This window comes from Ipomoea nil, unplaced genomic scaffold (assembly GCF_001879475.1).
Source record: "Ipomoea nil cultivar Tokyo-kokei standard unplaced genomic scaffold, Asagao_1.1 scaffold2036, whole genome shotgun sequence".
In the NCBI taxonomy this organism is placed as follows: domain Eukaryota; kingdom Viridiplantae; phylum Streptophyta; class Magnoliopsida; order Solanales; family Convolvulaceae; genus Ipomoea; species Ipomoea nil.
In genome coordinates, this window is record NW_017618464.1 from 6,508,604 (window position 1) to 6,578,335 (window position 69,732).

General features: G+C 36.3%; 8 protein-coding genes across 11 annotated transcripts; 6 read left to right on the top strand and 2 right to left on the bottom strand.

Annotated features, from left to right (window-relative positions):
• The first annotated feature begins 4,045 nt into the window (after nt 1-4,045).
• LOC109147865 lies at nt 4,046-8,086 on the top strand. Its single transcript, XM_019295522.1, has 3 exons — nt 4,046-6,318; nt 6,862-7,163; nt 7,543-8,086. Exons 1-3 carry the CDS (start codon nt 4,046-4,048, stop codon nt 7,917-7,919), a joined length of 2,952 nt encoding a protein of 983 aa, XP_019151067.1. The 3' UTR covers nt 7,920-8,086.
• Nucleotides 8,087-8,298: 212 nt separating this feature from the next.
• Nucleotides 8,299-10,463, bottom strand: LOC109148029 (beta-D-glucosyl crocetin beta-1,6-glucosyltransferase-like). Its single transcript, XM_019295747.1, has 2 exons — nt 9,707-10,463; nt 8,299-9,284 (listed from the first exon to the last, which is right to left on the bottom strand). The coding sequence occupies exons 1-2, from the start codon at nt 10,360-10,362 to the stop codon at nt 8,519-8,521; spliced, it is 1,422 nt and encodes a 473-aa protein (XP_019151292.1). The 5' UTR covers nt 10,363-10,463; the 3' UTR covers nt 8,299-8,518.
• Nucleotides 10,464-18,606: 8,143 nt separating this feature from the next.
• On the top strand, nt 18,607-23,047 carry LOC109148026. 2 transcript variants are annotated; one of them, XM_019295745.1, is made up of 6 exons: nt 18,607-18,748; nt 18,924-18,991; nt 19,808-19,928; nt 20,088-20,503; nt 20,961-21,285; nt 21,762-23,047. In XM_019295745.1, exons 2-6 carry the CDS (start codon nt 18,957-18,959, stop codon nt 22,788-22,790), a joined length of 1,926 nt encoding a protein of 641 aa, XP_019151290.1. In that variant the 5' UTR covers nt 18,607-18,748; nt 18,924-18,956; the 3' UTR covers nt 22,791-23,047. The 2 variants fall into 2 exon arrangements, with proteins under 2 accessions (XP_019151290.1, XP_019151289.1); XM_019295744.1 differs by having other exon boundaries at nt 18,931-18,991.
• A 2,007-nt stretch (nt 23,048-25,054) lies between these two features.
• LOC109148028 (cytochrome P450 77A2-like) lies at nt 25,055-26,888 on the bottom strand. Its single transcript, XM_019295746.1, has one exon. The coding sequence runs from the start codon at nt 26,779-26,781 to the stop codon at nt 25,237-25,239; it is 1,545 nt and encodes a 514-aa protein (XP_019151291.1). The 5' UTR covers nt 26,782-26,888; the 3' UTR covers nt 25,055-25,236.
• A 13,926-nt stretch (nt 26,889-40,814) lies between these two features.
• Nucleotides 40,815-42,990, top strand: LOC109148032 (probable bifunctional TENA-E protein). Its single transcript, XM_019295752.1, has 3 exons — nt 40,815-41,131; nt 41,873-42,090; nt 42,561-42,990. Exons 1-3 carry the CDS (start codon nt 41,015-41,017, stop codon nt 42,877-42,879), a joined length of 654 nt encoding a protein of 217 aa, XP_019151297.1. The 5' UTR covers nt 40,815-41,014; the 3' UTR covers nt 42,880-42,990.
• Nucleotides 42,991-44,257: 1,267 nt separating this feature from the next.
• LOC109148030 (GABA transporter 1-like) lies at nt 44,258-47,272 on the top strand. Of its 2 annotated transcripts, XM_019295750.1 has the most exons (8): nt 44,258-44,536; nt 44,627-44,857; nt 45,646-45,743; nt 45,875-46,061; nt 46,156-46,286; nt 46,376-46,609; nt 46,713-47,140; nt 47,174-47,272. In XM_019295750.1, exons 1-7 carry the CDS (start codon nt 44,416-44,418, stop codon nt 47,091-47,093), a joined length of 1,383 nt encoding a protein of 460 aa, XP_019151295.1. In that variant the 5' UTR covers nt 44,258-44,415; the 3' UTR covers nt 47,094-47,140; nt 47,174-47,272. The 2 variants fall into 2 exon arrangements, with proteins under 2 accessions (XP_019151295.1, XP_019151293.1); XM_019295748.1 differs by having other exon boundaries at nt 46,713-47,272.
• Nucleotides 47,273-48,535: 1,263 nt separating this feature from the next.
• Nucleotides 48,536-51,690, top strand: LOC109148031 (GABA transporter 1-like). The gene is made up of 7 exons (XM_019295751.1): nt 48,536-48,672; nt 48,766-48,996; nt 49,591-49,688; nt 49,859-50,045; nt 50,131-50,261; nt 50,670-50,903; nt 51,005-51,690. Exons 1-7 carry the CDS (start codon nt 48,555-48,557, stop codon nt 51,383-51,385), a joined length of 1,380 nt encoding a protein of 459 aa, XP_019151296.1. The 5' UTR covers nt 48,536-48,554; the 3' UTR covers nt 51,386-51,690.
• A 3,583-nt stretch (nt 51,691-55,273) lies between these two features.
• LOC109148110 (phosphatidylinositol-3-phosphatase myotubularin-1-like) lies at nt 55,274-68,530 on the top strand. Of its 2 annotated transcripts, XM_019295888.1 has the most exons (19): nt 55,274-55,553; nt 55,716-55,784; nt 57,505-57,579; nt 57,903-57,974; nt 58,836-58,905; nt 59,035-59,084; nt 59,872-60,161; nt 60,254-60,327; nt 60,420-60,483; nt 61,916-61,975; nt 62,223-62,322; nt 62,421-62,534; nt 62,875-63,044; nt 64,324-64,408; nt 64,708-64,923; nt 66,050-66,109; nt 66,205-66,269; nt 67,145-67,424; nt 67,577-68,530. In XM_019295888.1, exons 1-19 carry the CDS (start codon nt 55,434-55,436, stop codon nt 68,093-68,095), a joined length of 2,553 nt encoding a protein of 850 aa, XP_019151433.1. In that variant the 5' UTR covers nt 55,274-55,433; the 3' UTR covers nt 68,096-68,530. The 2 variants fall into 2 exon arrangements, with proteins under 2 accessions (XP_019151433.1, XP_019151434.1); XM_019295889.1 differs by lacking the exons at nt 55,274-55,553; nt 55,716-55,784; nt 57,505-57,579 and having other exon boundaries at nt 57,960-57,974; nt 58,836-58,898.
• The last annotated feature ends 1,202 nt before the right edge of the window (nt 68,531-69,732 follow it).

Consider the following 69,732-nt stretch of genomic DNA (forward strand, 5'->3'; position numbering starts at 1 on the left):
TATGATCATTTCACATAGTGATCATGATATAGTTATTTAAAACGCTATGTGTTTGAAAGCTGGAAATAAATTATGTCATGATAATTTGCCTGAAGCAAATTAGTTGTAAAATATTTCATAATGATCACTCCTCATAAGTTGAGAACATGTTTTTAGAGATCCTGAATGGTCTCACTATTTAGACTTCTTTTGGCTCTTCACCCCCTAAGATGGTTGCGTACTCGTATTTTTTTCATTTAATTAATATGTATGTTCTCTCTATTTGGACATATATGATTGCATATACCTTTGAGTATTTATATTTTGCGATTTTTTAAAATTTTAAAGGCCCATTTTTTAAATTATGGCATGAGCGATTGGGTCGTTTTGGGTAAACATAATGAGTTAGAGATTATAATTTCTTATCCACATGAGTATTTTATAGAGCATGTGTGAAGGAGAAATATTGAATTATATGTTTTGGGGATATACTTTTGTTTGAAATCCAAATCTAACTCACTGCATATCACAAACCAATCCCTCAAGGATTGTTATACCTAGTACATGGTTTCAAAATAAACATTTCCATATATGCGTTATTATTTATAGTGCGCAGTCTATTTCAATACATCACCACCTCAGCGTATACCTCTAAAAAGGCTGCCAAAAAAGCCTTAGTCTCTTGATTAATTAATGTGCCAACAGCACATGATAGGAGACTAATATACATATCCTTAGGTACGCTGACTGCATACTTAATTAATGAAGATTGTTTCTCGGCATTAGGGGGAGATAAGAGTTCAAATTTAATAGAATGCCAAGAAATTCCATAGAATAAAAATATCTTCATTATTTAATCCATGTACTAGTTAGACTGAACTGAAAGTTCAGAAGATGATATATTTGCGATATTAGCAAATAATCTGCCAAATACATCTATTGATCATACTGATCATAAAAGAGTGACTAGGTCCATATACCATCCCCAATTTGGACCAAATATATCTATCGATACTTCTTGATGTCAGAAGTGTAGGAGATCTATCGGTGTAAGAGATAAGAATCATTATACTAGATCTAGTAAATAAACATTGTCACTCTTGTTATACATTGAATAATTATGTCTTGGAGACGTTCGTCCAGATGACGAAAAACCCTAGTCAATTTATAGGTGCACCAAACAAACATAATACTAGGGATGCGGGACAACCAGATGTGAACTGAATAAGTTCTGGGAAATGTCTAGAATCTGGTTGACTTAAATATTGCCATAAACAATTATAAATATGGGAGAGATTTATGAAAGTATTATAGTTGTCGACAACACAATAGTCTGTACAAATTGCTTCATTATATGATAATCTGGATCCAGAGTTATGCACCGGAAGTGCCATGACTATTTATTTAACGTATAAAAGAGCAATTAAGGCATAGATCGACTCGCTAATTATTAATAATTCTCTTTATAACCATACACCATTGAGAGTTAACCCCGAAGGTTACAAGTGGGTGTGTGCACGAAAGAGAAATAAGAATAATGAGGTGATATGATATAAAGCGAGTTTGTAGTCTTATGGGTTCACGCAGATACCCTTGATTGATTTTAATCAAACATATCTTCCCACGATAAATGGCATTAAGTTCCGCTACATCATTGGCAGAATAATAAATTAGATATGCAACTAATATTAAATTCAAGAGTTCCCGAAGGATTTTAAGTTCTCAAAATGAGAAAAAGTGAAAATCGCACATTAAAATATTAAGGTCTTTATAGGACCTAAAATAGTTAATATTTATTTTGAGAAATCTCTGATGGATTTATAATTCCCGAAATGAGAATTTAAGTGTCATTATATTTACTCTTTAAAGGGTTACGAATGGAGTTAATATCCTCATTGAAGGAATAATATGTACCATTGTGTGCTCGATAAAGAGTTGATAATGAACTTACTTATTATTTATTCTCTAAGTCAATATTGATGGTGGAAAACATCAATGAAATATATAAAGGGTTTGATGATGTCAGCCCATATCTAAAGACGGAGATTTTGAAACAAAAGCTTGAGAAAGCCAAGTATTATCTCAACTCCAGAAGATAGAGTTTTTCCTTGAAGAAATTTTATACACCAGTTAGTCAGTATATGATATATGATTTTGATTGGATACTTAGACAAACAAATATATAATGGCTACTTGGGTACTGGCTATTACTTTTGTAACTCCATAATGCCAGGTTCCAAAATTGGTTGTACTATTTTTACCTCATTGTCCCATAGAGGGTCAATAAAAGGATATATAATGAAATCCTTTTGACTAGATACTATGATATTAATATTATACCACGTGAACTCCAGAAGAGTCACAAGATTATTATAGAGTATATTTATTCAAATGACAGTTGTATATATTTATTTACAAAATCCCTCTATACCCGTACAGTTTGGAAATTTAATGTATGGGACTTAAAGATTGTTATCTTGAGGGGGAGTATCATTTTGCATGAATCAATCCTGAAGATTGGGTCTTGAAGACTAACAGATGTACTCGTTTCCTTAGTTAAGTTTTCCCTACGGGGTTTTATCTTAAATCTAAAGTTTTTAATGAGGCAGCTAATCTAAAACAAGAATACGCATACATCATGCACTCTTTTCCTCAACTAATTTTTCCCACTGGGTTTTTTAGTGAGGTTTTTAACGAGACATGAGTATGATATAGTAATGTAAATGGGGAAAAGTTGCAAAATAATTGCTTAAGTAGACAAACCCCAAAAATCCTGAAGATTATGTCGATTGTGCCCTGAAGGTTTTGGTTGTACTCTTTTTCCCTTAACTAAGTTTTTCCCATAGGGTTTTTTTAAGTTAAGGTTTTTAACGAGGCAATCAGTACAATATATGTTCTTACAAATATCATGTACTCTTTTCTTCAACTAGGTTTTTTCCCACGAGGTTTTCCTAGTGAAGTTTTTAACGAGGCATGAATATATACATTTATACTTTTTGTCTAGGTTTTTCCCACAGGGTTTTCCTAGCAAGTTTTGAAGAGGCAGGATCATGTCAAATAATGTCCAAGGGGGAGTGTTACAAATATTATTATTATGGACATTATTGTATATATGGTAGTAGTTGTAATTGATAGGTTACTACCTTTTATATGTATAGTTATTGCCTTATATTTGATGTGATACCTTTGTATATTGATTCTAATGATGAATGAGAAATGTGCTGATCTTCCTCTTTCTTCTCTGTCTATTCCTTCTCCCTAATTTTTGTATAACAGCTATAAGTAAATAATTCAGGAAGAAAAAATGTCATTTTTTTTCAATATAATATAAGTAATAAATATGTTTTGAAAATGAGATAGGTAATAAACAATAAATATGTTTTAAGAAATTATACATGTAATAAGTAATAAATGTCACGTGTTAACTTGATCACAGTCATGTTATCATACCTTACTAAATACGGAGTAGGTAATATTGGAATATAATTGCATTATTATTTTTCGTTTTAAAAGACTTTATTGTATCATTCAGCGAAAATTGTATTGAAGAACGGAAGATGAGCGAAACTGAAAGAACACCACGCAAGGCGGGCTACTAGGCGGCTAAGAAGGCAGACAGCCATTGCGCAGTAACTCAGCGATATACCACAAAACCATTCAAACTCAATCCGTAAAACCATCTAAAATACGCACGCTAGCGCAAACCCGCACTTGCAGAAGCTCAAGGGCTCGCTAAAGCTTCAGAATTTTCGTAGAGAATTCTCTTTTCAAATCCTCGCGTTTTCTTCGACAGGTCACTCTTCACTCGCTTTCAAATCTCTCTAGGGTTAGGGTTATGCCTTTCTGATGGATGCACACACGCACTTGTATGTACGTATATTTGAGTATATGTGTATAGCGGCGTCATGCATATACGGTTTTCAGTTTTCCTTTATTGTTTAAAAGCCATGGCGTACTGAGTTTGAATGCAAGTTTTCTATGTTTAGGTTTATCGGAGCGAGGTTGATGAGTGGGTAGAGCTGAAACAAATCTGGGAGAGTGAAAAGGGCAAAACGAAACAAAAAAAATGCCACGTCAAGGGGATGATGATTTTGTACCAGAATCGTCAGTGGCCGCGAGGTTAAAGGACCATGGAATTGACTTGAGTTCAGACCCCTATTTGATGCATCGCCTTGGCGTAGTGGAGCGATCATCATGTTACTTTAGGAGTTTGAGTCCTAAGAGAGAGGAAAAAGAAGGGACACTGGTGTCACTGGATAAGGGGAGATATGGGTGGCTGGATCGAGATGAGAGATTGCAGGGACTGGTTTGGCCTGTGGACAAGAGGCCTGATTACCATGAGATGAAAACGTATGAGCTCTGTGATAATGTGGTTGGAACTGATGCTAAGAGTATTGGTTTGAGGTATGAATATGAAAATATTGGCAAAGGAGCTGCTAGGCATGACTGTGTTGAGACAGAGAGACTCTTGAGGGCCACTGAGCATGAAATATTTAGACAAAAATCAATGGCTTTGCAAGAGGAGTCGGGCAGGGGAGGATTGACACTGGGTTTGGATTCAGAATTGAAGTCAAAGTATGTTGAAGGTGAAAGGAGTTTGCCATCAGATTCAAAGCTTCTTGGCTTGGATAGACTTGAGGTTAAGGGAGCTCATTATCCAGACCCTCATCTTCTGGACAAATTGACAGCCATGGAAGAAATGTATGGTCGAGGGGAAAGACTTGAGTTTCATTCAAAAAATATTTCATACCCTGTTGAGTATACATCTCAGCCTAAGGATTTGGTATGCACTTGTCACATCAAGGGCAATGCTACTAGAATATCTAGGGGAGATTACCCCCCATCATTCAAAGATGATATGGCTATGCAGAAAGATATTCATCCTTTGACCTCAGCAAAATTTGGAAATCAGTTCTTTTTAAATGAACACAGAGAGGCGTTCATTTTTCGTGCTGGAAGACAAGAGGATGTAAGGAGCTACTATCATGATAGATGCAGTGCCAGCAGGACCAATGATCAGGGATACATGTATCCCAAAACTTGGCCTGAAGAAGATTATAATCATGGTTACTTGTCCGAGGGGTTAAACAGGAGGAATTTCCACCAACTAAATGTCAATCCATCAAGAGCTTTGGGTGCAGCTAAGGAAAATATTGATATTTCTCAAAGAAATCTGATTGGCTGCAGTTCCTTGGATCACTCTTCACAAACTGCTCTGGAGTATCTTCCTTCTAGCACTTCCCCTGCTATACTTCGTCAAGATGATTTTTATCGGGATTCCAGAGAAACTTATGCTGAGAAGCAGAATTTTAGAGAAAGAGAGATACCACCAAAGATTGATAAGGAAAAGATTGATATTTCTCAAAGAAATCTGATTGGCTGCAGTTCCTTGGATCATCACTCTTCACAAACTGCTCTGGAGTATCTTCCTTCTAGCACGTCCCCTGCTATACTTCGTCAAGATAATTTTTATCGGGATTCCAGAGAAACTTATGGTGAGAAGCAAAATTTTAGAGAAAGAGAGATGCCATGTCTCTGCATCTCACGAGGAATATTGAACCCTGGCAGTGATAATGCTGCTGCTTCCAACATCTATTTTGAAAAGTGGAGAAAATCACCGGGAGGTGAAAGCCAGATGGAAATACTTGGACATGGGGTGGGAACAGAGAAAATGGAATCATGTGTGCATTGCACGAAAAATGAGTTGGCTAGGTCGTTGAAGAGGAAGTATAGTTTGGATAATGAAATGATCATGCATAATTCTAATGGGATCATGCCAAGGAAATTGACTACTATGAAGGGAACAAGTGATGTATCTGGAGTTCAGGACCAGAAGGATCAAGATGCAGCTCCTTTATTGGAGCATGGCATTGAGCAATGTAGAAAGGTTTGTAAGGTATATGAGAAGGAAAAATTCAATCCAGTCACTGCATCTCATAACTTTCTGTCATCTCATAATCCTATGGAACAGGGGCAAAAACTGCTTATCAATCAAAATGAACCCTGCAAAAAGCAAAAAGTTCATCAAGAACCCAGTTCACTCAGCTGGCATAATATGAGCCAACATAATACGAAAAAGTCCCTCCCTAAGAATGTTTGGGTAAGGGGAAACATTGATAAACAAATAGAAGTGCATGAAAATAAAGTTAAGGAATCAAAAAGCACCTTGGTGGATTCTGCGAAATCAGTGTTACCTGAGGGTCCCAATAAGTTTGATCTACAGGTACAGAAGTTTTTCTTAATTTTCACCAAAAAAGTGAATGAAGATCTGCCTACTCGAAAAAGCTATAAGGAGAAGGGAAGGGCTGGAGGCTTAATCTGTCTTGTCTGTGGGAAAAGGTATGTCTCCTCAATGTATTACTGATATTTTTCATAATAGAACAAGTAGTTTGAATATTATTCCAAAATATTCATTTAACAATTCAACTTTATGGCATTTTTGGCTTTCATAATTGTTTGCTTCTTGAGGTGAGTTGTCTGATTTTCACTATTAAAAAGGTTCACATTACTACATTATTATTTTCTCTTGGAGTTGCCTTACTAAATTAGATGAATGGTGCCTTATCAACTGAACATCTAATTGTTTGATCACTATTATACGGTATGTTTAAGAAGTTCGAAGAGAAACCTTTTAGGAGAATTATATATTCTCTAACGCCTCGTCATAATTGTTATAAATAGTCAACAATGGAAAATTATTACAAATAGAACGAAGATTTGAGAAGAAAGGTACTGTTTGGCACTACCATACATCTTATTTATTAGTGTTAGCTTTCAATCTTCTTGTAATTTTTATCATCTATAGAACATTAGAACCCATGCAAGCTATTTCTCTTGGTTTATGTGAACCCTAAAGTGCATATGTTCTTTCACCCAATCAAGGCAATTCAGGGATGCTCAATCCTTAGGGGCACATTGCTTTATGACACAAAAGCTTGACTTGAAAGCTAAACACTTGGGTCTTCTCAAGGCAGTTTGTGTCCTGATGGGGTGGAATACTGTTGTGGGCCCGAATGTTACAGCATGGCTACCAGAGCCCATTTTCAGATCCAATGCTTCAGCCCAGAGAGAAGACCTTATACTTTGGCCACCAACTGTCATTGTTCACAACTGTACCAAGTCAAGCTATGGTCCACAAGAGCAACAAGTCAAAACTCTAAGAAAGATTGAGGATCTTCTAAGGGGTACGTATATATCACTTGAACATTTGACATCTTCAATTCTATATGCTTCATTTAATCTTTCCATGTTACTCTGCATCTTTTTCCCCTACTATCATGTTGAAACACTAGGCCTGTTAGGAATGGGCCAATTAGGTTATAGCTCATTCCTGTATAAATAGTTGATACCTGTAGAGCTCTTAAGAGACAATACAATGAATCCTTTCATTCTTCTACATTATTCAACTTAGTATCAGAGCCAACCCCATAAACATGAGATTTGAAAATGATGATGGTTGGTTGACATAATGGCTATCAAAGAGATTTTGCACACCGATCCATGTAATACTTGTGTTTGACAAAACAATTCTTCTTGTCGTTTCTTGCTGCTGTATATTGACAGGTGAAGGTTTTAGTGTTAGTAAAATCAAGGTTTGTCTTGGGAAGCCTGCAAATGGTAGCGTAGTGGTGATCAAATTCTTGGCCACCTTTCCCGGCTTAAAAGATGCAGAGAAGCTCCACGAGTACTTTATAAAGAAAGGGCATGGAAGAAAAGAGTTTAATCAGGCTTGTGATAAGGACCGAAACAGTAAACATCAAGAAGGAAGTGAGGGGGCAGACAAACTTAACGAGCTTGTACTGTGCGGATACATGGGTATAGCTGAAGACTTGGATGAAGTCGATAAAGATACGAGTTCAAGATGTTTGATCAAGAGCAAGAAAGAGATTCATGATTTTGTGGATGCTCCTGTTTATACCTCAAAGCATCAACTCTCTTAAGCTTAATGCAAAATATGCCAGATGGCTATGAGGAGATCGAGAATCAAACATGAAATTCTACAAAGCCCCACTTATTTTCCGCCGATATTTTGGAAACTAGAACCCCTTTTTTGTCATAAGAGTTGCAGCTGTTCTAGTTTTTGATTTGCAATAGTTCTGGGAGTAGATGAAACTAGAACCCCTTTTGTCTTAGTTATATTTTTTTAGTACAAACTGACTCTGTCCAATTCAGATCTGTTCATAACTACTCATAACTATCCAATGCAGTATTTGTTCATAATTAATTTTTTCAATCTATTGAAAAATAAAGAGCCGTAATTGTTCATAATTATCTTTTTAAGTTATTGAAAGGTAAAAACTCAATATTATTTCTATGAACCACTGACATTTCATTTGAGTGAGTCACTTTATACCCATCATCGGGCAGTCTTAGTTATACTTTAGTCATAAACAATTAATTCAAATTCAACTCAATTTGTAAAAATTAATTCAAATTCAACTTATTCATCTGCATAACAAAATATAAACAAGGTGGGCAAAAAGAAAATAGAAACAGTAAGGCTTGCCATATTATTTTTAGCTATCATTTAGTCTTAGTCTCAGCCACCAAGACTAAACCGTATGTAGTTGACGTCGGCGGAGTCTTGTCTAAACGTCTTCGTCTGACAAAGCGTTGTCAACTCCTGCACCGCCTCATCCATCTCTTCCTCCCCTCTCTCGCTCATTATCTTCTCACTGAACTCCCTCGCCCTCCGCCGCAACCGCTGCCCGCTCTTCTCCGCCACCACTTCCCTCACCACCCTCGCCACCTCCTCTCTCTCCACCCTCCCCTCCCCGTCCCTCACCACTTCCTCCCCTACCCCCGCCGCCGCCACCACCCTCGCGTTCAGCGGCTGGTCTAGCTGCATCGGCATCGCGATTATCGGGACGCCGAATTTCAGCGCCTCCATCACTGAGCTCCACCCGCAGTGGCTCACGAATCCGCCGATACTCGAATGTTCTAGAATCATCCCTTGCGGGGCCCATCCCTCCACCACTTTCCCCCGCTTCCCCACTCTCTCCAGATACCCCTCCGGCAGGGCGTCCCCAATAGCCCTAGCTTTTTCCCCGGCCTCGGCCGCCGGAAACCTAATCACCCATAGGAAGTTCACCTTGCTTAGCTCTAACCCTAGAGCCACCTCCTCCATCTCCTCCTCCGTCAAGAAATACTCGCTCCCGAACGAGACGAACACCGTGGAGCATCGCGGCTTCATGTCGAGCCACTCTTTGATCTCCGGATTCTCGCCGTCCGCCACCAGAGATCTCACTAGTGGGCCCACTGGTACACAACGTTTTTTCACCAAATTGCTTAGCTGATCAATATACCTGTCAGATTACAGTTACAAACAAAGTACAATCATATAGTCTCTTTGTCCTATTTTATATATTTTTGTTTGAGTTAACCAAATTCTACCCTAGCTTTTACTTGCATGATATAACAAACAAAGATCAAATATTTTCATCATGTAATATTACTATTTTCATCATGTAATAATGTAATATTGACTCTTTATGTTTCAGTAGATTGATGCTAAGAGAGTAGTCATGAACACATTATATTGAGCAAATAGTTATATGCTTCAGTAGATTGAGAGAGTAGTCATGAACAGATATATTGAGATATTGAGAGAATAATCATGAACAGATATATTGAGCAAATAGTTATAATTAAACAGATATATAAAATTATAATAGAATCAGTTAATATTCAAAAGTAAAAATAAGTTTAGCATTGAGCAAGTACGTACTTCCCCTCAAGCTGTCTGAAAGTTTTGATGAGGATGATGCTTGACGACCCATCTAAACACCCATCAATCCTCTCCGTGTCACTAACGTCGCCATCTATCTGCTCCGGCGGCTCAAATAACCGTTTGTTCCTGATAAACTCATGGTCCCGGAGATACAACTCCGGGAAGGGGTACTCTTCAGCAGGGTGTCCTCTGCCAACATGAAACAGGTAAGAGCACGCCGCCGCCCCGGGGCTGAGGAACAAAACCGCCGGAATACTTTGCGCAGCGGCCATCGCCGGCACCCATGGCTGGAGAAAGTCATACACCACCAAATCCGGTTTCAAGGTGTCTAGAAGGTTCAAAAACCCCGGCTTCGACATGTCCAAGGCCTTCTTGAGAGTGGGCATGAGGTGGGGCGGGAGGCCATTGGTGGTGTGGTAGTGAGGGGGAAGATCAGGCAGCGATGGCAGCTGAAGCTCCACGAGCTTTATGGAAATGGCGTCTTTTTCAGAGACCCTTTTCTTGATCGAACTCAGATTCACGGGGGTGGAACAAATGTAAATGTAGAAGTTCCTCTTGGTGAGAGCCTGGGCTAAAACCAGAAATGGGCATATGTGACCATGCGCTAGCCATGGAAACATTAGAACCCTAATGCTTCTTTGACTGGTATCCATATATGCATGCAGAACCTAAAATCAAAATTTAAAAAAGAAAAAAAGACTTTAATTTCCTGTAATTCTTATAGATAGGGGGAATCGATTTCAACAATACAAGAATATATATATAATAGATAAAGATTTAAGGAGAGTATTATTTGTATATAGTTTTATCAGGTAGCTTGGTGGTTGATGTTATCCTGTCGGGCCGTTGATGAAGCAGAATGTACACGTGGCAGCCACACAGAACTGTAGGCATGAAAACGTGGAGGAATGCCAGGCAATGCACTTCCTGTGTACATGCAAAAAAAAAAACAAATTATGATTTACATCCTCCCAAATGCTCTGTTGGGCCGAGGTGTGGGGGTCCTTATGGTTGGGGTTCAGCCTTTTGAAAGAAAAAAATAAATTATGCCCACGGGCATTTGGTCCTGCTTACTAAGCCATTGAGTTATCGTGATTTACATCATCTCACATGTTCCGTTGGGTTGGAGTGTGAGGCGCTTAGAGTTGGGGATTCAGCCTTTTGGGGTAAGAAAAAAACAAATTAAACTATGAGACGTAACTTTAGTCTATTGGTTTTTTCTTCGCTGTTTGTTTTAGTCCTGATTTATAAAATTTTTATTATTACAAAGTATTCTTAACTTTTCAAAAAGTTATAATTTTAGTCTATAAAGCATGTGCTGTTAAACTAACTTTGTTAAGGTTTTATTAATTTATTTAATATATATGAAAATGTTTTGATTAATTTAATTTGTTATCTTTTTTCTTTATAATTTTACGAAAAAAAGTCAAATAGTTCATTGAATTTATTACTTTTGTGCAGTTAAATTATTAAACTTAAAAAGTGTGTAATCAAATCATCAAATAAGAAAAATGTGTGCAATTGAGACATTTTTTGTTTTCTTTTATTGCAATTTGAGTTGAAAACGTACATTTCAATATTTCCTCCTAACTAGTATGACAAAGGAAATATTAACTCTTAGTACATATACCATATAAACTAATATGATCAGATTCTAGCGGGAAAAAATAGAAAAATATCTTAATTGTACATGTTTTTCTTGTTTGATGTTGATGATTTGATTGCACACTTTTAAGTTCAATGGTCTAATTTCATATAAAAGTAATAAGTTCAATGACCTATTTGATATTTTTTCATTTTTTTTTCCAATTTTGATATTTCATATGCAAATTGAAAAATGAGAACATGATTTTTCCTTTTCCGTCATAGTATATATTGTCATTGTTTCCTCTTACACGATTTTGCTAAAATTAGAGGAGCATAGCACATGGTATTGCATTTTTTCAGTGAACGATGAAAAAGATGAAAGAGGTGTTTCCTCTTACACGATTTTGCTAAAATTAGAGCATAGCACGTGGTATTGCATTTTTCAGTGAACGATGAAAAAGATGAAAGAGGTGTTTCCTCTTACACGATTTTGCTAAAATTAGAGCATAGTACATGGCATTGCATTTTTCAGTGAACGATGAAAAAGATGAAAGAGGTGCGATGTTAGTATGGTTAGGGGTGTTAGCTACGTTTGGGGTGTTACAGAGCTTTCGATAAATTATTTGTGTTCGTGTTTGGTAAGCGTTCGTTTATGTTTGTTTATTAAGGTAAACGAACCAGGGCCGGTCCGGTTTTTGATTTTTTGTGGCCCTGTTCGAATAAATAAATAAGGCCCTACCAAAATTAAAATCTTTAAAACTAATACCGTAATTTTATTATCAAAATATATAACACAAAAAAATTATCCATGCATCGCACGCACATTGCACGCACACTGCACGGATAATTGGGCAATTATTTATTCGAATTCAAGCAAGGATAACATAAAAAAACATAATCGATACAACCTATTTCATCAATTGCAATATATAATATTCGTTGTTATAATTTAAAGATTATAGCAAATCTTTTCCGTGCAACGCACAAATAAAAATAGACATATTATGGAATAATAATAATAGTGTGCACAAGTTTTGAACCTTAGATCTCAAAGTTAAAATACAATAAATACATGTTCCTACCATTTTTTTTATAAAGCCTTTTAGTTTTAATTAAAAACTTTTAATTTTTATTTCTAAACTATCTAGGTAATAATAAAATATTGAGCTTCTAAAATTTGGGACCTCTCTAAAATTTGGGCCCCTGTGCGGTAGCCCAGCTTGCACAGCCAAAATCCGGGCCTGAAACGAACATTAACAAACAAAATTTAGAGCTCGATTTATAAACGAACAGAGTCTGAACAGTTGTAAGCTCGTTTGCTAAAAGATCGTGAACAAGCTCGTTTGTGTTCGTTTAATAATGTTTGCGAACAAGCTCGTTTAGTGTTTGTTTAATAATGTTTGTGAACAAGCTCGTTTGTGTTTGTTTAATATTTGTTTGTATTTTCTTTGTAGGTGTGTTACTTGTTTGGTTATTTTTAGTGAACATATATTATTTCTTGTTCACGAACGAATTTTGATCATTAACATGTTCATATGTTTGGTTATTAAGCATTCACGAACGTGAACGAACATGTTTGTGAATGTGTTCGTTAATGTTACCGAACATGTTCATGAAACCGCCCCCGGGTTTAGGTGGGACGGTTGGGGGTTTATTTCATATAAATCATAAATGTCCCATATTTTGTCCCATGATGACACACTACACATTTTCTTACAAATTCTATCTATCTTGTCCTAATCTACAACTGTAATAACGTTACATTCACCTTGTAATGGCTCGTTTATGGTTATCTCATACAATATACGGTCCCTGCAACCATACGACATCGTTTTATCTATTTTACATATCTATTTCCTATATACGTTCTTTATCGGGTTTAGTAATCCAGGCTACCCCGGGTTTATTAAATCCATCATTGGTGCTCTTGTTGAGAGCTGCTGTACCAGCTCAAGCATGTTCTCTACTTGCAGTGTAACACAACCATCACAATCAAATATCATGGCAAGATCGAGATCCAACTCTCGCAACACGAACAGTTCCCGTAGCACCCGAGTCGTCCCGACCGGGAACGGCCCCACCGGGACTCCTAGCCCCCAACCGACCATCTCCATCAGGTCGGGGGGAGACTTAAGGGATCACCTCACCAACCACCGCAATGGCGGTGTGTCAGCTCCCGTTGCCCCTCCTCCGGATCACACCATACTACAGGAGGGGGCGGTCGCCCTTCAACAAGCCTCTGCTACTTTGGCTCGCCTCGCGGAAGGGCTCCAAGGGGGGTGCACAAGTCGGCTTGGGGGCCACCCAAAGGGTGCTGACCCCGCCTCCACCTCCCTCAAGACAGCGCAGCGGGCCGAGCACCCAACCACCCCGGGCACTCGACACTCAAATCGAAGGGGAGGTCAACTCGCCCCGGTCATTGGACAGTCGGGGAGAGGGTGACATCCGTCAAGATCGTCATGGAAAGGGCGTGTAACACCCCACGGCCTGCGTATCCAGATTAATTATTTAATTAATCCCATTACCATATAATTAAGAATGATTTAATCCCCATCAATTAATCAGTGTGGTCTACAATGGACCATGCACCCTTATCCCTAACCAAGTCCTCAATCCTGTAAGGAATAGGATAAGTAGACCTTTACCATCCAGGCCCGAGTTGAGACTCCTAAATCTATATATAGGGACTTAGGAAACATTTAGAAACCCTACCACAGCTAATTCTACCACACAAGATATTCCTGGAGGAAAACCTACAGAGGAACCCCCCTGCCACCAAACGTAGAGGAATCCACGGGAAGAAGATCTTAGAGAAGAACCTTAGTAGCCAAGGATATTGATTAGGGCTAAGAGGTAACCCATGTCTCAACAAAACCTATTTTCCTTGCTATATCTTATTCATTGGCTCCTTTGATAATCGTATGTGTAATTCTGTGATTGAGTCTTGATAGAACCTTGCTTAGGGTTTATATTGTGTTTATGTGATAATCTTGATGTTCTTGATATTGTGGTTAGTTATATAAACGATCTTGTATTTTGATTATGTCTAAAGCCCTAGGGTTTATATCGTGAATTTCGTATTATGATGTTCTTGGTATATATGGGTGGGATTATGCATGATCGGGTATTGAGTCTAGCCTAGGACTTGTGTTTAGGACCTTGCATATAGATTTCTTGATGTTCCCGTGGTTCCGGATGCTCTTGAACCGTTATATGATTATGTTGAGTCTTGGCATGTTTAGGAATCGTGTTAGAATGTATTTTGTGTGGTTATTGGTTTGTTTCAGTTAATTGAATACGTGGTGTGATCGTTATGTGTTTGAAGGTGTCTGAACATGGTTTCGGGTTCCACGAGCGATCCCGAGGCCGAAAGTTGCCTGTGTATCAGTGGGGGGTAAATGGGGGGACTGCCCACCAGCCACCTACCCGTTGCCCGAGGCGTTGTTTCTAGCGGGCAGTGGTCTGCCCGCCGGCCACCCGCTGGAATGGCGAATGGCCGTCGGCGGGTGGTTGGCGAGTGGTTACCCACCCGCTGGAAATCGGTCGAGGTTCGTGACGTTTTCCCCCTTGTTCTGTTGTGTTTCGTTATATCCCGTTTGTCGTGTATGAGTCTCGTTTGGTGTTTTAGGTATTGTTCTAGGAATCTATGTGTAATACGTGTCGTTGTTGGTGTGTCTTAATTGTTATTTGATTATGTGTTGATTGATTGAATAATGATGAGTATCATGGTCATTACACAATGGCCGGTGTGACTGACGATGATGATGATGATGATGATGATGAGATTGTGATTGGTGGTATTGAATTGTTAGCGGTTAGCACCACTTGTCCCCGGTCATTGTACTAAAGGTACAGGCCATAGCGGTGACTGTGCTTAAGGCACACACCCACCTTAGACTTGCTTACCATTGAGCATGAGTCAGGTTATAAGTGTTGCGGTGTCATATTAGAGCTATATGCGCTAACCCCTTGATATTGACACTAGAGGTGCGGATCATTGAATGACAATGCGGCACCATCTTGATATGTTGGTAGTTGATAAGGGGTTTGTCGGTAGGGGCATGTAGTTGCCCGGAGGCATAAGGGGTGGTGATATAAGGGTGGTCTGGAGGTATAGGTTGGAACTGATATAAGGATGGAGGGGAGCTACAAGGTTGGAACTTGGTATAAGGTTGGAGGATGAATTGTGTGCTTTGATGACTTCTAATTGACTGTATTGAATGCGTTAGTTGCTTCTACTTGTTATTTATGCTTATCTGCCTGTCATGTCTTGTATTGCATGCTTAGGATGCCTGTTAGTTCTTATGATTACTCTAGGATGTTGAGTCTGCTAATATGTCTTGAGTCTTGATCTTGGATTTAAACTAGAGTCTTGTAAGTATATATGTATTCCAGTTTCAATTCAAAATGAGTTTCTTATATCTACCTATATTGTACTTAACGCGTTGGAGTGGGTTACCAGGATTATTCGCTGACGGTTGTTATACCGAATGTTTTTCAGGTGATGAGCAGTAGCTTCGGAGCGCGCTAATCAGGGCCTTGGACTTAGCTTAATTAGCCTTAGTACTATAGTTGGCATGCGTGCCTTGGGATTGTATTCGAGTATTAATTTGAGGATTCATTTTGCTTGGTTAGTTTAGCCTGTGCACCTAGGTACTCAAACCTAGGTGTGGCATAACACCCCGCCACTTAGGGATAGCTTTATGCTCTATTTGAGATTTAATTGATAGATTCGCATTTATTTTATAAGTTTTAAATATCTCAAAATTCAGGGGTGTTACAGGGCGATAGGAGGAGGACGACCCAAGCCAGCCCCGCCCTGGAGAGGCTTGGCAACCGCGTGTCGGCCCGAGACAGGTTGGGCCTAAGGCCAACCACCAATGCAACATGCAAGAGAAAGCTCGGCCAAATCACCGATGAGGAGGAAAAGGAGTTGTAGAACTCCCAACCCAAAAGAAACAGGCCATCAATGCCATTTTGGGGGGGGGGGGGTATCTATGCCATTTTTGGACCTCATTTGTCCTTGTCTTTTTCACTTTCAAAGATGAAATCTATATTTCTTTTTTATTTTAGAGAATTGGTCTTCAATTATATAATATTTAGTCCATGAATTATATGTGTAATTATCTTTTAACCCTTAAGTTAGGTGTAAAATAACTGATGGGTAAATACGCATAAAGGATTAATTCGTATAGTCGGTTCGTCAAGAAGTCACCCAACCGGTCCGTCGTAGCCATCAACTCGAAGGGACTAAATCACTTGTGATCAATCATACCGCTCGTACCGATAGGCCTCGTGACAAAAATAAAAAATAAAAAATTCTCTCGGATCATTCTTGGGATCACCCCGACAGAAAGCCACCCGGCCGGTCTACCGTAGGTTGACCAGTTGGCCTACAATGTGACGCAGCCTACAAAGCCGAAAATGTAACTTATACGACAAGTTATAGGGGCCAACTTGCACCTGCAGAGCGGAGACTAACAACTTGCAGGTACGGCGGCTCTGTCACCTCGATCAGTCAACCTACGAGTCCTTTTCCTTTTTTGGACCTCTATGCCATTTTTTGACCTCATTTGTCCTTGTCCTTTTCACTTTCAAAGATGAAACCTATATTTCTTTTTTATTTTAGAGAATTGGTCTTCAATTATATAATATTTAGTCCATGAATTATATGTGTAATTATCTTTTAACCCTTAAGTTAGGTGTAAAATAACTGATGGGTAAATACGCATAAAGGATTAATCTGTATAGTCGGTTCGTCAAGAAGTCACCCAACCGGTCCGTCGTAGCCATCAACTCGAAGGGACTAAATCACTTGGGATCAATCATACCGCTCGTACCGATAGGCCTCGTGACAAAAATAAAAAATAAAAAATTCTCTCGGATCATTCTTGGGATCACCCCGACAGAAAGCCACCCGGCCGGTCTACCGTAGGTTGACCAGTTGGCCTACAATGTGACGCAGCCTACAAAGCCGAAAATGTAACTTATACGACAAGTTATAGAGGCCAACTTGCACCTGCAGAGCGGAGACTAACAGCTTGCAGGTACGGCGGCTCTGTCACCTCGATCAGTCAACCTACGAGTAACTGCAAGGTGACCGTCTGACCAAGCCAACGAGAAGACGCCACATCAAGCCGCTTGCAGCAGGTGCATTAAATGCGTAGGCCGACTTAGTTAGTATAAATATGAGTGTCTCCCCCTCACTTCTCATCTTCATCTCATTATAGCTACTACTTACTACACTGTAACCTACACACCGTGTAACATCACCCTGCTGGTACATTGCAACCTGCTACTCGTAACCTTCACTCTGTATTAGCAACCTGCTCATAAATTGCACTATACAGTTGCAACCTGCATCATTTGTAGCAGCCCGCTTGTGACCACTTGCTACTTGTAATACTACTAAGCCTTGAATTGCTTAGTCCCTGGTAGACCATCCCCCGGTAGATCGACCGACAGGCTGTCCTACGAGCGCTCTCTCCTACTTGTCTACAGACATATGTATTCGTAACCCCCGTTTCCGTTTACGCTATCAATAACGATTCTAGTCAATCGTGGATTATATCTATTATCAATATGTCACTTAATAACGTGAGTGATTTAGTTATTAAAAGATTAAAATTGTCACTTTGCACATGATTTAAGCGTTAAAAATTATCACATATAACTTAAAGCTTATATGCCACTTAAAAAACCCGAAAAAATGACTTATGCAAGTACTTTTTCTAATTTTATCATGTTTGAGTATTTAAGGAAAATAAAGTAAAAATAAAAATCATTATAGTCAATGGAAAAAAATGTCAAATTTGACGAAAAATGTCTTCCTAAATTTTTAGTCTGAAAAGATGTTCTATATATTCTTTATTTTTTGTTATCTTTTCTCCCATCGCTTTATTAAGCTAGTTTTTGAATTATTAATACTACCACAACCATCAACACCATCACCACAACCACCACACCAATAGCGCTATCAATACCAACACTACTACAACCACCACTATCACAACTACAACACACCACCACTATCACCATTTATTATTATTATATTATTATTATTATTATATAACAAATAATATGCTTATTTTCAGAAAAAATAAAAGAAACAGATAAAGATAGTTTTGACTTTAGCCGAACATTAAAAAATTAAATCAATTTTTTAAAAAAAAAAACATTTTATAAATTTCTAAATAGATCATAGATCATAGATCATAAATTTATAACACAGGTCCATAATATAACTAGAGAACAAAAAATAATCTTTCTCTATTTTATTTTATTTTTTTCTTAGAGAGAAAAAATCTTCATTCCCAAAACTACCCTCCACAAACACACAGACTCTGTCTAGTCTCGACGCTCAACCCACACAGTGGGTTTTCCAGACCAAAGTCTAGCCATGAAATCGAAGACTTCATTCGGGGAGGAGCTTCAACTAAAGTCAGCGTTCAAGTTAAGCTCGATTTTAATTTATTCAATTTTTTTCACGTTTATGCAATCAGTGCTCATAGTTATCTTTTACTCCGTATTTATTTATTTTTAGTTGAATTATAGTGGGTTTGATTGCTAGACTGGGAATCTTAATTTGGGTCTTTGATATCATAGTCTGCATTTCTATTTGTGTTCCTTGACAGCTGAGAGTTAAGCTTTGATTTCAAGAATGTCTACTTCGGGGAATGAAGATCAGAATCAGAGGTAATCATCTTCCTGCTTTGGCTTCAAAGTTTTGATTTTATTATTGTTTCTGTTATAATTTTGATTTCCGAGCTTTTTCTTTGATCAATTTGAAGTTTGGGTAGTAGTTCCTTGTTTGATTTTAATTATTGCATAAGTTCAGTGTGGGTTTGCAGTCTGATCACTATAAGATCTGCTTCGTGCAATAATGGAGGAACAAGTCCACCCCCCCACTTTGCTTTGTGTTTAATCATATGATAAGGTTTGTTTGTTGGGGATAAATTTATGTGGGATGAAAAATCAAGATTGAATCTTGAATCCCATTGAGTTGAATTTGATGTGTATGTAGAACTGAAAATGCTAGGTTGTTTGAGCTTAGATAAAAGAAATGAAGAAAGTAGACTTATAAAATTTGAAGGTCCCTCTTTATAGTTCTGGGGAGTCACACTTGAATGATGAATACTATGGTCTAGTAATGAGGTGCATTTTATTGTCCATGATCTGGTGACTACTTGTCCAATATTGGTGGCTTTGTTGTCTTTTCTAAAGATCGTGGAAATAATGTATGTGTTTTCCTCTTGTAATCTACGTGTGCCATTTAAAAAGCAAGTTTTTGATTGTTCGAATGCAATTTTAATGGTATTAGTCGATAAAAAGACTCTGGATAGAATACCGAGAAGAACTTTGTGTTAGTGTTTTGAAACCTGGACCAGATCGTATAAATACTTCAAACTATTTGAATTGTGGTTAAATTGCTACAATTCTAATGGCTGGATATTAAAAACTTCGTAAAATGGGATGCTATTCTGACCTGAAATCGTGGAAACGTTTCATCAGGAATACTCCAGTCATGGAAGATTCACCTTCAATGAGAATTGAATTTCTTCGGGCACGATTACTGTCTGAAAGATCAGTCTCCCGGACAGCAAAGCAGAGAGCTGATGAACTGACCAAGAAGGTAACTCCCGTTTTTCTAAACTCACACATGATTTGTATATTCCTTATTCCCCCCTTTGCAAAAAGGATTACTCCTGTGTGGCACAATTACCATGTTATTATATCTTTTCTTCAATTCATAAATATTTTTATTTTAACCATAAAATCCATCCGTGTTAAGGTTGCAGAACTGGAGGAACAGCTAAATACTGTCACACTTCAAAGAAAGAAAGCCGAGAAAGCCACTGCAGCTGTGCTAGCCATTTTAGAGAACCATGGTATCGGTGATGCTTCAGATGGTTTTGACTCAGGCTCTGACGAGGATGCTGTGATGTGTGAATCTAATGTTTCTGATAGTAAAGATGAGCCCAAGGAAGCGAGGGATAATGGTGGAGAAACCTACTCAAGCTCTGAGATTGACTCTTCTCCATCTTCTGGTAGAAGCTTGTCGTGGAAAAGTGATAGAGAATCTCTGCATTCTTCGAACAGGAAGAAATACATAGATTCTTCCAGAAGATCTAGTAGTTTTGCATCAACTGGTACTTCATCCAAACACGTTGGTAAATCTTGTCGGCGGATAAGGCGCAGGGAAACAAGGTCAGTTTCATTTCTTTTATTCATTATTTTTCACACGAGTACAAGGTGATGACATTGAATGTCATACACTTGTATAAATGCTCCTTTTTTGGTTCAAAAAGCTGTAGAATTGTGTTGAGATTCATTATGTGGCTTCATTATTTTCATTATTATGCTTTTATTATTTCTTGTGGCTATTTAGGTTCTTCTGTTGTTAGTATTCCTAGGCTCGGTTAGTATTCTCTTTACTGCCTATATATTGTAGTCTATGTATTTGCTTGTGAAGGGAGTGTAAATATTAAATAACAATACAACCTTTCCTTCTTCAAATCCTTCAACAAATTGTTTGTTTGTGTTCCACGTTGCTATGAACTCTCGAAAGATAATATTTCTCCAAGCATATGCGGGTATTAAATTTTTCAACATCTTACATATGCAATTATGCATTGTATAAATATTAGTTGTCTTGTATTTTCAGATCTACTGCTGAAGAATCATATAGCAAAACTAGCATGCATGCTGCTCGGGATAATTCAGGAACTACACACACTCAGGATCTTCTTGGACCGGCTGACTTTGGTACCGAGTCACATAGAGATGGCCTTGAACACCATGCTAAAAGTGGCCAATTGGAATTTCCAGCTTTTCAGGTTCTCGAAAATCAAAACTGCACACATGAAGGCGATGGAGACATGGAAAAAGCTTTACAACATCAAGCAAAACTTATAGGTCAATATGAAGATGAAGAGAGAGCGCAGAGAGAATGGGAAGAAAAGTACAGAGAGAATACCAGCTTTATGCCGGTAAATTCTTGATTTCCAGTTATTATGCTAGTTTTTATGTATGGGTATGAAATATAGCAGCTGCTATGATATAATGCTTTGTCTTTTAGAATAAAATCTGTCAAGAGAGATTAGCATTCTTATATATGCTCCAACCCAAAACACCAAAGGTTACAAGTTTGACTCCCAGCAGAAGCGGCCTATTGGCCTTCTTGGGTTTAGCACTTTAGCCGGTCAGCTATGGACAACCTAGGCTGGTTTACCTCCTTGTGGTCTTTTGCCGGCTAGGGTGACAAGGCAGGGTTTACCCAGTGCACACCCTCGGGTAGTGGCTGCGGGTTTCCCTCGTCACCCAAAAACAAAGGTTATCCACATTTCCTCTTTAGTAGATTTCAATAGCTCTTGGTAATATGTTGTGTACATTCTCCAGCAGGTAAATAGTTTATTATTCTGATTGTGCTAAGGAATAATAGATCTTCTCTGTATGAACGGCGCAGGATTCATGTGACCTGGGAAACCATTCAGATGTGACTGAAGAAAGAGATGACATGAAAGCATCCGAACAACCATCCTCCTCTAAGACGATATGTTCCCGAGACCAAGAATGCAAGCCAGAGAGAGCAGATAGACACTCAAGTGGAGTGCAGGAAGCCCCGAATGATTTTCGCCCCCCTGCACTTGACAAAATGAAATCTCACAAAACAGTCGTTTCTGAGTCCTCGTCACCAGAATTTGCGTTTCCCGTGTCTAAGGGAAATTCGGATCCAGTGCATTCTGAAAATAATGTTTCTGCGAACCCCTCAGAGCATGCTTCATCTTCTTCTGATGGCAGTAATTTGCAAAAGCATGACACTTCGGGGGGGAAATATGAACTTGCTTTGATCTCCCACGAGAAGAACAAAAACGTAAGAAATGTCCTCGAGGCACTGGAACAAGCTAAAGTATCACTGAGACAGAAACTCCACAGCATACCACAGATAGCCGAGGCTGCTGCACCCTCCTTTCCCGCGAGTGAAATTCGTGGAAGAACGGAGATTCCTGCCGGATGCCCGGCACTTTTCAGATTGCCAACAGACTTACATCGGGATACAACTTCTATTCCTCTACAATTCAGTATGGTAAATCGTTCCCCTGAAACTGTTTCCGATATGTTCTTCCCCAGCCATTTCCTCGAGTCTCGATCTACCTCTTCTGCAGGGAGTCCATTCTCTTCCATCCCCACCAACCCTTCTATACAAATTGGATCAAGAAATGCACCGTGGAGGCCAATGTTTGAGCCTTCCGTTAATACCAGTCTACCCTCTTCCTCAAGATCGAATCTTTTCGATCCTCAGTCAAGTGCAGCCAGTCCTTTTTCTAGTAACCATAGTTTCCCAACCTACCCTTTCTCCCCTGCCATGACCCCGCAATTATCTTCTCCCATCGGATTCTCATCCGCCCATTCTGCCCGGGAAAACAACACACCACCTCCTGCAACACGCTTCTCGCTCTACGATGATCATGTAAGACCAAATATGCACAGGTAGTATCTTGCTACTGTTTTTATAGCCATGCAGTTTTAATGTCTGAATGAAGATATTTTTATTTGGGTTATATATTGTCATTTATTGCAACTGGGCACTTAGGTTTATAAATGTTTTATAAGCAGCTGTTGTTGTATCTAAGATATATATTGGCTTGTAAACTTTTACAGTAGCTCATAGAAATGCGGTTTGTAAGAAGGTAATAAACAACATATATGTATTTTTCATGTTAATAAGTTATAGTTTTCGTTATAAGCTAATAGTGAGATTATATATTTATTTTATATATTATATGCTCAACACCTTGAACATTGAGCTATATGTTTGCCATTTTCTGCCCGCACGGGTTTAGCTCAATGGTTCAGTAGGCAGTATTTGGGAGAAGAGACCAAGGTTTGAACTTCGACAACAGCAGTGTGGGGATTATGTTCAAAGTGGGCAGATCCCTTATGCGCACTGGTATTTGACCCTGTCTGCTTAGCCATTGAGTCACTGTAATTTACATTTTCTCAAATGGTCTGTCGGACTGAGAAGAAGGTCTGTCATTTTCCATTAGCTATATGTGTATTTATTGTCACCACCTTATAGGGCGGCATTAATACTGACCATAAATGAGAGAAAGAAGCTCACTGGTCACAGCCGTATGAGACTATGAGTCGCTGACTGCATGAGCTATTGTTTATAAGCTACGTATAATACAAGTATTATCTAAGTCTAAGCATTATTATTCGTTAAAAACAAAATGTGTTTGGGAGGCTCAGCAAGGTCGGAAAGTGTACTAAAAAAAATCATAAATCAAATTCTCAACAAACAAGAGGATGTCTCTACTTATAATATTAGAGTAAAGAGCACATATCAGAATCTCACCAACAGCTATGTGGCAGTGCGTCACTGGTGGCTTTGGTTGGTTGCAACACGTGTTTGACAGTGATGCGATGTATATATAGAAGCGTAGTATTGGAATTGACATGTCTCCTTGACGGCATCCACTTTCTAGGACCAGTTTCCCAACCTCAAAGGTCAAGAAGTGCTCACATTTTAAAGTTTTACTACATATACTTCAAATTCCTACTGCATTACTTTTACTCACTTACATGGCAAGTTATGATAATGCATTTTCGTTATATGAGTCCTATCAATCGTCTTTAGATTTATATATATATATATATATATATATATATATATATATATATATATATATATAAAAGTGTGTGTAAATGCTGAGAATACATATTGCATTTTCTCAAATCTTATTGTCCCTCAAGTTATAATACTGGTAGACTTACTGTATAACCTCAGCATTAATCATCAATCATCATTAGAATTAAGTTAATTCTGTGTAAAAATATATGAAATTTAAAATCTGCAAATGATAGTATTTTAACTATTGTTTTTTTGCTTTAAGCATGAATAATTGAATATTAATTACAACTGTTTTATACATTGACTCCAATGTCATAGTGTATAGTATATAACGTTTTTTTTTTATTGTTGTTTGACTTCAAATTAATTAAAACATAATTAGATTACTATATATTAAAAATCTCAATAATTCAAAATACAGCATTAAAGAAAGGTACAATCGCCTTTTGGTACATATTTATTGCCGCCATGTGAATTACAAAATGTAAGAAACAGTATTGCCAATCTGTCCGGGTCAAGCTCACTTGTGGGGTAACTACTTATAAGTTTGAAGTAATAGTTTATCAATTAAGAAACTTTTAAGTTACACTGATTTAACTCTTTCACAATTTATGTAAATGTAGAGTGTGGGAGTTCAAGGAAAGAAATTTTGACTTTTGCACTTAAGGGTCAAACTCATTCGTCTTTCTTGGGACTTAGACATGTATACTTATCATTGTTTATTATATCATGTAGTGAAAATGAATGAGTAAAAAGTAAGAGTGCATGTATAGAATTCTTTCTGTGAAGTTATAACAAAGTGGCCGTAGGGGTTTATAGTTTAATTGGTTGAACTGTACCGCTCATAAAAGTGATATTGTAGGTTCGAGCCCTACTAAGCGTATCACCCCTTCTCTTCACCTAATACAAGGCAATCAAAGTATCCACCAACCACGACATCTGTAACCACACCACTGTCGCTACCCTTCGGGCACTTCTCCTAAGCTTATCACTTACCTACGCTCTTGCATCATGCCCCTTCGGGCAATACGGTGTAATACGCGTTGTAGTCGAGCCATCACAGAGATAATTTAATCAATTATAAAGTACATAGATGCAATGATTTTTCTTATAAACTTTATGACTTTGAATCGTTTAATTACGAGAAATAAAATTGTCAAGATGATTAACATCAAAGTTCGAAATGCTAATACAATTACACATTCAATTCCCAGCAAAAGAAGATGATCAAGTTACCTTTAAAAAAAAAATCACATAGTTTTGAAAATTATAATCTATAAATTAATATATAAAATTGGGATGCCCATTATGCCCTTGGCTTGACCTTGGCTCTAAGGGGGTTCTTCATCACCACAGTGAACTCCCATTTCTCACTGAAATCCACTTTGCCATTTTCCGGGTAAACGGACCATTCGAATTCCTGAACCAACCTTGCAATCATCAGATTCACGTGCGTCATCGCCATGTTTAAGCCGGGGCAGATTCTCCGGCCGACGCCGAACGGGATCATCTTCACTCCGGTGATGCCGGTGATGTCGGCGGCCTCCCGCCCGGAGAGGAAACGATCCGGGTCGAACGCGTCCGGGTCGGACCATATCTTCGGATCCTCAGAAATCCCCGGCAGGAAAATCTCGACGTTGCAGTCGGTGGGAATGTCGTAGCCGCCCAATTTCGCCGGCTCGATCACCGCATGGGTCAACGACAGGTACGTCGGCGGGTGTTTGCGCAGAAGCTCCATCACGAAGGCGTTAAGGTACGGCAGTTTCTCCATGTCGGACTCCGCGACTTTTCTCTCTCCGACGACGCGCTTGATCTCGTCGTACAGCCGCGACTGTAACGCCGGCGCGTGGACCATACGCGCCACCGCCCACTCGATGGCGGTGCCGGTCGTGTCGGTGCCGCCGTTGAGGAACTCGGAGACGAGTGTAACGATCTCCGCGTTCGTCGGCTCCGATTTCCTCCCTTCGATTTTTAGGTTAAACAGAGTGTCCAGGTAGGAAAAGGACGACGCCGTTTCGTCCGAGCCGGGGTTTTGCAGAGCGCGGCGGCGCTTTTCTATGAACGGGACGATCGTTTCGATTTGCTCTTTCCTTACCTCCATAGCCTTTTTTCTTTGTTTGGAGAAAAATGGGCTTAAAATCGGGAGATAATCGTCCACCCTCGGATCAAGAACAATCAACACCTTCTTCATCATCTGTTCAACGGTGGTGATCATTTCCTCGTCCATTTCGATCCCGAAACACATGGCGAGCAAAATACAGAAAACCGCGAACCGGGCGTTTCTCAGCACCCAAACCGCGCCGCCGTTCGCCGCCGCCTCCGTCAAAACCTTATCGATCATCTTATCCATCGCCACCTCTCTGGCCCGCCGGAACTCCTTGAGCCGCGAGGAGCTAAGCATGTTCTGCACCATGTTCCGCCGCAACGACCGCCACACCGGGCCGTAAACCGCCGCGTTCACCGTGAACTTGTTGCAGCTGAAAACCGACCGCGTCGGGGTTTCCCTGGGCCGAGACGCGAAAACCTGCCCCTTCTCAATCAAAGCTTCGTGGACCAACTCCGCACTGCTCACAACAATCATAGTTCTCGTCCCCATTCTGAGCGTGAAAATGGGTCCATACTTTGGCCTAAGATCCCTCACGTACTGAAAAAATGGCTTCCCGGAGCCAGCCACCTGGAAAAGATTCCCGACCACCGGCCAACCAGGAGGCCCCGGCGGCAGGTTCAGCCTCTTAGACTTGGATGATTTTCTTGAAAAAATGAAGATTAAGGCGGAAATGAAGCAAGCCAATGCAGTGAAAATGTGGTGATAATATGGGGAAACCAGTGAAGAAGAAGAAGGGGAATCCATTCTTGAATGAAAGCTTTTGTAATGGTGAAACAATGGAGGAAGGTGATGAGAATGGGGATAATAGAGAAGGGGTATAAGTAAGGTTTAAAGCATGAAATTACAGGTGGGCATCAATTAAGGCAATTCAAGAACTTCAATTCACACTTGATAATATGGCCAAATGTGTTGTGCCACTTCTCACCATAATTCAAACTTTCTAATTTAGGTTCGGGCAATATTTGAATTTATTTTGGATATCTGAAATTTGATATTCGAATTAAATAATTATTCTGTATTCAGATATGTTTAATTTAGGTGAAATTTCACATGAATTTTATAATGTGGTGCCCTTTTCTATATAATATAACATTATTTAATTATTTAATAATATTAAAGTAAAATGTAAATGGTTTGAATTACTTTACAATTTTCCCATTAATGGATGAGGCGGCCAAGCACAAAAAAGTATGGTATGAAAATACATGCATTTATTACTCAAGTGAACATGAACTATAGATGTTAGATCTTTAATTTGCACACTGTTACTAATGAGGCTTGATTCCTGATCACTAGTCATTCTTTTCAATTTTTATCTCCATGACCAGTTGAGCTGCACATCCGGACTAGGGGAATGTATTTATGTGCTTATGAATGATAGTGTTGACCTTGGAATGGAGGGTCCAAATAATATATTGTCCATTTATTAATGACAGCTATATGGCATTTGATTAACTAAATATTGCCGCCAACTAATTCTACTTTTAGGGGCCGTTTGGTTCACGGAATGTTAGATTACCTTAGGGAATGTTAGATTACCTTAGGGAATGTTAGATTGCTGGGAATGTTAGATTACTGGGAATGTTAAATTCCTGTGTTTGGTTAAGACTGAGGTATATAATATAATTATGTTTGGTTTAGGGTTATCTTTATCTTTATATATATATATATATATATATATATATATATATATATATATATATATATATATATAAGCTAACATAAAATATATATTTTTAAATAATTAGAATGAAAATAGCAAAATTTATAAATATCCAAGGTTATCTCACATTACCTAAGAAAAGGAAGGGAATCACATTCCCTTCAAAATCCTATGTGGAGGGAATGTTCCATTCCCTGGGAATGTTATATTCCCTCAGATAGTATGAACCAAACATAGGAATCTAAGCTCAGGAATGTCATATTCCCATGGTTATGTAATATAACCTGAACCAAACGCCCCCTTAAGGGCTAGAAATTGACACTAGTTCATATCATAAATGATGAGTAAATGAATGTTGTTAGACTAATTAAAACCATGGGGACATTTAATGTTGAGTTAATTCTATTTTCTTTTTTTAAATTTATAGGTAGCAATTTACTTTTAGTTTTTTTTTTTTTTTTTTTTTCATAACATCTCACTTTGGTCATAGTATTATTATTGTATGATCATTTTTTGTCCTCCATCAGCAAATAAAAATATAGCTAGTAAACCCACTTTGTATAAAAAAAGATCGAAATGCCCTTATATTTAATAACATTTCAACGATTTTTGTCGACGGAGTTCGGTGGACCAAAAATGATCATGTCACAATAATACTATAACCAGAGGGGAATTTTTTCTTTTTTTTTAAAAAAAAAAAGACTAAAAGTGAATTGACACCTATAAATCTAAGACCAAAATGAAATTAACTCTTTAGTAAATGTTGTTATATATATGTTGAAAATTTTAAATACAAAAAAAAAATAGCAATAAAATTAAATGGAGATTTCATGCATATTAATTAATAGAACAATGCTACTTTTCACTACTGAATTCACTTTCTAATGTTGACTCTTGACATAACAATACAATTTTTTTTATATCCGTTAGTCACTAATAAATTGTGTGTGAGTATGTGCACGCATAGTTTAAATGAAAACATGCTTTGTAAAAAAAAAAGAAAATGTAGAATAATTTCAACCATCCAAATAGGATGATCGGGTGGACAATGACGAAAAATAAAGAAAAATATAATAACATTTTTATAATTATTATGCACTTCGGTCTTATACTAAACAAGCTTAATAGTATATTTATTGATAACTATTAACTAATAATGCACTTAAGATATAAAAAATAATATACTTAAGTTTGTTGCACTCAAGATCTAAAAAGATTACACTTTTTTTTTGAATAGTAGGTTGGAGTTCATATTTATTTCAATTGAATAGTGCTATTTTTTCCTCTTGATATTATTATTATAACGTTCAATTCCTTAGGTAAGAATAAAACTCTTATTATCCATTAACTACCGTGAATTGGTCAACTCCATCTAGCATTTTTTATAAAATCTACTTGCGAATAACATATATAAAGAGCCAATCAAATATTATTACGTGATAATGTAAAATCAGGAAAGAAATGTATCATTATCCATTTTAATTTTGTCGTTTTACATAATCAAATCAAATGTCTTAAAAGAAGAAATATAATGTAAAAAGAACTTAAAAGGGACATTCATAAGTAACAATTTTATAATGTGGTGACATAAGATTTGAAAATTCTAGAAATTTTGAGATTAATTTTTAATGTATTTAAAAAAGAGGGAAATGCATGAAAAGAAGCAGAAATGGAAGAAGAAGGATGGGGAGGCACAACGGTGGAGCAGCAAAGACAGGTAGGAGTCACTCTCCAACTACTTCCCAATCTTCATTTAATTCCTTTCTAAAATTAAAGGTTAAGAAATATGTCTCTACACTACACTACACTCAACGTGTCTCAAATACATAACATGACGTGGAGGCTTAAAGTCATGTACATGTGTGTTACTTGTTATACACTGGACCATGGTTCACATAGCGCTGAATGAATCATGGTCGTAAAGTTGTAATAAAATTAAAATGTAATTTAGTATATAATAAAATTAGTGTGTGAAAAGTAAAAGTAAAAAATAGAGCTTGTGTAATAATATATATTGTCAAATGAAACTATAGCAGGCAATACTTTTATATTGCTATAATAAAATTATTGTGTATGAAAAATGAAACCGAAAAAGCAGAGCAATATTGTCAAATGAAACTGGAATGTAATTAGAATGAATGAATGATACATACTTCATGTTCCACAATAAAATTTGCCCTCTGAGTGTGGTTGAGTGGAATTGACTCATCTATCCTACTAAATGTTAAGGGAATCGACCATTGACTTTGAGTATGTAGCAATCAGCAATCTTAAATCTCTAGTCTAGTTGACCCTCCTTAGATGTGCCTGCAAATTCAGCGAGTGGATTAGTCACTATGTCTGACAGTGAAAACCCTAGGTTGCACAAAAAAAAAAAAAAAAAAAAAAAAAAAAAGTACATGTAGAAACCAATTGCAGTATGATCACAGTCAAATCATTTATAAATATTTACCTCTTAGGCAAAAACTTGTGTGAGACCGTCTCATGGATTCTTGTTTGTGAGGCGGGTCGAGTCGATATGAAAATGTAATACTTATACTGAAAAATGTAATACTAATCAATAATAAAATGTTTATTACTTATATGGAAAATTGTAATACTTTTGAAGAAAATAATATAATACTTTTATATTTTGATTTAAAAGTATTACGGTGTACTTTTTTTTTTTTACATAAGTATTACATTATCCGGGGGAAAGTGTAATACTTTTGATGAAAAATATAATATTTTTATATTTTAATTTAAAAATATTACATTTTTCCTCATAAGTATTACATTCTCTCTTGTAAGTAAGGGAAAGTGTATGTAATACTTTTGATGAAAAATATAATACTTTTACATCAAAATGTAAAAGTATTACATTTTTTCTCAAAAGTATTAAACTTTCCATTATAAATAACAAAAACTACTTTATTCATGATTAGTATGTATTACATTTTTTAATATAAGTATTACATTTTCTTATTTTTCCGACCATCTCAAGGATAAAGATCCATATGATTGTCTCACACAAGTGTGACCCTACCTCTTAATATGTTATTATGGTATTAAATTAAATTTAGGGTGAAGTTAACAAATTTGCAAGTAATTCATGAAAAAGAATTGTATAAATAACACCAGTATATCAAGTCAAATATTGAAGGTTGTCAACATCTTGACCGAGAGCCTCGAAAAGACTGACCAAGTGGGTGGATTATAACTCTCATATCTAAAAGTCACGAATTCAATTATTATCATATGGGTAATTTATAAATTATTACACATAGTGACTTATTCAATCATTGATTATTTATTATTTTTTTTAAGCCATTTTTTCATCCTTCGATTGTTTTTCTATAGCAATTTTCACCCAACATTCACATAATTATCAATAAACAAATTAAAACTATATTAAATCTAAAATTAGTGGGTCAAAGTTGTAATTTCTCATGCCCTAATTCTACTTCCCTCACTCCCATCTACTAATCAATACTCTTCCCTAAAAAAAAAAAAAAAAAAAAAAAAAAAAAAGTGAAAATTCGTAAAATTTGACAACTAAAAAAAAAAAAGAAAAAAAGAGAGAGAGAGAGAGACAGCAAAATATCATTACAATTTTTTTTTTTTCTTTTTCTATGATAATTTGGGTTTGTTTGAAGAATCTTATTAAATGGCCGGGAAATGGTCAATTTGTGTTGTAACCCTTACAGTTTAAGATATTATTACATGTGAAATTTATTACAGTTGAAAAGAATGAAGGTATGGACCAAAAGTCAAACAAGGAAGCAAGTAGCAAGTGAAGGGCAGAGGGTACAGCATAGCAATAAGATAATTGCAGAGAATAAGGTCACGCAAATTTAATGAGCGAGTCAAGGTGGATACATGCATGCATTTACATTTTCTTTTTGTTTTTGCATGAAATCATGCATACATAGGCAAAATCTCATAGGTTTCTTGAGTCGGATCAAATTTATTATAAGTATTACATTTTCTCTTATAAGTAAGTTTTTAACCCGTAAGGAATGAATTACGTAGGCAAGGAATTGCAATTCCATGAGAGATGAATTACTGGGTATAATGTGAGAATTTAAATTCCAGTGTTTGGTTTACAGGAATAAAATTACTGGGAATTTCAATTCCAATGTTTGGTATACATGAGAATTGAAAGGAAATAAGTAGTATAAAGTCCAAAACGCCCATTGTTGTTGTCCGACATCAATTTTAGGTTAAAAAGGGGAGAGTAATTTTGTCTCATCATTATCTTTTTTTTCTTCTCAAAACCAATGGAATTAAAATTCCGGGGGGGGGGGGGGGGGGAGGGGGAGGGGGAATGGGATTTTAATTCCATGAAAATGAGGGAATTGCAATTTCGTGGAATTGCAATTCCTTCCAACCAAACTAAGAAATTTAGTGGCCTTTGAGATTATGTGGGAATGGAATTTAAATTCCCTCCAACCAAATGCCCTATAAATATTATATTTTCATTTGAATGTATTAAAATTTTCCTTATAAGTATTACATTTTTCATTAGAAGTAACAATCAATTTATTTAGGGAAAATGACACTTTTTCCCCCTCAGTTATATACTTATAGCACTTTTCCCCCCTAAATTATTTAAGTGGCTCTTTTCCCCCCTAAAATGTTAAATGGACATATTTACCCTTAAAATAAATATTTAAAATAAATATTTCATTTATTTTTCTTCTCCAACAAATTATTACTATAATTTGGTTCAAACCAAACAGATATTATAGCAACCAAACCAAAATATTCCAATTACAATTTAGAATCAAAATGCGATATTTAGAGTTTATTAAAATCGCAAATCGAAATGGCTGGTTCATGTTCCGAACTGAAAAATAAAATACATTTATTGTTGAATTTAGACTATTTTAAAATAAAAAATAAAATATTTAAAATAAAGAGGGTTCAAAATCACGAACCGGATCCGGAACCGCCGGTTCACGGTTCATGATCCAGTTTTTTTTTTGTTCATAAATTTAATAAATTGAAATCTAAATATTGGATTCTAGATCTGAATCATAACCGGAAACTTTTAATTCGATTGCTATAGTGTCCGGTTCAGTTCGAACCGAACCGTGGTCATTGCTACATATACACAATAATTTGTTGGAGAAGTAAAATAAATAAAATGTTTACTTTAAGGGTAGAAATGTCAATTTAATATATCAGGGGGAAAACCCACCACTTTTAAAATAATTGAGGGGGCTAATGTGCTTACATAAATAATTGAGGGGGGAAAAATGCTATAAGTATATAACTTAGGGGGAAAAAGTGTCATTTTCCCATTTATTTATGATTAGTGGTTTTCCAAAAAAAAATATATATATATATTCATGATTAGTATTACATTTTTTTTTTTCATAAGTAACAATTAATCAATGACTATTATTACATTTTTTCCTCATAAATAACTATTCAACTCCTAAATATTACATTATTATTTAAACGTATTACATTTTCCTCATAAATGTTACACATTTATCTTATAAATAACAATTAATTTATCCGTGATTAGTATTACATACACTTTTCATTATACGTATTACATTTCATATAGACACAACCATCCTCACAAATAAAGGTATGTTAGACGATTTTACATGAGATTCACCAATTTAATTAATTGAATAAAATTTGGTTCGAGTTATTTATAATTGAATTGTTATGATATTTATTATTTTATTACTAAATATATGTATATATATTTAACAAATTTACTAGATACACAAGATTAAATTTGGAAAGTGAAATTTTCGCTTTGAGTCCTCAGCTGTTGCGACGTTGACCTATTCTTTAAATTTGGTCTCTTATTACATCATTAAATTTTATTTGATTACCACAATTAATTATTCATTCAAATTTGTCATTTTAACAATTAATAAAGATGTCTAACATATAATTTTTTCATTCAAACCTCTTGTTCTAACATATATGTAATTTCTCTCTCTCTCTCTCTCTCTCTCTCTCATAAACTCTTTTAACTGAATAATAAAATTATATGTAAGCCATATTTATTAAATTGTGAAATGATAAAATTTTAAAATAATGACTAATTGTGGTAAGCAAATAAAAGTCTAGCTAGATTGTAATGTGACAAAATTAAAAGAACAAGACTTAATATGATAATGTCAAAATAGTTGAGGACTAAGAGAGGATTTTGCAAGAAATTGTAAACGGAAAAAGAAAAAAATGATTAGTTTGATCAATAAATGATAAATAAGACAAGTGAGATGATATAGAGTGAAAATATTACCTCGATGTTTAAAAAAGGCAAAATATTTAGATAATAACTATATATTTGCACAAATTGTTTATGATGAGATACTAAAAATATACGGAGTATAAAAGATTTTATAATATAGTTATATAAATTTTAAACATTAAGCACATCATTAATTCCATGTGTATACACTATGACTAAAATAAAAGAATGGGGTGGGAGGAAGGTCGACTTAATGGGATTACGAATATTCATATTTATAAAATAAAAATGGGTTTGATGGGACTACAAACATCATATTCAAAATAAAAAAGAGGAGAGAGAGAGGGTCGATTTGATGGTATTACAAATATATGTTATATTCAAAATTAAAAGTTGATATCGTTAAAGTAAAAGGGTTTTGACATAGTTATTTAATTCATTATGTGTTGTTATTAAAAGAATGAATAATTAATTTAATTTCAAACATTCTATTCATAATAAAAATAGGAAAAGGATGAGGGGGGGATGGGAGGAGGTGTTGATTTAATGGGATTATGAACATTCTAATTTCTATGTAGAATGAAAAGTTGATATCATCAAAAGGATTTTGACATAATTATTTATTACTCCGTATGTACTGGCGCGCTTAACGCTCCACCTGGCGCGTGCGCGACGCGCACAACATTTTTTCTTTTTCTTTTAGTTTTGATATTATTTTCTAATTTGCAGAAGAATTCTTTTTTCATTATCTCCTTCATACATTAGTTTTGCTCCTTGTTTGGGAAGAGTTTATTATGAAATATCTTGGAAAAAGCTTCTATAGTGGATGCTCTAATAAGGAAAACAAAATTACTCAAAAAAAAATGAAAACAAAAAAAGTCATAAAACAACTAATGGAATAAATTGCCAACCATTATGGATTCCTGTCTCCATCTTTTGATTTCTTTCTCAAAATGAATGCATACAATCATAGAGCGGAATAAGAGTTTCCTTTCTCGTTTCATCTTTTTAAATAAATACTTCTACTCCTTAATAATCATTTTTAGAAGATGAAATTGTGACCTAAAATTGATAATGACAATTTATATTGTGGATAATTGCCTACATTATGGCCCTGTTTGGTAAAAAATTGGCCTATAGGCCAATTTTAGTTTATTTGATCACTATTAATTATTTAATTTAGTTAAAATATCAATATAAATGTTTGGTTAATTAGCTTTTTGTAACTCCAAAAGGCTAAAATTAAAAAAGCTACTCCTAGCAACTTTTTCAATTAGTTTTTTGAGAAAAGAAATTATACCAAACAGCTATTAGCTAACAGCTAATTTACCAAACATTTTTTTACAATCAGCTAATGTTATCAACTATTTATACCACCTAATTAACACAATCAGCTAACAGCTAACAGCTAACAGCCATTTTACCAAACAGGGCCTATATTTGAGTTATTGATAAATGGTCATTTTTAATATATTGAATGTTCATTAACATTAAAAATGAATATTCAGTATATTAAAATTGAATCTTAAAAGAATGAACATTCAATTTACTAAAAATAACATCCAGTACACTAAAAATATACATTATGTCAGCAATTTATCCTGTAAGGTGAACCATAGTTCACGATATAATGATTAATTAAATAATGACAATTACAGCGCTGTGTGGACCATAAAAAAAATACATTTTTAATATACTAAAAGTATATTATTCGTATATTAAAAGTACATCATACAAAATAATGTGCTTTCAGTACTCAAATAATGTACTTTCTTTTAATACAATGTATATTTTTAATATACTAAAATATATTATTTGTATATTAAATGTATATTATTGGATAGTATGATTCAAATAGTTGTGTGGACAATGGTCCAAACAATAATGATTTATTGATAATGTGTTGGGCTTGATTGAAGTGGACTTAACAACTAACTTGGAGTAGGTCATATCGATGGCAGCTCAATCATTTAAAAGTTTTTTTCTTTTCTTTGAAAGCATCATTTAAAAGTTAAAACCCACCTTTTTGAAGAAAGACAAATACAAGCACAAATTAGATCGTATATCTTAGATAGGCACGATCATAGTTCGATTTGAACCGAATCGTGCATTGTTAAAATCAAATCAGAATTAGAATCGTACGGTCAGTTTCGATTCCGATTCTGATTATAGAAAAACTAGAATCGGAACTGACGGTTCCGGTTGAATTAGACCCCAAAGAGTCCTTCTTTACCACTTTTTAGATAGATGGGATGAAAATGAGGCGGTCAGACAACGACACGGGTAGTTTGATGATAGGGCAGACCATGAGAATTGTTAAAAAAAAATTTGAAGTTTCATTTTTTCAAAAGCCAAATTGCCATTGGCAGTTTGACACGCCAGTGACCTACTGGCTACTTGGCCTTGCGCCAAACATAAACATAAAACAAAACTTAAAAAAAAAATAAAAAAATCACGGTTTGAATTGACGGCTCTAACAGGAACCTTAATATAACGTTTCGATTTTGGTTTGGCGATTTGAGGAACCGGAATTGGAATCTTGGTCATGTCTAATCTTAGATTCCTAGTTCAAAATAATTTTGTTTTGTTTAAATTAATGTGATTTTTTTTTCTTTTTCTTTCTTTCAGTTTGATTATCAATCTTAACACTTACTTTTACAATATGTATATAATCTATTAATTGTATATAAATAAACTTAATTTATAAGTATATAATATGTTAACTATAAGTGTATATATCATATCAAGTAATTTTAACATTGTTCTAAGTTCATAAAACTCCGTATATGTTATGTATGAATAAAAAACAACAAGGACACAAGTTTTAAATTTTGAACTTCTACCGATGACACCAATAATGTTTCTGTTCTTATGCCAACCACACACAACTTGGTAAGAGATGTGAGAGAAATAAAGAATTGAAAGTGATAGGGACAAAACATCGAGCATCTAATACATCTTCTACTTTACGTTGCCTCTTTGATTAATAAATGTGTAATTGTTTGATTGCAACATTTAGCATGCATTATACTAATTATCAAAAAAAAAATAAAAAAATTCCCAAACTTTAACAATCATTGGATTGATCATTTATATAGCTTAAAAAGGATATGTGTTCCACTATTTTTTGTATCTATGGGAGTACATTTTCCCATCATGCTATACTATGCAATGTGCATGAGTAATCTTCACGTTGCTGACCACATCCTTGATAATTCCTCATAATTAATTGTTATTAATTAATAATTCCTCATAATTAATTCCCATTATAGTGCACATGGTTGTAAAAATGGCGTCGTTTTGACATCCGACTTTAAAAAAATAAATTATTTTTTATTGCCGTTAACGGCGCTATGCTGTGCATAATTTGAACTATATATCCAGAATTAATGAACTATATATCCAGAATTAGTGAACTATATATCCACACCGGTTACTGGTACTCTGTTTTGGCTTATGGCAGTTCGCTGCGTCTGTGTATTCAGAATGAATGAACTATATATTCAGAAATAATAAACTATAAATTCAGTATTAGTGGACTATATATCAAGAATTAATGAAATATGTATCCAGAAGTAATGAACTATATATCCATAATTAGTAAACTATATATCCAAAATTAGTGAACTATATATCCACATCGAAAATGGTGGAAATTCCGTCGATTGGAGTTTAAAAAAAAAATTGATTGGTAGAGTTAAGCGGTGACATCGTTACTCCACCATAGTGAAACGACATCGTTTGCAACTGTGTGCACCATGTGGTTGCACAACATAACGATTGTTACCTCATCACAACTAATTGAGAAAAAGGTCAAATAGGCCCCTAAACATTTTATAAAAAGTCAATTAGGCCCATGAACTTTTTAAAAGTGCAATTGAACACATGAACTCACGATTTTGAGTCGTCTGACCCCATTAGCAGGTTACCACTTAGCTAGGTGTCGGTAAATGCCTACGTGGCTTGCTACATAAGCTGTGTTTTGATTATTTGACTTGCCACATAAGTATAAATAAAATAAATAAATTAAAGAGAATTCCTGGCTTCCTGCTACCTCCGCTCATCATGTACCAAAAGGAGGAAGAAGAACCTTAAGCAGTGATATCTAATCTATCATGGATGAAAATTATAGTTTTTACTGAACTGTACATAAATGTCAAGTTTGTAATTTCGCAAAGCAAAAATCCTTTGTCTTCGCTTTCACCTGTTCTACTAACAAGATATGTACATAAATGTCAAAAAATCACAAAAATTGAAAAGATGATTATCGCTGGGAACGATATGAATCAGCGACGGAGTCCGATTCGGGGTCGCCCAAGAAATTGGGCTAAGGGCATCAGAACAACCTGCAGTCTTCTTCGAATTCCAGAAGCAGGGCCAAACTGGAAGCCGATCTAACCAGCGTTCTGAGAACCCTATCCATCACCTGCCCTCGCCTCGGCGGGAGCATCCGACTCAATCTGCTTTGGGTTTATTGCTGCCGGTACTCCATCTCTCAGATTCTGGCGGTGGTGGACGGTGCTCGTGCGATGAAGTGAGATGCTGGTGCGATTCAAGTTGGGAAAATTTTTTTTAATCCAGAAAAATTAGATCCATTACTCAAATGAAAATATCATCCAGTAAGGAATAAGCCTGTTATGTCTCTGTTTCTTCACCATCTTCTTATTGATCATGAAGGTCTTGTACGACGGCATTTTCAAAGAAGCAGGAGCTTGGCGAGGCAGAGTTCTGAGGGAGACAATGGCTTCACTTATTTTATTTTCTTTAATTTAATTTTTATTTATTTATGCTTATGTGGCAAGCCAAATAATCAAAACACAGCTTATGTGGCAAGCCACAGAGGCATTTACCGACACCTAGCTGAGTGGTAACCTTCTAATGGGGTCAGACGACTCAAAATCGTGAGTTCATGTGTTCAATTGCACTTTTAAAAAGTTTATGAGCCTAATTGACTTTTTGTGAAATGTTTAGGGGCCTATTTGACCCTTTTCTCCAACTAATTTAAAAGTGTTAACTCAACGAAGAGCAAACAAGAGAAACATATAGTATAGCTCTAAAAATAAATGGGAAACAATGCAATAACCTCAAAACATTAGGGAATATCTTGCAAAACTAGAACAAAAGGATCCCAAAAGTTAGGGGTAATTTCGGAAAACAAAAAAGGGAGGCTAAACACAAACACCACCACCCAAAATAATCATCGCCGGATGGCTGCAAAGAAAAACGCGAATTGCTGATGTTAGCCTTCGCTGTGTCTTTAACCCCCATCCCGCCGCCGTCGCCGCCGCCACCACCTTCAGCCATCGTTAGTCACCTGTCCACCACCAATTTCCCCTCACACGGATTCAAATCCCGCCGACTCTCACTCCTCAAATCTCCGCCCCCTAAACTCAGCCCCAGAAGAAACCTCTTCGCAGTCTCCGCCGCGGAGAACGGCGACAGGGACGTCACAAGCGCGGACAACAATGGAAAAGGAAATCGGGAGAACGGTCTGAACAGCAACGGCGGCGGCGGAGGCGGAGGAAAGGGGAATAATGGGCGGCCGAAATTGAATCTGAGATGGGTTGATCTGCTGCTCGACCCGGATCCGGAAAACATCGTGGCCGTTGGATTAACGGGTCTGCTGACGTGGGCGAGCGTGCAGATCCTGCTGCAGCTCTTCGGTATATCGTTGGCGATTTTGATTGCCGCTCTCAAGTACTCCTTCATAGCTGCCCTTCTCATTTTCATCCTCATCACTCTTCTTTGATCACAGGGAGAAAAAAAAAAATAGAAGATGATTTCTTGTGATGGAAATGTGCAGTTTTTCTCATGTTCATAACTTGAATGATTAGTCATGTGTTTACAATTGTTGTTGATTATGATTTCAGCCATTGTTTTAGATCATATTGTATCAAGTTTTTAATGAACTCCAAAAACCCAGTTAGCAGTGTCATAAACACCCGTTATGCTCCCTATTGGTGTTAATGTACTCGGTTATTTGATGTACATGCTCTTAGAGAAGTCGATACATTATAATCTTAGTCGCAAAAGATTATAAAGAGGAAAATCAGTAAAGGAGATCAACAGACCGCTCTTTCTAAGAGCTGAATTCATAATAATTTACTAAATCAACAACTTGATTAATTTAACACGTATAAATTATAGAGTAAATACTCAAAATAGTCCCTCGAGTATAGCTAAATTCACAAATTGGTCCTCAACTTTCGATTTCACCCAATTAAGTCCTTAACTTTGTAGTTTTAACACAATTTGGTCCTCTGTCTATTTGACCGTTTGTTGACTGTGATTTTTGAGGATATATATGTAATTTTATGGTTCATCGTCGGTTTTTTAAGGTTCCGGTTGTATTTCCAGACCGCACTGTTACATTTGAATCCATTGTCGAAAGCAATCTACCAAACCCGGTCACCTTCTTCATCCTCCCTTTGGATTCAATGTAGTTGAATTCGTACCAGAGCGAAGAAGACGACGTGTTTTCGAACCGGTGCAACGTCATCCTGGAGGCCTCCACGTGCTCCGACGAGACCTGAAGGTTCTTCTGGAGATCGTCGATCACGGTCAACAAACGGTCAATTAGATGGAGGACCAAATCGTGTCAAAATTACAAAGTTAAGGACTTAATTGGGTGAAATTGAAAGTTGAGGACCAATTTGTGAATTTAGCTATAGTCGATGGACCATTTTAGGTATTTACTCTAAATTATATTGTAAACCAAGATTGTGTGTCTTGACTCAAAATGACATCATTTCTATAAGTTGGGAGTTGACACGACGGACACCGTTCTATCCGTTTAATTATATTTATGTGTATTATTCATTATAGTTTTTTATATTTATGTGTATTATGTTAAGAGTTTATGTGTATTACGTGTAAGTAGAAAGCCCTACTTAGAGGTGGAATTTAGGCAAGTAGGAAATCCTATCAGATTTTGCTCACATGACACCTTCACAAAATAAAAGGGGCAAAGTGAAATTTTCAAAAACTTTAGAGGTGGAGAAGAAATTATTCGAAATGTATCACTTGGTAAATTTAGTAAGCTCCGACCGAGGCTTTGTGAGACCGTCGTCTAACCAACTGTCTGAACTCTGAACTTCGGCGACACAACAAAGATGATCGAAACATGGATGAAAAAACACGCGCCGCTATACACGGCGGCGACTCGACACCCTTTCATCCTCAGCATCCGTGATGGCTCTGTTGATCTCTCTGCTTTCAAACGTTGGCTGGTAAGTAATACCCACTATTACTACCATTGCCGCGTTTTGTGTATGTATTTTCGTCTTCTTGCGTCTCTTGTATCCTCCTATACTCTTATTATGTTGTAATTCTTATGCGTTTTGAGCTATACTCTTTCCTTTGTGGTAATTGAAGAAGAAAACTGAAAATTGGTCTGAATATGGAGTCTAATTTGGATGGAGCCTGTCAGTCTGGTATGCATTCTGTAAAAAAAATGGAGTGTTCACAGTTTTTGCATAAAAATGTCAGTAAAATTGAATCAATTAAGTTGAAGTAGTGTCAGCTGAAACATTTCTTGAAGTTTCAATTCCTGAGACTTTTCGTTAGAATGCACATGAGAATCATCAAGCTTCTGTTTTGGTGTCTCAGAGTTGTGGTTCATGAAAACCTATCCTATGACTGAAAACTGCTGGATTTTTTTTTTTTTTTTTTGGGACTAGGAGGGAAACCACTGCTAAGGTAAACCCTACTTTGTGACCCTAGTTGGTGAAGGACCACAATGAGAGAAACCAGCCTAGGTTGCCTAGATGGACCACCAGAAGTCGAACATGAAGACGTGTGGTTATCATTTCAACAGTTTGACCAACTTGGTTGAAGGAACAAAAAAAAAAAAAAAAAAAAAAGCTTCTGGGTTTTTGGTTTTTTCTAACACAACAAGAAATTGTTGTAACTATTCTTGAAACGTGACATAGTTTCTAATACATTTGTTTCCTGTCTATTTTAAATTTCAGGGGCAGGATTATCTTTTCGTGAGAGCATTTGTGCCCTTTGTAGCAAGTGTATTGCTGAAAGCTTGCAAGGAGTCAGATGAAGGCTCTGATATGGAGGTCATTTTAGGCGGTATGGCTTCCTTAAATGATGAAATATCATGGTTTAAGGCAGAAGCTTCCAAGTGGAATGTTCCATTGACCACTCTCCTTCCTCAGAAGGCCAATCACGATTACTGCAGGTCTTGAATACACATCTCGATATCCTTGCATTTTGTCTGATCTTGCTCAAGTATTAGGGATTACTTTATATCAATGATCACAACCGCTATGCTTCTGTCTTGCTCTTTATATTAGGCATGCCAAACTTTTGTAGTGACCTTCAAATTAAGCCATCTCAAACTTCTTTCATTCTCTTCAAACTAAATATGACAAACTTTAATTATCTTTTGTTAAGATGCTATATATGGATCTATTGTGGCATAAGTTTGTGCTTGATGCGTTTTTTGAAGTTGTTATTTCACATTTCTTGGCATGTTATTCCAAGAACAAGTACCCCACTACATTACCTTAAACAGGTTTCATATATAATCCATTGGCATCGATAATCTGCTCACCTATATTCATTCCAACTTCCAAGAACATGCAGATAAATGCTTTTCCTCTTTAAGATATGATTACTGATAGAACTAACTCTTTTATCCTTGTTCAGTTTCTTAGAGAGCCTAATAAGCCCAGAAGTTGAATATACAGTGGCTGTTACCGCTTTCTGGGCTATTGAAGCTGTCTATCAAGAAAGCTTTGCCCACTGTCTGCAAGAAGGCTCTAAAACCCGAGAAGATCTAAGGGAGACCTGTGAAAGATGGGGCAATGATGGTTTTGGTCAATATTGTAAGTCCCTTCAATCTATTGCAAATCGCTGTCTGCTCAAGGCACCAGATAATGGCGTCGTCTCTAGAGCTGAACGTGTAGTTTTACGCGTTCTGGAGCTTGAAGTTGAGTTCTGGAACATGAGCCTCGAGGAAATCTGATCACAATTTAGACATCTCTTGTGCAAAACATGTATTAGAGTGATAACAACCGGTCTCATTTCACATGTCTTGTTTACTATTTATTAATCAAACAATTCTATCTTTTTCTTATTTGCTTTAGTATTTTTAAATTTAACTTTCTGTATTTAAGATGACTTTTAATTTACTTTCTAAACATATAAATTTTATATAGTAATATTAAATTTAAAATAACTCAGTCAAATCTCATTAATCACAAATCAATAAAAAAAAAAAAAACAAATATAGCTTTCTATATTCACCTAATCCTTTTTCCTAAACAAATACATTTTGTATCTTTCCCAAACTGCAAATACCCTTCGTCAGGCCACCTCCACTCCACCTATAGGCTATAGCATATCATAACATAGTGCATCTATCAGTAACATCATCTTACATTCTTACCTGCATCATAGTTTGTAGTTTTCCTGTTAGACTAGGAATCATATTACTTGACTTTTCCCACATAAACTTCCATTACAACAATGAGTAAACTCAGGACATAGTTTAGGTGATTGGTCAATTCGAAGAAAAAAAACTGTATCTCAAAAAAAATTGAGATATATGCTTTAGTTTTATTACTTATGTTGATTAATTATTGGGCAAGTAACTCTTTCGCTCAAAGTCCGAAATGGCTGCTCTGGTGTTATTCACTTTTATATTACCATTTACCAATCAGTGTTGCAGTCAGCGACGTGCTAATTCTCCCACCATCAAACAATACAAAATATACTCATCTGATCTGATCGGATAGCTTTCAATAATTTTCCACTAATCTCAACGCATGTCTTTTGTACTTTTCCCAGTTTGCTATCGGCAACCTTCAATTCGTTGCACCTCTCTTACATCACAGTTTGAAGTTTTGCTTAAAAATAGTATGACTTTATCAAGGATAAATCTAGGTTGGTTTGACTTACAAGATTACAAGTTGATTCTAATTAGAGTTATTTGATCTATTCGTATTGATTTGAACTAGTCAGCTATAAACAACTTAAGTCGGTTTACCTCATTTTGATCTTTTGCAGTTAAGATCACAAGACAATGGTTACAGGTTTCTCTAAAAGAAAAACAATATGAAAATGATAATTATATTGATCTGAGTAAAATTCGAATCGTAACCAACTTGTTTTAGATCAATCAACACGTTGTTAATATGATCCTAATCCAGTAACACATGGTTAATTCTAATTAACTTAGAACAATTGATAAGTAGATTGTTAATGCAATTGTAAAAGATCAAAAGACACCACATGCCAAATGTAAAAGATATTTTGTTAACTTTACCTGTAATGGTCCTAAAAGCCCTAGCCTATTATTATATATGACTTTAGAACATTCATGATGATTACAGCTAGCACTTTTTGCATTCATTAACGTTGCCCAAAAAGTCTGAAATTTGACTATTTCACTATCACTGCAACAATTATCTTCTTGTCTTTATTAACCAACCTTCCTCACAGCCTCCGAGTCCCATATATCTCAAGCCGGCCGGCCTGAAGCCCCTAGCTACATCTAACAATGGCTACTGTTGCACCGCGGTCCGCCGGAGCATCGCCGCCAATAGACGCCGAAAACGGCGTGGTCGTTGGTCCCAAAGAGCTAGACGCCGCCGGCGTTCTTTTCGTTCTAAAATCCCAAGGTCAGTCTGCTCTCTCCGGCCGGCCTTCAGTTTTTTCTTGTAAAGAATTGATCGAAGAACTAACGGAATGGTTATATATATGTGTATTAGGGTCATGGTTGCACTGCGGATACCATATGACGACGGCGATCGTGGCGCCGGCGCTGCTAAGCTTGCCGTTCGCTTTCACGTTTCTGGGATGGGTGGGAGGGGTGATTGCTCTCACCTTAGCCGGGATGGTTACTTTCTACTCCTATTACCTTTTGTCCGTAGTTTTGGAACACCATGATCGTATTGGGAAACGCCAACTTCGTTTCCGTGACATGGCTCATCACATCTTAGGTACACATACATATATTTCCTAATTTTCTATAGGGATGATGATATACATCATCTAGGCTGATTTACTTTCTTGTATTCTTTTATCAATTAATTAGAATATTTTTAGACTTAGATATGGAAGGTTGGGAGGTTGGAAGTTTGAGCTTTAGTGTAGGCCTTATTGGTTCTTTGTGCTTCAGTAAGTTGAGAAAGTAGTTATGATTTATGAATACTATATTGTAATAGAGTCCATAGCATTTAAAAATTAGGATATTTTTGGATAGTAACGGTAAATTTTTTTATTAAACTAAAAAAATTATTAAATATAATCATATATATATTTTTGAGTGACGAGAGAAACTGCAGTCAGGGTTCGAGATATAAATAAGGTAAATCTCACTCTTATGTAACAATAACAAATCACCCAGGAGAATTTACATAGATGTATATGGTATTATTGGTACTATATATATATATATATATATATATATATATATATATAAAGTATTTTGAAAAATGTGATATCAACCCAGTAGGTTTGGATGATTTTGCACGTATTGCTAATATAATTATAAAATCAGATAATGTACTTTCTTAAAATTTAGATTAATCTCACAATAATATAGAAAAGAAAAATTATAAAATCATTCTTGAAACTTTTACGCTTTTACAAATTGAGATTATTGAACACGTAATACACACCAAACCGCATTCTTATTGCATGTGTTTTTCTTAAACCACAATGATATGTCTATTTATCTTTATTTATTTATGTTCCTTTAATTGCCTCTAAAAATCTATAATCACAGGGCCAGGATGGGGCAGGTATTTTGTTGGCCCTCTGCAGTTGACTATATGCTATGGTGCTGTAGTTGCATGCATACTCTTAGGTGGACAATCTCTCAAGGTTGGACCAACTTTTTCTCTCTAAAATAATGCCATCTAAAAATGGTAAACAAAAAAAAAAATCTTTTAGTCATATTTTTATGAATTTTTTTTACCTACTCATAAGTTATGATATATATTAATGTTTTGCAGTTCATATACTTGGTGACTACACCAAATGGAAGCATGCAGCTTTACCAATTTATCATCATCTTTGGATGCCTAACACTAGTCATGGCACAATTGCCATCTTTCCACTCTCTCAGGCACATCAATCTTGTATCTTTGGTTCTCTGTCTTGCTTATTGCGCTTGCACAACCAGCGGGTCTATTGATATTGGTAATGAATTAAATCGTATTGAGAAAATATTATATTATATTTTATTTTTCTATCTCTTTACTCTTTTTTATTGCTTATCATTTAATTTGTATAGGGCATTCCAATAAGGCGCCGGCAAGAAGCTACTCGGTTACTAGTTCCGGAATTAACCGTGTTTTTGGGATCTTTAATGCTGTTTCTATCATTGCTACAACTTATGGCAACGGAATTATACCTGAAATACAGGTCTTTCAAAAAGTAATTATATATATAAAAGAAAGTTGAAATTTAAATGTGTGTGCTTATTACTTTGTGCAATCTAATCATCATTGCAGGCAACCATAGCACCTCCCGTAACAGGAAAAATGTTAAAAGGGTTATTGGTATGCTACTCTGTTGTGATCTCTACATTTTTTAGTGTCGCAATTTCTGGGTATTGGGCATTTGGAAACCAATCTCAAGGATCAGTGCTCCAAAACTTTATGGTTGATGGAAAACCTCTGCTCCCCAAGTGGTTCCTTTTGATGACTAATGTCTTCACCTTAACGCAAGTATCAGCTGTAACATTGGTAAGACATTGAAAACTTTAAGAATCATAACAAAGGAGATTGATTTTATAAAGATTGTGATTTTTTTTTTTTTTAATTTTGGTTGTGGGTGTGCACAATGTAGACATATTTGCAACCGTCAAATGTTGTTCTAGAGAATAAATTTGCAGATCCAAAGAAGGATGTGTTGTCAATTCGCAATGTTGTGCCACGATTAATAGCCCGGTCGGCGACAGTGGTGGTAGCGACGACGTTGGCTGCAATGTTACCTTTCTTCGGGGACATCATGGCAATATTCGGGGCGTTTGGTTGCATTCCTTTAGACTTTATTTTGCCTATGATTTTCTACAATGTTACGTTCAAGCCTTCTAAGAAAAGCTTAATATTATGGGGAAATACCATTATTGCAGTTGCCTCCACGGCATTATCATTGATCGGGGCAGTATCATCAGTGAGACAAATGGTTCTTGATGCGAGGACATATCATTTATTTGCAAACATGTAATACACTAGTTTAAATAGTGATTTGTTGAAGAATTTTGGGTCTAGCTAGATTAATAAAAAAAAGTTGGCCAAGGAATGAGTTGGTGGAGCATTCCTAGCATGTCTATTATAAAGATAGACATATAGTGTAAAAAGAGTACAGTATAAATTGCAGTTTCGTCCTCAAAGAAACCTTGTATACCCTTGCCTTGTCCAATATGACTAGGACTAGGGTAGCATGAATCTATTCCTATAAGTAGGGACATTGGCTAATAGCTTTGTAACACATAACCAATCAATAATACTTTGTCTTCATAGCTCTAATATATTCCTACTATAAAACCCTTATATTTGAAGCTAGTTTATCGGCTAGCCCTATATTTGAAAAATAGAGTTTCACCAAACAGTTAATTATTACATTGTATTATTTAAAGCATATTATACTTATGTATTTATATAAAAATGTTTCAAAAATACTCATCTAATTGTTTCAAAATTAATAACAGTTAAACATATTTGTTTAATTTATTGTTTTGTGTAGTTATTGCAAGCAACTATAGCACCTCTGGTAACAAGAAAAATGCTCAAAGGATTATTGGTATGCTACTCTGTTGTGATCTCTATATTTTTCAATATATTTGTTTAATTTATTGTTTTGTGTAACAAGCAACTATAGCACCTCTGGTAACAAGAAAAATGCTCAAAGGATTATTGGTATGCTACTCTTGTTGTGATCTCTATATTTTTCAATATATTTGTTTAATTTATTGTTTTGTGTAATCATTACAAGCAATTATAGCACCTCTGGTAACAAGAAAAATGCTCAAAGGATTATTGGTATACTACTCTGTTGTGATCTCTATATTTTTCAATGTTGAAATTTGTGGGTATTGGGCATTTGGAAAGCAAGCACAAGGATTTGTGCCCCAGAACTTCATGGTTGATGGAAAGCCTTTGTCACTTAGCTTACAGTTGCTACTTCTGCGCTCTAAGTGAAACTCACATTGTAACTCTTAATTTGCAAAAGATTACAAGCGCATAAAATGAGACAAAAATCCATCCCTCTCGCATTTAATGCAATATTTATAAGAGAACAGGGGAACACATGCTGGAAACTTGTGCGATACGTGTTGCTCATGCACAAAGACAAATTAGAAACTGCTTTAATTCTTTCACGTGTACAAAAATTCCTGACGTCCTCTGGACTATTCAGCTGGATACTGATCTGGCGGTCGATGCTTACAAGTACCAAACTATTCCCTATCAATTGGGCAAGTAACTCTTTCGCCAAAATTAAAGTCCGAAATGGCTGCTCTGGTGTTGATTGACTTTTAGACCATTCATGATGATTACAGCTAGCAGTTTTTGTATTCATTAACGTTGCTCAAAAATTCTCAAATTTGACTATTTCACTATCACTGCAACACTTATCTTGTCTTTATTAACCCACCTTCCTCACAGCCTCCGAGTCCCATATATCTCAATGGCTACTGTTGCACCGCGGTCCACCGGAGCATCGCCGCCAATAGACGCCGAAAATGGCGTGGTCGTTGGTCCGAAAGAGCTAGACGCCGGCGCTCTTTTCGTTCTAAAATCCCAAGGTCAGTCTGCTCTCTCCGGCCGGCCGGCCGGCCTTTAATTTTTTCTTGTAAAGAATTGAAGAACTAACGGAAGTTTTATATATGTATATGTAGGGTCATGGTTGCAGTGCGGATACCATATGACGACGGCGATCGTGGCGCCGGCGCTGCTGAGCTTGCCGTTCGCTTTCACGTTTCTGGGATGGGTGGGAGGGGTGATTGCTCTCACCTTAGCCGGGATGGTTACTTTCTATTCCTACTACCTTTTGTCCCTAGTTTTGGAACACCATGATCGTATTGGGAAGCGCCAACTTCGCTTCCGTGACATGGCTCATCACATCTTAGGTACGTATACATTTCCTAATTTTCTATATTCATACATCCAACTAAAATAAATTATAAATATATAAATTTCAGTTTTAACGGTCAGTTCAAAATTTATTTATTTATTTTTGTAAATTTAATTTCTTATTTTTAAAATAATCTAAATTCAACAATCATTATATTTTACTATTTTCAATTATGAATTGTACGTAACCAAAATCGTCCTTACTGTTTTGATTCAGTTGTTACAGTGTTCGGTTAGGTTCGAATCGAACCGTGGTCATCCATACATACAAGCAATAATTTTATGGAGAAGAAAAATAAATGAAATGCTTATTTGTAAGGGTAAAAATGTCTATCTAACATAAAAAGGGGGAAAACCGCCACTTCTAACATAACTGAGAGGCAAACGTGAATATATGAATAACTCAGGGAGAAAAAGTGTTATAAACATATAACTCAGCCAGAAAGAGTGTCATTTCTCAAAAAAAAATATATATAAATTATAAAATCATTTTTGAACCCTAAACCCTAAACCGCACTCTTAAACCACAATGATATTCTATTATCTTTATTTATGTTCCTTTAATGGCCTCTATAAATCCAAAATCACAGGGCCAGGATGGGGCAGGTATTTTGTTGGCCCTCTGCAGTTGACTATATGCTATGGTATTGTAGTTGCAAGCATACTCTTAGGTGGACAATCTCTCAAGGTTGGACCAACTTTTTCTCTCTAAAATAATGCCATCTAAAAATGGTAAACACAATATATATATATATATATATATATATATATATATATATATATATTACTATCTCTTAATAATATTTTTATGAATTTTTCTTTTTACATGGTCATAAGTTATGAATTAATCTTTTGCAGTTCATTTACTTGGTGACTACACCAAATGGAAGCATGCAGCTTTACCAATTTATCATCATCTTTGGATGCCTAACACTAGTCATGGCACAATTGCCATCTTTCCACTCCCTCAGGCACATCAATCTTGCGTCTTTGGTTCTCTGTCTTGCTTATTGTGCTTGCACAACGAGCGGGTCCATTAATATCGGTAATGAATTGTATTGAGAAATATTCAATTTTATTTTTTTTTCTATATTTTTTCGCTCGTTTTTTATTGCTTGTAATTTGTATAGGGCATTCCAATCAGGCGCTGACAAGAAACTACTCCGTTACTAGTTCTGGAATTAACCGTGTTTTCGGGATCTTTAATGCTGTTTCTATCATTGCTACAACTTATGGCAATGGAATTATCCCTGAAATACAGGTATTTCTAAAAATAATTCTGGCTCTGTTTGGTAATATAGTTAGCTTATCAGCCAATTTTGACTTATTTGACCACTATCGATTAGTTGTTTGACTTGGTTAAACAACCAATATAGTGTTTGATTAATTATTTTTTGTAACAACTTGTTGCTCCAAAATGCTAAAATTCGAAAAACTGCTCAAAGTAGCTTTTTCTACCAGCTTTTTGATAAAATCATTTTGCATGTAATCAGCTATCAGCTAACCACTAATTTACCAAACACTTTCCTACAATCAGCTAATGCTATCAACTAGTCAAACCCACTAACTCAATCAGCTAACAACTATTTACCAAATACCCCCTCTATAAAAAAAAAAAAGTTGGAATTTAAATGTTTGTGCTTATTATTTTGTGCAATCATCCTTGCAGGCAACCATAGCACCTCCAGTAACAGGAAAAATGTTAAAAGGGTTATTGGTATGCTACTCTGTTGTGATCTCTACATTTTTCAGTGTCGCAATTTCTGGGTATTGGGCATTCGGAAACCAAGCTCAAGGATCAGTGCTCCAAAACTTCATGGTTGATGGAAAGCCTCTGCTCCCCAAGTGGTTCCTTTTGATGACTAATGTCTTTACCTTAACGCAAGTATCAGCTGTAACATTGGTAAGACGTTGAAAATTTTAAGAATCATAACAAAGGAGATTGATTTTATAAAGATTGTGATTTTTTTTTTTTTTTTTTTTTTGTGGGTGTGCACGATGTAGACATATTTGCAACCGGCAAATGTTGTTTTAGAGAATAAACTTGCAGATGCGAAGAAGGATGTGTTGTCGATTCGTAATGTTGTGCCACGATTAATAGCCCGGTCGACAACAGTAGTGGTAGCGACGACGTTAGCTGCAATGTTACCTTTCTTCGGTGACATCATGGCAATATTCGGGGCATTTGGTTGCATTCCTTTAGACTTTGTTTTGCCTATGGTTTTTTACAATGTTACATTCAAGCCTTCTAAGAAAAGCTTAATATTCTGGGGAAATACCATTATTGCAGTTGCCTCCACGGCATTATCATTGATCGGGGCAGTATCATCAGTGAGACAAATGGTTCATGATGCTAGGACATATCATTTATTTGCAAACATGTAATACACTAGTTTAAATAGTGATGTGTTGAAGAATTTTGGGCCTAGCTAGATTAATAATAATAATAATAAAAAGTTGGGGCCAAGGAATGAGTTGGTAGAGTATTCCTAGCATGTCTATTATAAAGATAGACATATAGTGTAAAAAGAGTATTATAAATTGCAGTTATGTCCTAAAAGAAACCTTGTATACCCTTGCCTTGTCCGAATATGACTAGGGCTAGGGTAGCATGAATCTATTCCTATAAATAGGGATATTGCCTAATAGCTTTGTAACACATAACCAATCAATAATACTTTGTCTTCATAGCTTTAAAATATTCCTACTATACAACCCTTATATTTGAAGCTAGTTTATCGGCTAGCCCTATATTTGAAGCACCAAATAGTTAATTATTACATTGTATTATTTAAAGCATATTATACTTATGTATTTATATAAAAATGTTTCAAAAATACTCGTCTAATTGTTTCAAAATTAATAACTCAATGGAGCTATTGAGTAACAAGCCAAATAACCTGGGTAGTAGTCTCATGTCTCTAAGAGCAACCTCAATTGTTATAGTTTTTTTGTGGGTTTTTGCATACCATGTAGGAGATAGAATGAAGTGAGAAGAGGAAAAAAAGAAAAGAAAAAGGGAAAAAAATTTGACATCAAAAGAAAAAAAAAAAAAACTAAGGTTATTTACGCGCCCAGCAGTGTTGCTGCACACGCGCAGACTTGTAGGAGAAAAATGTGCAGACTTGTAGGAGAAAAAATTAGTTTAAAACCCCCATTTCCTATTAGATAAAAATCAACCATTGATTGTTTCCTTCCTGCAAAAACCACCTAAAAACTACAAATGGGTGTTGGCCAAGTTTAGCCCATGCTCAATTCGAGACGTGGCGTTGTGACTTACCATAGAGTGATGTGGTTAAATGATTAATGTTCACCTACTTATCACCAATTGATTTTAAATAAGATATGACAACCAGATAGTCAAAAAACTTTGTGGTTAAGTGTGTTTGACTTACCACCATTACAAAATGAGTGACGTACCTAATGGAAGTAAACATAGTGTAGAGTTGAGATCCAACAAATGTAGTTGCTCTTAGGCCAGTAATAAGTCGGCATATACTAGTTCTATTTTAAATATCTCACTTTAAAATATTCAATTATCTAATTTTAATGAATACAAACTTTTATTCTATAAAAACTTTAAAAATGAGAATAGTTGGAAATTGACAAAATCTCCTAGAAAACCTTCTCATGGATCCTTATCTGTGAAACATATCAAAATTTTAATAAGAATTATACTTTCTCTCATATGTACTAATGTACTATAGTTTCTCTAATAAGTAACTCTTCAATCCGTACATGGTAATTGGCTACATAAGCATTACATTTCTATCTAAACACGACCCGCATTACTAAAAAAGATCCGTAAGATAGTATAACATAAGACTAATATTTGAAAATTACATATTTACTGGCAATAACAACAACAACAACAACAACAACAACAAAAAAAAAAAAAAAAAAAGGTACTTGAAAACTAAAGGTAAGAGCTCTCTATTTATTATGTATAGGTCGAAAGGTTCTAACCTCTTTTGGATAGCTTGGTCACTGTTGCTTTCCATGCGATTCGTCAGGATGACTAAGCCCTCACATGTTCCCTGCAGGAAAAAGAAATAGATTTTGTCACCTTCCCTTCATGTGGGCTCAAGTAGGATTTTTCACTGCCTTCCCCATATGCTGACCCGTTGGGTCGTTTTCCGTCCGTGTGGGCCCAAGTAAGATTTTTTACCGCCTTCCCTACATGCGAGCTAATGAACCGTTTTCCTACTTGTAGGTTCCTTGGGTTGCATTCGCTGCATGCGTGCCTAGTATGATGATGTGTACATAGACACCTACCTTGCTTTGCTAGTCCCGTATGATGATGTGTAGGGGCTGCCTACCATGCTTTGTGAGCCCAACACTAGAATTGACATTGTTACTTTTTTCTTTTATCCCTTGAGTTGCTTACCTAGCCTGCAAGTCCAACCATAATCATTTTTTTTTCTCTTAGACCGCCTACCATGTGTTGTGGGCCCAACACTAAAGAAGTATAATATAAAGTGTTTTTATTACCTTATCCTACGAACCTAATCACAAATTTTCTCTAGGTTGCTTGCTTAGTAAGCCCATCGTCAAAATGAAACTAAAAATGCTTATGTTACCTCCTCATGCTGCCTACCCATCTTGAGAGCCCCTTGCCTATGAGTCCACCACTAGAAATGTTGTTTTTTTACCTGCTCGACGTAGGCCTCGTTTGGCTTTATAGTTAATGGCGTCAAAAGTATCGATGCTGCAGGTATCGTTAGGTGTTATCTTGGAGGCCCGCTTGGGATGAAGGGTCTAGCTCTTGGGCAGCCATCCCGCTTTGCTCCGAGTGCCATTTTGTAGGTCATTCTGACACCTTATTTGGTTCAAGAACTTTTTCTGTTGGTATCTCTTGGAAGACCTATCATCTTCATTTATTTTGGCCCAATTCGCTTCTTTGGCCTCGAAGTATTGGTCAGCCTTTGCCATTAAGGCAATGTAGGTGCTTAGGGTCTTGCGCTTAAGGTTTTAGTATAAATTCCCGACCCGTAATGCTTCTATGGACATGGTGATTGCAGATTTGTCGTTAATCTCATATGCCTCTACCTCCTATGTATGCGAACGAGCAAGAAAATTAGTTAGAGCTTCGCCTACCTTTTGTTTCACCTTGGCCAGTAAGTGAAATGCTCTAAGTGAAATTTTCTCTTGCTTACTTGCCACATCGCCTTTCACCCGAATATGCATAACCTACTGTGCAGTAACTGGTGGGGGGGGGGGGGGGGGCATGATGTATGTAGTGCATAAGAATTAATACCTAGTATTAGGGGTTTACCAGATGTGGTCCTCCGAGTTTTAAATGACCTCCAATTGTCCTCCATGTTTTAAAAAATAACCACCCGTGGTCCTAAATGACCTCCAGTAGTCCTAAAACATGGAGGACCATTGGATGTCATTTAAAACTCGAATGATCATAGCTAGTAAACCCTAATACTCGAAGGACCATTGGATGTATTAACTCTAGTGCATAATGGTGTGGGTTTGAACCATGTTGGTTATACTTCTTTAATTCTTTTTGCTCTCTCACCTTCCAACCCCAATGCCTCCTTTACTCTTTTTGGGTTAAGACTTCACCATTGATTTTCCCAATAAAACAAGGCCCATGGTCTCATCAAGAAGATAATGTTGGTTTGATCAATGAATAGTAAATAAACAGATAAAATAGAACTTAGTGTGTAGTTTTTGTTAATGCGATGAGAAATACTGAAAATGGTATAACTTTTTAGAATAATTTGAAATGGTAGGAATCTAAAAAATTTATAAATTTAATAATATGACAGTATGACTCACTTTTAAGAGGTGAAATTTGTCACAAGAGACCAATGATCGGATCTCACGAGTAACAGTGTGAGAGCAACCTCTCAAAATGAAGGAGCTCCTTATGTATAGTAATCAAAAGTCTAAAATCAGTTGAGTTATCATGATTTGCATCTTCGCAATTGGAAATGTGGAAGCGTCTAAGATTGGTAATTTCATCTTTTATAAGAAGAGTGAAGAAAGTATTAGAAGCATACATACTCTTTACCCCTAAAAAATGCATTTATTATAATATAATCTAATAGAAACAGGAAAACATAATTAATGTATTAAATTATATTCTTTTAAATTGTGCGTTCTGTCTGATGTAATGTTTTTTACTTGACAGTAACGCTACCGTGAAGTCTGACGGTAATTTGCACTTAACCGCCCCGCAAGATGGAACCCGCGCTAGACACGTGCCAAATTTTAACAATTACGGAGTGTTAATTAAACGAACAAAATATTTCTCTCTCCTCCACACCTCTCTCTTCCGGAAAGAAGAGGGAACAGGGTACGGTGAAACTCATTACGAGCCGTACTTCTTCAATTTCCGTGAAATCAAGGAAACAGATTCGCGAAAGTAAAGAACAAAAGAAGCTACCAGAACCTAACGCCGCCGTGTCGCCGCCGGACCATGTACAGGAGTCGGTCGGCGCGATCCGCCTCGTTCCATGACCCTGGGACTCGATTCGCCGAGTCCGAGAGGATTGAAGGCGCCGGAAGCTGGGACGCCCTTGAATGGACCAAAATTGAAGTAATTAATTTTCGTTTTTCATTTCCGTTCCGTAGGGTTTCTATTCTACAGTTCTCTTCAATTGTATTTGTCTCATAGATGCGTGGAGTGAAATTGTTTTTCTTTTTCCATACTCTGAATACTTTTTTTTAAAAATTTTTTTTTATCGCTTGTGATTGGCAGCCATTTTCGAGGTCGGTGTCGCAGGGAATTAAGAAGTTCTTGCTTCCAGCTGAGCAGGTCATTGTAGAGGTTTGTTCTTGTCATTTTTTATTTTTTATTTTTCAAATGGAACTTAGTCTGGAAAATGGGATAAAAATGGTCTGGTGTTCCATTGTTCTGCTTAGATAAATAGCTTGACTGAAGATATGACAATAGTAAATTATCTCAAGTATAGGAAATTTTGGGTAAACTAAGTTGCTATGAAAATTGATTAAACATAAAACTTGTATTCTAGGTTATATTCATTTTTGGTTGGGTTTCAAATTTGATGTTTTTGAATTTTGAGAACAATGCACTGCTTGGTTCCTTCTGTGATTGGTCACAGTGATAGATAGTCAACACTTACTCTAGGCTGAATATGAGCAATGGTGGTGGATGAAGGTGTTTGACGGTTCACAGTAATGATGATGGTAGTAAGAGAAAGTGTGTCAGTTGCAGTGGAATAATATTGATGCATTACAGGGTAGAAGTAGACAGTGGTGGTAGCCATGAGTGAAAGTAAGAATGTTCGTATGTGTTTTTGCATTTGAAAAACAGATGGAAAAATGTTTTTCCATTTACCAAAGAAATTTAGGATGACATATTTTTTAGGGAGTGCAAATGAACTTTCCCAAATAGTTCGAGGGCTTATTTGACCTCTTTCCACCCCCCCCCCCCCCCTCCCCCCCCCAAACTTCTCTATTAGGTTAGAAAAACCATTTTCCAATTTTTTTTAAAAAGTTTATTTTCAATAGAATACTTTGTGAACAAAATACTTGGGGCCTGGTCAATAAAGGGAAAATTATCCTTCTTATATTTTTTTTCCCCAAAAATTCAAAATGAACTATTTTCTAAATTATAAAGTAGAGAATGGAAAATACTATTTCCAATATAACAAAAGTATTTGGAAAATACTAAAAAGATACTCCCTTCGTCTAAAAATATTGGTAGGGAAAAAAACTCGTGGATTTAGGATAATGTATTTAACACATTCTAAAAAAAAAAATTAATTGTGTATAATTCCAAGTTTGTCTATATATTAAATGTATAAGTGCAACTTTTTTTTTTTTTTTTCATCCAATTTAAAAATGACATTTAGGTGATAAAACTGTATGTGTTATTGAATTTATTGTAAATGACAGCTTTTGTTGGACATATTGCAATAGAAAAGGATGATAGTTTTTGCTGGGAAGAGTGACTATTCTCCTATTTTTTCCATTAGTAAATGAAAATCATTGTCCATCAATTTTCCCAATGAAAAAATATACCTGACCGACTCATGGCACTTTCACCACCTATCTATCCTAATCACTAAACTGTTACCACCATCATTTTACATGACCCTTCACATATACTCTGTTACTTTTGCATTAAAGATTAAATTTAATTAATTTTTTGTAAATATATGTAGATATGTAGTGAAAAGAAAGGAAATAGGCCCAATGAAGAATTAGAGAGATAGGAAGAAGAGAGCTTATTTCATTCCTTTTCACTTTGGGAGAGACATGGGTATTTATACAAGTAGGACTATTGGACTAATCAACCTTTGTATGCCCAAACACCCTTTCACATCCCTAACAACACTTCATATTACTCACATATATCATTGTTGAAACTTAATTCAAAATTTGATTGATCAAATTGGCCAAATGTAGTGAAGTGGCAAATTATTTTTAGGGAAAGTAGGAGTAATTATTTTTCTTCCTCATTAATTGTGCAATAGTAGTTTGTGATGTCAGGGCTTATGAAAATTTTAAGTACTTGCTTCCAGGGAAATGGCATTGTTCTTGTTAACACCGATGAAGCTGGAACCTTATTTGTTACAAATTTTCGACTTCTATTTTTGGTAAGTACTTCACCCGCCTTTTACTATCTTTCTATCTTTCCCACCTTAAAATAAATGCCAGCATGCCATATTCTTCACTTTTGATGCATGTTATTTTTCTAGGCCTCCCATGTTGCATTAGAAAACTTAATTAAGAGTTAAGACAGTGAATTGTTAGGGTTCCATTCAAGTCTTATGTAATTATTTTATAGGCTTTGTAGGCATGGTTGATTGCTAGTCAAATTTATGATTTGCTTGTTTATTTTAGCACTTTGGATGTGATTCTTTTGTCACTTATGGCAGTCTCTATTTAGTTTCACATTTTGCATTTTTCTACTGCCTAGAGTGAAGGATCAAGGGACATCATTGCACTGGGCACTATAGCACTGGCAACTATTGAGAAGTTTAACAAAATGGTAAGTACATTTTCTCATTCTTTATGTTTTTGCTTTGGATTGAGAAATGCAGCTAAAGGTGTTCTTTATATTTTAAGACCTTTACAATTAGACCATCAACCTTCTGAACTCGACAAAGAAAGATTTTTAGTATGCATCTGTAATGAAGTGCTTAAAAATTCAGTGCATTAAAGAGAAGATAGGCATGCATGATGAAACAGAAATATTAGTAAGATTAAGCTACTAAAGAGATGCACAAAATGGAACATGAAAAAATATAGCAACTTTTATTTACCTTTAAAAAAAAAGCTCATGTGCATGCACACACACACAATATATATATATATATATATATATATATATATATATATATATATATATATATATAATTTATTGTGTTTGAATATTTCAGGAGTTATGAATATACTATTTTTCTAGAATTTCTACTTAAATAAAATTACTGCTCTTTTGTTTTTCTATCCCCCACCTCCTTTTTCAATTATGTTACTGTATAGAAAATCTTAATTTCTTTTTGACAAGAAAATAAAGGGTAGCTATTGATGAAGTTCATTGTGTGTTGGGAAATTCCATAATTCCCTTGTCTTGTGCAGCCACATTTTTCACCTGGTCATCATAAAGCTTATGCAGCAAACTAAATGAAATTGAACTTGTTACTGTGCAGTAAATGACTGTGTCTTCCTGTACTTTCGTCTTTCGTTCACAGTGCAGTTGCTATAACATTTTAGCTTTGAAAACTACACAAGCCGAACATAACAATGTTTGTGTATGTCAAGCCAAATCTAAACATTTGAAAGTTGGGTCAACTTGGTTAGTTTACATCTCTAACAGTGTTTATATTTGGTTTCCTCTACTGGAGACCAGGTTATGAAGCTTCCCTCTGCTGCTCGTCAGTCAGACAAGAATCCATCCCGGCGCCTGCTTCAGGTCATAGGTATTTCATTACATGGAATTTCTTTTTAACTTGACATCATTTGAGTGTGTTATCATATGAAACTATACAGTGTATACATTGGTCAGCTCACTTTGGTTTTTACTCTCTTTTAATTTTTTATTTTGGCAGGCAAAGATATGAGAATAATTGTATTTGGTTTTAGGCCTCGAACAAAGCAGGTCTGTGCACTTTAGTACTCTGCAATTTGTTATTACATTGTGCAATATCTTTTGTGGTGAGGAAGTGAACAATCCTGACATTTCCTGCATGTGGAGCAGTTGGTGTCTTCAAAGAAATAAAACTATTTAACATTTTCAAACTTGTTTTTGTAGCTTTGTGGTTTAGATTTTTATTTTTAGGTGTTCATGTACATCGTTCATCATTGCGAGAGTATTCAAACTATGTAAATGTTGCTATGCTTCAATTCAATTTTTTAGAGTGGTAATTTCTGCTTGTTGAGTATTGGTTTCAAAATTTGTAACATAGTGTTGCACTTAAGTTGCTTTAAACAAAGAGATCTATTTTTTTTTTTTTTTTTTTTTTTTTTTTTTTTTTGGTGTGCGCTGGGGGATAATGGAATACTATATTTAAAAAGCAGCATATAATGAAATTATGCAAATTGATGGAAGTATGAAATTGGATAAAGTTTTTTGTTGACACATAGATAGAGAAGTGATTGACAGAATGCAAGGTAAAGCAGATGTTTTAAGAAAAGAGGCAAGCAAAATTGTTAGAAAATGTATCCTGGTTAATACTTAAAGACAAAAAAGAAGCATTTTCTATAGGATCCTTAAACCACCAGCCACCTGACCTTTCACCTTCTTGAACAAGGTATCAGGCAATGTAATGTCTAATGAAATCTCAAACTTTATGAAAAGGAAACTCACACCTACCTTTAGTCAAACTTTTGCAATAATATTGCATGGCTACTTTATATGATAGAGTTTTCACTATTGTGATTTGTAGAGACGTGCAGTATACAATGCATTATTGAAGTGGACAAGGCCAACAAGACTCTGGGATCTCTTTGCTTTTGTTTCTGGCCCTTTAATGTTCTGTAACATGGATCCAAAAGTTCGATTATTGAATGAGTACTTCCGGCTCCTGGGACTAGGAACATATCATGCTTCAGTTAGTTCCATTGAAGATGTATCTTTCACATTGTCTAATGAGTTGTGGAGAATAAGCAGCGTGAACTTTAATTATTCAATGTGTTCGACCTATCCATTTGCCTTGCTTATTCCAAAGTCTATCAGGTGAGATGATTGATCTTATAATGGTCTTTTTCTTGGGGCAATTAATTATTCTATTGTTATCCTTATTACCATGCACTGTGCTTTTATTTCAGTGATGATGAGATTCAGCAGGCATGTACATTTCGTGCACGTTGTAGGCTTCCAGCAATTACATGGTGTCATCCAGGTAAGCATTAATCTCAGGTTTCATTCTTAATGACGTTGCATCAACCCCTTTCGGCTGTTGGTTGTATCTTCATATAATTGGCTAATTGTTAGGAACTGGGGCTGTTCTAGCACGCTCATCTCAACCACTTGTTGGCCTCATGATGAATCTCAGAAGGTAACCCAAGCAACCTTGTTCATGCTGCAAAGAGTGACTTACTATTATTATGCTAATTATGAGTTAATTCCAGCAATGGTCCTCCGACTATGTTGATTTTCCACAATTGGTCCCCGACTTTAATTTGGACAATTTAGACACTTGACTTTCGAATTCTTTCCAATGTTGGTCCTTCCGTCAGATGACGGTTAAGTGGACCTTAAATTAAGGGGTAAAGTAGTCCTTTCAATTGTTTAGTGTCTTTCTCCCTTCCTTGTATATGCAACATACATCAGAATAGCAAAATCCCTAAATCCATTCTGTATTTGCTTCGTTCTTCGACCAAGACGCCGGAATATCTCAACGGCGACTATGGGTTCCACCCGTTCTGGCTCGGAAAGTCCGCCGAGTACTTGCAGTTTGAGTTGGACTCGTTGGACCAGACTTTGGCTAAGAACGTCGCTGGAATTAGGGACGTTGCTCAAAGCGTCGGCGTACATTCTGGGTGCTAGCGGCTCCAGCATAATGTACAAGACGGTGTTGGACGACGGCACCGCCTTTGCCGTCCGCCGCATCGGCGAGAGCGGCCTGCATCGGTTCCGGGAATTCGAGAACCAGATCCGGGTTATCGGCAAGCTGGTTCACCCGAATTTGGTTCGGATTTGTTGTTGTTCGTCTTGTGTTCTTGAGTAAGCATTCTTGAAAGCTGCTAACATGCCCAGGTTGCCGTCCGACATTCTAAGGCCGAGATGGTGCGACAGCGGAAGAGGGCCTCTGCTGCCGTGGAAATTGATGTTCGCCGGGAGATTGAAGCGCGGCGTGAACTGTAAGTGGGACTGGAGAGTTTGGTTTGAATTGTTGTTGGAGAACGGCCACATCTGGGCCTCTGATGGGGCTTAGCCGGAAGTGCTCTCCGCTGCGGTGGGGAGGGCTTGGCCGCTCTCGCCACTGCCGCCGGAGGTGAACGGCAGCATCCAGAATGTGCTACTGCTGCTCGGTGCCGGAGAAACTGCCCACATGGTGGTTGCCGGCATTGGGGAGGTGGTTTGTCGGAGAATACTAGGTGGGGATGTTTGGGGATTTTGATTTATTTGGCATATACGGAGGAGAATTATACACTTAGCATGCTAAAGGACTGTTTTGCCCCTCCATTTGACATCCACTTAACCAACTTGTGATGGAATGACCAACATTGGAAAGAATTTGAAAGTCAAGTGTCTAAATTGTCCAAATTAAAAGTCGGGGACCAATTGTGGAAAATCAACATAGTCGGAGGACCATTGCTGGAATTAACTCGCTAATTATTGTTGTTGTTGTTACTTATATCTTTATTCTGGATCCTCAAAACCTCTGTACAGTATGATTTCATTGTCCAGATATAGAGTTTATACTCATTTTTTGACCCCAAAAGAAAAACAAAAACCTATTCAATCAATGTACTCATTTTCTGCAGTAACACTGATGAGAAGCTAGTTGCTGCGCTCTGCACTCAATTTGCTGGAGGGCAGCGGAGGTAATCATTTTGTTTATCCTTTCTTGTACTGAATCATTATGATGCCCTTTTACCGTAGTATTTCCTTTGATGAGTTATTTCTTCATCATCAAATCCAAGTGGTTATCAGCTCTTCCCCTATGCATTGAAACAACCTTTTCCTTTCTTAAATATTTACTTTTAAACAGTTTCAGACCAATAGTAATGCCATTTTGTGATTTATACTTTTCAATATATTTTTGTTTAATTGAAATCTTCTTCTTCCTAGGAAACTATACATTGCTGATGCAAGGCCAAGAAAAAATGCTCTTGCAAATGGGGCAATGGGAGGTGGATCTGAGTCATCTTCAAATTATTTTCAATCTGAGGTATGTTTCTGTGAATTTCAACTTTGTCTTTTTTACTCACAATATAGCTACCCTGTCTGGCTGTCACATGTACTCATGTGTGTTTTCTTCATCTTTAGATTGTTTTCTTTGGGATAGACAATATACATGCAATGAGAGAGAGTCTAGCCCGGCTAAGAGACTACTTGGATACTCATGGGACTACCTCATCAGATGGAATGTCATCATTTTTGGTATGCAATCAATTCCTTCTGAAAATTTTCCATTTTTAACGTAAGTACTCCTAATGTTAAGCTAAACTCTAGTTTGTTAGTACACAAGATTAGTTGAGCAAGCTTTGCATTTTCCCTAAAAATTGTGAGTATTCATGTGAGTGAAGCTGTCCCTAGCAGTTTATAATATTCTCTATGACCCGTCTGATTAGAGGGTTTGGTTCTGCATTCTATGAGGAGCATGGCTGGATGCACTTTGACCATTTTTTTATAATGTTGCAATTGAGAGCTGAGATTTTTTGAAGACCTTTTCTAGACTTATAAATGCTCTCTTTTTAACATCGTCATCATATCTTGTCAGAGGCATGGTGGATGGACATGGGGAGGTGGTAATCTCAGCAGTATGTCTGCTTCAGTTTCAACTCTTGGAGATACTGGTTGGTTAATACATGTCCAAAGTGTCCTAGCTGGTTCCGCTTGGATTGCTGCACGCGTTGCACTGGAATCAGCTTCAGTGCTTGTTCATTGCAGGTTGAATCTCTTTCAAATCTGTTGTATCATTAATGGCAGTGATGCTAGGATAAAGTGATTTAGTTACCTCAAGAGTGTTGGTTGTATTTGCCTTGTTGAAATGCTTTCTCCAAATTTCTGCCCTGACTGCATGAATCTTTTTTGTTCTAAGTGGAGTTCATTGTTGCATAGTAGAGTTTTTTTTTTTAACATTCTTAGCCTACTTGTCTACATTGATTGAATGTAGCAATTAAAAGAAAAAAAAAAGGGGGATGAGTGCCAATGAGCTTCACTTGAGTGCTCACTTTATATTATGGCAGAATGGAAGAAGTTTGAATACATGTGGTTGGCCAAATTAATTTTGAACCAAATTCATGCCAGCAAGATATTCCATAAAATTGTTAAGCATTTTCTTGAACTGTTGTGGTTTGCTTCTTTTTTAACCAAAAAGTGGATAAGGTACTAAATATAAGTAAACTTCTCCCTGCATCTACTTCTGTATTTCAATGCTGCTGTTCTCCACTTCTTCCACCATCAGGCTTCTTTTACTTCCATCTTTAGTCTGTAATACAAAGGGTAATTCCTTATCAGTTGGAGTTAGAATCTTAATCTGCTTGTTTAACTAGGTTTTCATCTTTCTGAACAATTTTCATTTTAAGATTTCTGTCACAATTAATACTCATGATCTGTTCTTATATCATGGATGATAAATCATAAATTACTAATCTGATTCAGATGGAAAATATAGAATACTTGGAAATTCTACCATCTAGTGAACACCAACTCTATCATGTCTCAGTAGAACAAAATTGAACTATAAAAAGAAGATATGTCCACATAAAAGTTCATGAAGCACTATACTGCATGAAACAGATATGGACTGCCCCATTCGCAGCAGAACAACTGCAAAAGAGAGAGAGAATAAAATGAAGTGAGAAAAATATAGATAGATATCTTATGCGTTTGCTACCCATATAGAGTAATTTGATGTTTACTACTGATGAGTGTTCTTATGCGTTTGCTACCCATATAGAGTAATTTGATGTTTACTACTGATGAGTGTTCTTCTACTTATAACGCTATAACTTGAATAGTTAGATATGGACCCACTTAAATGCTGTTTCCAGCCTGCCTATAATTTCTTTGGTTACATTGATGATATGAGATAGCCAGAGCTCTTAGTTGCTCCATATTTTTTTTTATATCCATGCTCTGTATAGTCTTCATCCTAGAAGTCAAAATGTCAATTAAGCTTTAACTGTTACTTTATATTCTAAAACATCAAATCTGTGTTCTTCAGTGATGGATGGGACAGAACAACACAACTGGTATCACTTGCCAGCTTGTTGCTTGATCCATATTACCGGACAATTAAAGGATTTCAGGTACCAGGCAGGAATTCTTCATTTTTATACTTTTTGTATTGTTCCTTATCTTTTGCCTTCATAGTATTGTGCTTTATATCTTTTAAAGAATATGGGATATGCTTTCTACCATGAAAATGAATAACTTTCTGCTTGTTGCTTTGACATAACATTTTTATCTTTATGTATGTTAAAAAGCACCTAGTGCATATGTGCAAAAATTGATGAACATAGAACTGAGACTTTGAACTGGACACTCCACTAAAATGTTTTATTTTAATGGGATTGCTTCCCTATTTGATTCTATTATTCTGTTACAGGCACTTGTGGAGAAAGATTGGCTTGCATTTGGTCATCCATTTTCAGACCGTTCCGGATTGCCAACCTTATCTGGAAGTGGTAACATGCCTTCTGAATTAACTAGACAGGTTTCTGTTGGGAGCATATCACCCCTTCGCCAAACGTCGAGCTCTTCTGCATCTCAGACTCAAAATTCTTCACATGGGCAAAACAATTGTTCCCCCATTTTCTTACAGGTATGCATGTCTTTTTGTCTACAACACATGTTGAATAGCCATTTTATCTTGATGCCATGGTATTGTGTCTTAAAGTGTACTGATACATAGTTCACAATTATGAAAATCTTTTCTATTATTCTCATCTTTTAGCTGATGTTTTTACTCTTCTATGTTTCTTTCTTTTTGCTATATGGTGGTGACACTATCTGTTATTGGAAAATAAGTTTTAGCATCTGTGCGTCTTTGTGCTAGTGTCTAAACTTAATACATCCAGATATTCTTTTGCAACTGTGCATCCTTGTGCATCTTTTGCCACTAGTCATTATGTATTTTCTCTTAACTCCAGCAATGTTGAGCCATTTAATATACAAGTGAATTTTCATTTTGACATGAATGTACAAATGCCTGCCAGTTCGGTCAGTTTTCCAGAAAATTGGTGAACACCATTTTCCAACTTAATGAAGGAATTTAGAAATCACAACCATTTTGAATAGAACTTTATTTTCAATTTTGGTTTTCTGGATAATTTTTTTTACTAGATAGGCGCTCTAAAAAGATGTTTTTCAAATTTTCTGCAGTAAATGGATACTTCCACCCACCACTTCTATGTATGCCACCCTATAACAATTATCCACCCACCTCCGCTTACTAACCCAATTGTTATCATTACTCATCTAACATCTTCACTTGTCTACCATTGTCACTATCCACATTTATTCATCTTAATTCTATGTATCACTATTAATGCTGATCATTGTGGCCCACAGCATACAATCAACTACAACAGGTTGGATGTGCATCATTCTAACAGTACAAAATTCTAGTATATCGGATTTGAAACCCTACCTGAAATTTAACTAACAGAAAGATGGACTTTTTAAAAAATGTGACTTTTAGATTAACTATTTTTTTTTTATATTCAAAATAACATCATGATCATAATTAATAGTAAGTTAGTAACAATTTGATCTGCAAATGAGAATTGACCTAAATTAAAACAGGATTATTGTAGGCAGGTAAATATACAAGTTAGATACAATTGTATGTTGTGTGAGCTTGTGTTACTGTGATCCATCACAGATTGCCTTTTACTTTTTCCCTCTTTTGAATCTTCATCCTGATACACCTTTTAATTTGTTTGCAGTGGGTTGATTGTGTTTCACAGCTTTTGCGGATGTATCCTTGTGCCTTTGAGTTCTCCTCGGTGTGTCTTTTCATAAAATGCATAGTTAAATAAACACAGTTATTCTACATTGACAAATGGCTATCTTACTGACTGTTATATTCTCAACAATTCAGGCATTTTTGGTAGAAGTCTTGGATTGCATGCTTTCTTGTCGCTTTGGAAACTTCTTGTGCAATAGGTAAATCTCTTATCAATTTTATAATATACTTCAGTTTCTTTTCAACATGAATATCTTTTTGAAGATCATGCATTATCCAGAGATGGTCTACCCTTTCCTTTGTTAATGGTTTTCGGTTTGTAGGCTATTCCGCTCTGCCCATTTATTATTTCTCTTTTTATAAGATGATGCTCAGACACACAGTAAGGGTATCGAGTGTAATGACCTGTAAGAGTTATTGTTGCAATATCTAAAAGAATGTGAATTGCAAGGTTGGGGTGTTTATAGTTAGTATCTCTTTGAAGCATAGGTAAAGTTGCTTCCATCTACCTTCACTAGACTATGGATCTACAGCAAGTCCTGTGCACTTATTTTATTATAATTATTATTAAAACTTGAAGAATATGAATAAATTGACTGTACACTAAATGGTGTAAATTCCAATTATGAATCCATAGGGTGGATTCCTTGGTTTGGTGAACTAAAATCTCACATCAGCTTTCATGTCCTAATGTTCAGATATGATTTGGTGGTGATAATGTAAATGGATAATTGAACAGTTCGGAATAAATGCTTGATAGACTGATAGTCTGCCCATTATTTCTTGCTTGAAGTATATCCAACCTTCATTATGCTCTGAGAATGGAGGCAGGATGAATTGTTTCAATTTTATGCTGTAAACTACCTTCTAATAAAAGTTCATTTGTCATTTTTCTTCTGATTGAGTTATTTTTTTGTAGTATTTCTTTGTCTTCTGCTAAATTAACCACTACTCAACATCTAGAGTATAGTGATGCTCAAAATAGAATAATAGATACCCACTCCCTGATATAGTTTCTAGAGGAAATGCAGAATCCTTACTACGGTTTTCTGGTTCCTTCTTTTTATCAATTCAGTGAGAAGGAAAGGCAACAGGCGAGTATTTCTGATGCTTGTGGATGCCTATGGATGTATTTGGCTGATTTACGGGCTTCAGAAGGAAGTTTGCATGTACATTACAACATTTTCTACGATCCTTTAAAACATGGAGGGGCACTACTACCGCCAGCTGCAGCTTTAGCTCCCACAGTTTGGCCTCAGTTTCATCTTCGATGGGCCTGCCCATCAGAGGCTCAAGTAGGTGAGGTCGAAGCACAGTGTAGGAGCCTGACTAAGAGATTCTCTGAGATGCAGAAGGTAAACTCTTGTATAGTTGTTTAGATGATTGGATTTGGAGAATGACAAATACAGATTATCTTACAAAAGTTTTTAAGTTCTGATCTAGCGGGCGGTAGTCAAGTCTGTCTTTTTCTATTTTGTGATTGTGTGAAAGTTCTGATGTTCCACAGGCAAAAGAAGCCGCAGAAGCTAGAATGAAAGAAATGAGTGCGGAGATGAAATCTTTGAGTGTAGAGTTGCAGAGTGAGAAACATGTGAGTAGCTCTGCTAGGGATTCGGCAAAGAGAGCCAACAGGGAGTGTGTAGCTATAAAGCGGGCAGTGCAATCACTAGGCTGTAAAGTTTACATCTCAGCAGATGGTGACTGCAGTGTTGGTATCGAGAGCAACGCAACAGAAATTCCTCAAAACTCTCTTTACACATCTTCAAGACACGAAAAAGATGGTTCTTTCCAGCTTGATGATAACTCGGATCATTCCAGGTCAGTTACCATCATGCCAGATGACCCTCCCGACAGTCGATTCGCCCAAGTATGTGAATCTTTATGCCCTATGCGCACAAGGGAAGGAGGCTGTAGGTGGCCTAATGCTGGTTGTACCCGGTTCGGGAGCCAATTCGTTGGATTAAAAGCAAATTTTGAAGCATTTGACCGGCTTTCTATATACGATAGTTATTTTGAATCGCAATAGAATCAGATATTGACGCAGGAGCCATAAGTGTTTCATTGACATTATCATTCAGCCATGTTATGCTGAGATGAGCATTTCTGCAGGATGAGATTTTGAGAGGAGATGGATGGTATCAACTATCAAGTAACGAGGGACTGTAAATACAGAAGCGATTTAGGTCTTCTGAGTTTTGGACATTGTGGAGCCTCACCACCCCCAAGACGCTAACGACTGAAGGAGGTAAAATGGCATTTTAGTTCTCTGCCATTCCTATTAGTAATACACCATTTTTCTTGTCGACATAGTTTGGGTTACATATTTTTCTTCATACATTTCTGTAGATAAGGATAAAGATACTAACATTTTTTATCCTTAAGTTCTCCATTTCCTAATAAGCAATTCTAGTATTTAAAATAATTTTCACCTGATGTCATCTATATCCATGAGGTCCTGGTAGCTCAGTTGGTTCCTAATACTCCTTCTGTTCCATTTTATCTGTCATACTTATTATTCATTAGTCAAACTAACTCGTTCTTCTTTACTTATTTCTATTAACATTTTTTTTTATAATTTTTTAATTTAATTTTTTGTGTTTAATAGTACTTTTAATGTAGTTTCTAAATATCTAAATTTTATATATTAATTTTAAACTTAATATTATTAAAAATTAGAATAAGGGCCAAATTGGCCACTAAACGTAACACGAAAGTAATTAGGCCACTGGACTTAAAAAAACGTTCAATTATACCACTTAACAGCGTAAATCCCTCCAATTTCACCTATTAGTCAGTTCCAGCCCTTCTTTTCGGTTGCCTAGCTGACGTAGATGATTACATGGCATTACTATTTTTATTTCTTTATTTTCTTTAATTTTTGTTGCTTCCAGGCATTTCCAGCGTGTTTTTCTCCAAATTTTCTTCTTCGATTTCTATTCTTTCTCTTCAATTTCTCAAGGCACAACCATGCTGTCCATGATGATCTTGATGGGTAATCGGCGTCTTCTCTTCATATCTGAATTGAGTTTAGAGACGGAATCGGCGTCGAGAACTTGGGAGGTGAGTGAGAAGATTGAGTGGATTATTGTGATGCGTTTCCAGCGTGTAAGAAACAAATTTTCTTCGATTTATCTTCTTTCTCTTCTTGCTCTTTGATTTTTCGATTTCTTCTTCTTCTTCTTCAATTTTCTTTGAGTGGATTGTTGTGATGTTATTCGGGTCGCTGGGGAAACTCGGGAAGCAACCGTTGGCTAGGGTTACTTGAGAGGCGAAGGCGGTGAGGGAGATGGGGTCGTGTGTATATCAATTTCTTGTTAGGGGTTTTGGCGGAGAGAGTTAGGTTGAGCTTGGCGGTGAGGCAGGTGGTGGCATGAAAGGCCAAGGGGCATTTGTGCTCAGAGCAATCAATGGCGCACCCATTTGTTGAATTGCAGAGATAACAGTTGCAGTCTGATCTTGTGTTGGGCACTTGGTGCAGCCGATCCCTTCCTGGCCTTCTGGGTCGTTGAAGAACACCTCGGGAATAAAGAGATCGCATAGAAGGTGAGCTCATCTTTTGTCGGTGGTAGGCTTGAGAGCGCCGCCGGGGAGCGGGCAGAGGGAGCAAGAAGGGGTTTGGGGTTTTGCGAGACACTGGGATTGTATTTTATCTTCGAGGTTATT

Excerpts from the sequence above, each read along its gene's own strand:
- LOC109147865 (XM_019295522.1), top strand. The coding sequence starts at position 4,046 with ATGCCACGTCAAGGGGATGATGATTTTGTACCAGAATCGTCAGTGGCC. Across the intron at positions 6,319-6,861 it reads TGTCTTGTCTGTGGGAAAAG|GCAATTCAGGGATGCTCAAT; the intron begins GTATGTCTCCTC and ends CACCCAATCAAG. Across the intron at positions 7,164-7,542 it reads GATTGAGGATCTTCTAAGGG|GTGAAGGTTTTAGTGTTAGT; the intron begins GTACGTATATAT and ends GTATATTGACAG.
- LOC109148029 (XM_019295747.1), bottom strand. The coding sequence starts at position 10,362 with ATGGATACCAGTCAAAGAAGCATTAGGGTTCTAATGTTTCCATGGCTA. Across the intron at positions 9,285-9,706 it reads TTCAGACAGCTTGAGGGGAA|GTATATTGATCAGCTAAGCA; the intron begins GTACGTACTTGC and ends GTAATCTGACAG.
- LOC109148026 (XM_019295745.1), top strand. The coding sequence starts at position 18,957 with ATGTCTACTTCGGGGAATGAAGATCAGAATCAGAG. Across the intron at positions 20,504-20,960 it reads ATAAGGCGCAGGGAAACAAG|ATCTACTGCTGAAGAATCAT; the intron begins GTCAGTTTCATT and ends TTGTATTTTCAG. Across the intron at positions 21,286-21,761 it reads AGAATACCAGCTTTATGCCG|GATTCATGTGACCTGGGAAA; the intron begins GTAAATTCTTGA and ends TGAACGGCGCAG.
- LOC109148028 (XM_019295746.1), bottom strand. The coding sequence starts at position 26,781 with ATGGATTCCCCTTCTTCTTCTTCACTGGTTTCCCCATATTATCACCAC.
- LOC109148032 (XM_019295752.1), top strand. The coding sequence starts at position 41,015 with ATGATCGAAACATGGATGAAAAAACACGCGCCGCTATACACGGCGGCG. Across the intron at positions 41,132-41,872 it reads CTGCTTTCAAACGTTGGCTG|GGGCAGGATTATCTTTTCGT; the intron begins GTAAGTAATACC and ends TTTAAATTTCAG. Across the intron at positions 42,091-42,560 it reads GCCAATCACGATTACTGCAG|TTTCTTAGAGAGCCTAATAA; the intron begins GTCTTGAATACA and ends ATCCTTGTTCAG.
- LOC109148030 (XM_019295748.1), top strand. The coding sequence starts at position 44,416 with ATGGCTACTGTTGCACCGCGGTCCGCCGGAGCATCGCCGCCAATAGAC. Across the intron at positions 44,858-45,645 it reads CATGGCTCATCACATCTTAG|GGCCAGGATGGGGCAGGTAT; the intron begins GTACACATACAT and ends CTATAATCACAG. Across the intron at positions 46,287-46,375 it reads GAATTATACCTGAAATACAG|GCAACCATAGCACCTCCCGT; the intron begins GTCTTTCAAAAA and ends TCATCATTGCAG.
- LOC109148031 (XM_019295751.1), top strand. The coding sequence starts at position 48,555 with ATGGCTACTGTTGCACCGCGGTCCACCGGAGCATCGCCGCCAATAGAC. Across the intron at positions 49,689-49,858 it reads TAGGTGGACAATCTCTCAAG|TTCATTTACTTGGTGACTAC; the intron begins GTTGGACCAACT and ends AATCTTTTGCAG. Across the intron at positions 50,046-50,130 it reads GAGCGGGTCCATTAATATCG|GGCATTCCAATCAGGCGCTG; the intron begins GTAATGAATTGT and ends TAATTTGTATAG.
- LOC109148110 (XM_019295888.1), top strand. The coding sequence starts at position 55,434 with ATGTACAGGAGTCGGTCGGCGCGATCCGCCTCGTTCCATGACCCTGGG. Across the intron at positions 55,554-55,715 it reads TTGAATGGACCAAAATTGAA|CCATTTTCGAGGTCGGTGTC; the intron begins GTAATTAATTTT and ends TGTGATTGGCAG. Across the intron at positions 57,975-58,835 it reads TTGAGAAGTTTAACAAAATG|GTTATGAAGCTTCCCTCTGC; the intron begins GTAAGTACATTT and ends ACTGGAGACCAG.